This window comes from Aegilops tauschii, chromosome 5 (assembly GCF_002575655.3).
Source record: "Aegilops tauschii subsp. strangulata cultivar AL8/78 chromosome 5, Aet v6.0, whole genome shotgun sequence".
NCBI lineage: Eukaryota > Viridiplantae > Streptophyta > Magnoliopsida > Poales > Poaceae > Aegilops > Aegilops tauschii.
Genome location: NC_053039.3, coordinates 81,060,085 through 81,132,173, shown reverse-complemented (window position 1 = coordinate 81,132,173; position 72,089 = coordinate 81,060,085). Strand labels below are relative to the sequence as shown.

The 72,089-nt window shown below is 49.7% G+C and overlaps 1 protein-coding gene and 1 pseudogene across 1 annotated transcript; both read left to right on the top strand.

Moving 5' to 3' along the window:
• The first annotated feature begins 23,528 nt into the window (after positions 1-23,528).
• LOC109736721 (OVARIAN TUMOR DOMAIN-containing deubiquitinating enzyme 5) lies at positions 23,529-27,557 on the top strand. The gene is made up of 2 exons (XM_020295930.4): positions 23,529-23,867; positions 26,544-27,557. Exons 1-2 carry the CDS (start codon positions 23,761-23,763, stop codon positions 27,406-27,408), a joined length of 972 nt encoding a protein of 323 aa, XP_020151519.1. The 5' UTR covers positions 23,529-23,760; the 3' UTR covers positions 27,409-27,557.
• A 1,427-nt stretch (positions 27,558-28,984) lies between these two features.
• LOC109736718 (uncharacterized) lies at positions 28,985-66,315 on the top strand (annotated as a pseudogene).
• The last annotated feature ends 5,774 nt before the right edge of the window (positions 66,316-72,089 follow it).

Below are 72,089 nucleotides of genomic sequence, written 5' to 3'. Positions count from 1 at the left end.
CGGTCGGATCGTGAAGACGTACGACTACATCAACCGCGTTGTGCTAACGCTTCCGCTTTCGGTCTACAAGGGTACGTGGACAACACTCTCCCCTCTCGTTGCTATGCATCACCATGATCCTGTGTGCGCGTAGATTTTTTTTTGAAATTACTACGTTCCTCAACAGTGGCATCAGAGCCTGGTTTTATGCGTAGATGTTATATGCACGAGTAGAACACAAGTGAGTTGTGGGCGATATAAGTCATACTGCTTACCAGCATGTCATACTTTGGTTCGGCGGTATTGTTGGATGAAGCGGCCCGGACCGACATTACGTGTACGCTTACGCGAGACTGGTTCTACCAACGTGCTTTGCACACAGGTGGCTGGCAGGTGTCAGTTTCTCCAACTTTAGTTGAACCGAGTGTGGCTACGCCCGGTCCTTGAGAAGGTTAAAACAGCACTAACTTGACAAACTATCGTTGTGGTTTTGATGCGTAGGTAAGAACGGTTCTTGCTCAGCCCGTAGCAGCCACGTAAAACTTGCAACAACAAAGTAGAGGATGTCTAACTTATTTTTGCAGGGCATGTTGTGATGTGATATGGTCAAGGCATGATGCTATATTTTATTGTATGAGATGATCATGTTTTGTAACCGAGTTATCGGCAACTGGCAGGAGCCATATGGTTGTTGCTTTATTGTATGCAATGCAATCGCCCTGTAATGCTTTACTTTATCACTAAGCGGTAGCGATAGTCGTAGAAGCATAAGTTGGCGAGACGACAATGATGCTACTATGGAGATCAAGGTGTCGCGTCGGTGACGATGGTGATCATGACGGTGCTTCGGAGATGGAGATCACAAGCACAAGATGATGATGGCCATATCATATCACCTATATTGATTGCATGTGAAGTTTATCTTTTATGCATCTTATCTTGCTTTGATTGATGGTAGCATTATAAGATGATCTCTCACTAAATTATCAAGGTATAAGTGTTCTCCCTGAGTATGCACCGTTGTGAAAGTTCTTCGTGCTGAGACACCACGTGATGATCGGGTGTGATAGGCTCTACGTTCAAATACAACGGGTTCAAAACAGTTGCACACGCGGAATACTCAGGTTAAACTTGACGAGCCTAGCATATGCAGATATGGCCTCGGAACACTGAGACCGAAAGGTTGAGCGTGAATCATATAGTAGATATGATCAACATAGTGATGTTCACCATTGAAACTACTCCATATCATGTGATGATCGGACATGGTTTAGTTGATTTGGATCACGTGATCACTTAGAGGATTATAAGGATGTCTATCTAAGTGGGAGTTCTTAAGTAATATGATTAATTGAACTTAAATTTATCATGAACTTAGTACATGATAGTATTTTGCTTGTCTATGTTGATTGTAGATAGATGGCCCGTGCTGTTGTTCCGTTGAATTTTAATGCGTTCCTTGAGAAAGCAAAGTTGAAAGATGATGGTAGCAACTACACGGATTGGGTCCGTAACTTGAGGATTATCCTCATTGCTGCACAGAAGAATTACGTCCTGGAAGCACCGCTAGGTGCCAGACCTGCTGCAGGAGAAACACCAGATGTTATGAACGTTTGGCAGAGCAAAGCTGATGACTACTCGATAGTTCAGTGTGCCATGCTTTACGGCTTAGAACCGGGACTTCAACGACGTTTTGAACGTCATGGAGCATATGAGATGTTCCAGGAGTTGAAGTTAATATTTCAAGCAAATGCCCGGATTGAGAGATATGAAGTCTCCAATAAGTTCTATAGCTGTAAGATGGAGGAGAATAGTTCTGTCAGTGAGCATATACTCGGAATGTCTGGGTATAACAATCACTTGATTCAACTGGGAGTTAATCTTCCGGATGATAGCGTCATTGACAGAATTCTTCAATCACTGCCACCAAGCTACAAGAGCTTCGTGATGAACTATAACATGCAAGGGATGGATAAGACGATTCCCGAGCTCTTCGCAATGCTAAAGGCTGCGGAGGTAGAAATCAAGAAGGAGCATCAAGTGTTGATGGTCAACAAGACCACCAGTTTCAAGAAAAAGGGAAAAGGGAAGAAGAAGGGGAACTTCAAGAAGAACAACAAACAAGTTGCTGCTCAGGAGAACAAACCCAAGTCTGGACCTAAGCCTGAGACTGAGTGCTTCTACTGCAAACAGACTGGTCACTGGAAGTGGAACTGCCCCAAGTATTTGGCGGATAAGAAGGATGGCAAGGTGAACAAAGGTATATGTGATATACATGTTATTGATGTGTACCTTACTAATGCTCGCAGTAGCACCTGGGTATTTGATACTGGTTCTGTTGCTAATATTTGCAACTCGAAACAGGGACTACAGATTAAGCGAAGATTGGCTAAGGACGAGGTGACGATGCGCGTGGGAAATGGTTCCAAAGTCGATGTGATCGCGGTCGGCACGCTACCTCTACATCTACCTTCGGGATTAATTTTAGACCTAAATAATTGTTATTTGGTGCCAGCGTTGAGCATGAACATTATATCTGGATCTTGTTTGATGCGAGACGGTTATTCATTTAAATCAGAGAATAATGGTTGTTCTATTTATATGAGTAATATCTTTTATGGTCATGCACCCTTGAAGAGTGGTCTATTTTTGTTGAATCTCGATAGTAGTGATACACATATTCATAATATTGAAGCCAAAAGATGCAGAGTTGATAATGATAGTGCAACTTATTTGTGGCACTGCCGTTTAGGTCATATTGGTGTAAAGCGCATGAAAAAACTCCATACTGATGGACTTTTGGAACCACTTGATTATGAATCATTTGGTACTTGCGAACCGTGCCTCATGGGAAAGATGACTAAAACACCGTTCTCCGGAACTATGGAGCGAGCAACAGATTTGTTGGAAATCATACATACAGATGTATGTGGTCCGATGAATGTTGAGGCTCGCGGCGGGTATCGTTATTTTCTCACCTTCACAGATGATTTAAGCAGATATGGGTATATCTACTTAATGAAACATAAGTCTGAAACATTTTAAAAGTTCAAATAATTTCAGAGTGAAGTTGAAAATCATCGTAACAAGAAAATAAAGTTTCTACGATCTGATTGTGGAGGAGAATATTTGAGTTACGAGTTTGGTCTTCATTTGAAATAATGCGGAATAGTTTCGCAACTCACGCCACCCGGAACACCACAGCGTAATGGTGTGTCCGAACGTCGTAATCGTACTTTACTAGATATGGTGCGATCTATGATGTCTCTTACTGATTTACCGCTATCATTTTGGGGTTATGCTTTAGAGACGGCTGCATTCACGTTAAATAGGGCACCATCAAAATCCATTGAGACGACGCCTTATGAACTGTGGTTTGGCAAGAAACCAAAGTTGTTGTTTCTTAAAGTTTGGGGCTGCGATGCTTATGTGAAAAAGCTTCAACCTGATAAGCTCGAACCCAAATCGGAGAAATGTGTCTCATAGGATACCCAAAGGAAACTGTTGGGTACACCTTCTATCACAGATCTGAAGGCAAGACTTTTGTTGCTAAATTTTGATCCTTTCTAGAGAAGGAGTTTCTCTCGAAAGAAGTGAGTGGGAGGAAAGTAGAACTTGATGAGGTAACTGTACCTGCTCCCTTATTGGAAAGTAGTTCATCACAGAAACCGGTTCCTGTGACACCTACACCAATTAGTGAGGAAGTTAATGATGATCATCATGAAACTTCAGATCAAGTTGTTACTGAACCCCGTAGGTCAACCAGAGTAAGATTCGCACCAGAGTGGTACGGTAATCCTGTTCTGGAGGTTATGTTACTAGACCATGACGAACCTACGAACTATGAAGAAGCGATGGTGAGCCCAAATTCCGCAAAATGGCTTGAGGCCATGAAATATGAGATGGGATCCATGTATGAGAACAAAGTGTGGACTTGGTTGACTTGCCCGATGATCGACAAGCCATTGAGAATAAGTGGATCTTCAAGAAGAAGATTGACACTGACGGTAATGTTACTGTCTATAAAGCTCGACTTGTTGCAAAAGGTTTTCGACAAGTTCAAGGGATTGACTACGATGAGACTTTCTCACCCATAGCGATGCTTAAGTCTGTCCGAATCATGTTAGCAATTGCCGCATTTTATGATTATGAAATTTGGCAAATGGATGTCAAAACTGCATTCCTGAATGGATTTCTGGAAGAAGAGTTGTATATGATGCAGCCGGAAGGTTTTGTCGATCCAAAGGGAGCTAACAAAGTGTGCAAGCTCCAGCGATCCATTTATGGACTGGTGCAAGCCTCTCGGAGTTGGAATAAACGCTTTGATAGTGTGATCAAAGCATATGGTTTTATACAGACTTTTGGAGAAGCCTGTATTTACAAGAAAGTGAGTGCGAGCTCTGTAGCATTTCTGATATTATATGTGGATGACATATTGCTGGTTGGAAATGATATAGAATTTCTGGATAGCATAAAGGGATACTTGAATAAGAGTTTTTCAATGAAGGATGTGACGCCCCCGATTTGACCGTACACTAATCATGCACGCAAATGTGTACGATCAAGATCAGGGACTCACGGGAAGATATCACAACACAACTCTAAAACATAAATAAGTCATACAAGCATCATAATACAAGCCAGGGGCCTCGAGGGCTCGAATACAAGTGCTCGATCACAGACGAGTCAGCGGAAGCAACAATATCTGAGTACAAACATAAGTTAAACAAGTTTGCCTTAAGAAGGCTAGCACAAACTGGGATACAGATCGAACGAGGCGCAGGCCTCCTGCCTGGGATCCTCCTAACTACTCCTGGTCGTCGTCAGCGGCCTGCACATAGTAGTAGGCACCTCCAGTGTCGTAGGAGTCGTCGTCGACGGTGGCGTCTGGCTCCTGGGCTCCAGCATCTGGTTGCGACAACCAGGTAGAAAGGAAAGGGGGGAAAAGAGGGGGAAAGGCAACCGTGAGTACTCATCCAAAGTACTCGCAAGCAAGGAGCTACACTACATATGCATGGGTATATGTGTAAAGGGGCATATCAGTGGACTGAACTGCAGAATGCCAGAATAAGAGGGGGATAGCTAATCCTGTCGAAGACTACGCTTCTGGCCATCTCCATCTTGCAGCATGTAGAAGAGAGTAGACTGAAGTCCTCCAAGTAGCATCGCATAGCATAATCCTACCCGGCGATCCCCTCCTCGTCGCCCTGTTAGAGAGCGATCACCGGGTTGTATCTGGCACTTGGAAGGGTGTATTTTATTCAGTATCCGGTTCTAGTTGTCATAAGGTCAAGGTACAACTCCGGGTCGTCCTTTTACTGAGGGACACGGCTATTCGAATAGATAAACTTCCCTGCAGGGGTGCACCACATAACCCAACACGCTCGATCCCATTTGGCCGGACACACTTTTCTGGGTCATGCCCGGCCTCGGAAGATCAACACGTCGCAGCCCCACCTAAGCACAACAGAGAGGTCAGCACGCCGGTCTAAATCCTATGCGCGCAGGGGTCTGGGCCCATCGCCCATTGCACACCTGCATGTTGCGAACGCGGCCGGAAGCAGACCTAGCCTAGTGGCGTTCCAGTCCAATCCGGCGCGCACCACTCAGTCGCTGACGTCACGAAGGCTTCGGCTGATACCACGACGCCGGGATACCCATAACTACTCCCGCGTAGATGGTTAGTGCATATAGACCAAATGGCCAGACTCAGATCAAATACCAAGAACTCGTTATGCGTGTTATGTCGAAGTAACCGCGGACGCCGTCCAGGGCCAGGCCCACCTCTCGCCTAGGTGGTCTCAACCTGCCCTGTCGCTCCGCCACAAAGATCCACTTGCGGGTACTCCTACGAGCCGACCCGACTTTAGTCATCACATGTGTCATGTATATAGTATAAAGTATATACCCGTGATCACCGCCCAAGTGATCACGGCCCGATAGTATAGCACAGCAGACGGACAAGAATGTAGGGCCACTGATGGAAAACTAGCATCCTATACTAAGCATGTAGGATTGCAGGTAAAGGTAACAACAGTAGAAGCAAGGATAGGCTATGCATCAGGATAGGATTACGAAAAGCAGTAACATGCTACACTACTCTAATACAAGCAGTATAGAGAAGAATAGGCGATATCTGGTGATCAGGGGGGGCTTGCCTGGTTGCTCTGGCAAGTAGGAGGGGTCATCAACTCCGTAGTCGAACTGGGCAGCAGCAGCGTCGGTCTCGTAGTCTACCGGAGAGAAGAGGGGGGAAGAAACAGTAAATACAATGCAAACATAAGCATGACGATGCGTGACATGACAATGAGCGGTGCTAGGTGTGTACTAACGCGACAGTAGGTGGTATCGGCGAAGGGGGGGAACATCCGGGAAAGTATTCCCGCTGTTTCGCGTTTTCGGACAGACGGACCGGAGGGGGAAAGTTGCGAGTCCGATAGGTTAGGGATGTGTGGTGGACGAACGGGCTGCGTATCCGGATTCGTCTCGTCGTTCTGAGCAACTTTCATGTACAAAGTATTTCCATCCGAGTTACGGATTAAAAGATATGATTTTCAAAAGAATTTATTAATTTCTGAAATTTAATTAATTATTTAATTTAATTCGAAATTTGGATTTATGACATCAGCATGATGTCATGCTGACGTCAGCAGTCAACGTTGACCGTTGACCTGGTCAACCTGACAGGTGGGTCCCACCTGTTAGGGGCTGTTAGCTAATTAACTACTGTTTAATTAAATTAACTAACTAATTAGATTAATTTAAACCAGATTAATTAACTTAATTAATTTAGTTAATTAATTAATTAAATTTATTTTTATTATTTTTTTATTTTTATTTTCTTTATTTATTTATTCATTTATATATTATTATTTTTCTTTTATTTTTAAAATCATTTTCATTCATTTTTTTAACGTTCTCTGGGCGCGGGGGCCCACCTGTCTGTGGCCCAAGGGGGTTCGGGCCCAGGGGCAGTGGCTCAGGGGGGCGAGGCCCCACCTGGTAGTGGCCCGGGGGCCTTAGCGGAGCGGGCGAAACTGGTGCGGGCGTGGGCGCCCGTGTGCGCCCGAGGCCACCAGGGGGCGGCGACGCCGGCCACGGCAGAGGCCGGCCGCGGTGCGGCTAGTGCGCAGGCCGGGCGGCAGCGACGCGCCGACGTGCGCGGGGGCGAGCGGCGGAGGCGAGGGGAGGCGTGCGCGGCCCAGGGGTGCAGGGCGAGGCCAAGGCAGGGGGGTGAGCACGGCGGGAGGTGCGGGCGCGGCGACCGCGACGTGTGCGCGCTGGACAGGGGGGCGGTGGCCACGGCGAGTCCATGGCCGGAGCGGGGCGCGCTGGCCGTGGTCGGTGGAGAGGCGCCCGCGGGGAGGAGCGCTGGGCAAGGGGCCGCAGCGGCGGACAGGGCGTGTGGTCTGGCGGACCCGGCAACGAGCGCCGCGGGCGGGGTCAAGCCCGAGCGGCGACGGCGCACGCGTGGCAGGAGCAGAGGGGCGCGGTCACGCGCGGGCGCGGCCATGGCAGAGAGAGGAGGGGGGAGCTCACAGAGGAGGAGTAGGGCACGGGCAACGGGCTCGGGGAAGCTCGGGGTGGCCGGCGATGGAGAGGCGAGGAGGCGACGCCGACGAGGTGGCGAAGGCGCTGGGGTCCGGCGATCTCCTCTCGATCCCGATCCAAATCGGGGGAGAGGGGGGAGATATTTCGGGGGAGTGGGGGGTGTCGGTGGGGGAGTGGATAAGGGAGTGGGGGCGGGGTGGGCCGGCCGGCTGGGCCTGGGGGTTGGCCCAGTTGGGCCAGGGTCCAGTGGGGGGCTCCTTTTCCCTTTTTTTCTGTTTGTTTTCTCTTTTCTATTTTCTTTCTTTTATTTATTTTCTTTTCTGTTTTATTTCAATTTAAATTATTTAGGCATTTTATAAAAATGTGTTTACTACACCATATTTACTTATGCAAAATATGGCATCTCCCGAACATTTTGTTTTAAATTTTGAAAAACTTTTATTGTTGACACTAATTGAATTTAAATTATGAAACGGTTTTGGATCATCGCACGGTTAACAACAGTAACCGAGGTGACGTGGCATGATTAGCGGGGAATTACTGTAGCTTGATTACCCGGGCGTTACAAAACTCCTCCACTACAAGAAATCTCGTCCCGAGATTTAGGAGGTAGAAGGAAACAGTGCGGGGTATTCATCACGCAGGCGATCCTCGCGTTCCCAAGTGGCCTCATCTTCAGAATGGTGCGACCACTGGACTTTGAGAAACTTGATCGCCTTCTGACGTGTGTGGCGTTCAGCTTGGTCGAGAATGCGGACCGGATGCTCCTTATAAGAGAGGTCCTGCTGCAATTCGAGCACTTCATGATCCACTGCTCGGATTGGGTCCTTGAAGCAACGGCGGAGCTGTGACACATGGAACACATCGTGAACCTGAGAAAGGTTCGGCGGAAGCTCCAGTTGGTATGCCACTTTTCCACGCCTTTCGAGAATAGTGAATGGGCCAATATAGCGAGGAGCTAGTTTGCCCTTGATTCCAAAGCGGTGAGCACCCTTCATTGGTGTGACCCGAAGATAAGCCTTTTCGCCAGGTTGATAGACCATGTCTTTATGATGACGGTCATACTGACTCTTCTAACGTGATTGAGCAGTCTTGAGATTCTCACGAATAATGCGGACTTGTTCTTCGGTATGTTGGATAATATCCGGACCGAAGAGTGGACGTTCCCCAGTTTCTGACCAGTTCAGAGGGGTTCGGCACTTTCGTCCATATAACACTTCGAAGGGGGCCATCTTCAGACTAGCTTGATAGCTATTATTATAAGAGAACTCAGCATACGGGAGAGATTCCTCCCATTTCTTGCCGAAGGAAATAACACAAGCTCGAAGCATATCTTCGAGAACTTGGTTGACGCGTTCAACTTGCCCCTGCGACTGAGGATGAAACGCAGTACTGAATGACAGGTGAGTTCCCATAGCTTCTTGGAAACTTGCCCAGAATCTTGAAGTGAATAAGCTGCCACGGTCTGAACTGATAACCAATGGAATACCGTGGAGTAAAACAATCCTGGACATATAGAGCGTTGCCAGTTGACTAGCAGTGATCGTTTCCTTGACCGCCAGAAAATGTGCAACTTTGGAAAGCCGGTCAATGACGACAAGAATAACATCATTACCTTTCTGTGATTTGGGAAATCCAGTGATGAAGTCCATCTCAACATGGTCCCATTTCCATTCAGGAATAGAGATAGGTTGCAGAGTTCCAGCAGGCCTTGGATGTTCTGCTTTGATACGACGGCAAACGTCACACTCAGCAACATAACGAGCAATGTCTTGCTTCATATTAGACCACCAGAATCTCTGACGGATGTCTTGGTACATCTTTGTACTACCAGGGTGGATACATAGAGGCGTATCATGAGCTTCTTTCATAACTTCCTATGTCATATCCAGGTTTTTCTCTGCACATGGCACCACTAGGCGGCCCTTGAAGTATAAGGTGCCATCTTCAGCAATAGTGAAGAATGAGGGCTTTCCTTCTGTGAGGTAGCGCTTAATCTTGTGGGCTTCAGAGTCATACTTCTGTAGCCTTTTGATGCTGTCCACGAGATCTGGTTTAGCAACTAGGGTATTGAGGGAACCCTGGGTAACAACGTGGAGGTTCACCTTGCCAAACTCCTTAGGAGGGGGAGCGAGTGCACCCGGAGGAACAATATGGAGGTTCAGCTTCCTGAATTCTTCAACAAGCGAGGGCTGAACTTTGTGATCCTGGAGGTGGTTGCAGTAAGACTTGCGGCTCAAGGCATCAGCCATTACATTAGCCTTGCCTGGCGTATAGGAAATACCCAAGTCAAAGTCTGCAACAAGCTCCATCCATCTTTGTTGACGGAGGTTCAGGTCTGGCTGAGTAAACAGATACTTCAGACTTTGGTGGTCAGTGAAGATCTCGCAACGATTACCGAGAAGGTAATGTCGCCACTGCTTCAGCGCATGAATGACAGCAGCAAGTTCGAGGTCGTGAACTGGGTAGTTCTCTTCATGAGGGCGCAATTGCCGAGAGGCATAAGCAATCACTTTGCGGTCTTGCATTAGGACACAGCCTAATCCTTGACGGGAAGCGTCACAGTAAATGACGAAGTCCTTCTTAGTATCAGGTGGAGCTAGAACTGGGGCAGAAGTCATCTTGTCTTTGAGTGCCTGGAAACTTTCCTGACATTTGTCTGTCCATTGGAACTTGACGCCCTTATGCAACAGGTTAGTCAGAGGCCTGGCGATCTTGGAGAAGTTCTCGACGAATCGACGGCAATAGCTGGCGAGACCGAGAAAACTTCTGACTTGCTTAACGTTCTTGGGAGGAGTCCAATCAAGGATAGCCTGGACTCATTCAGGGTTGACGGCAATACCATCCTTAGAGATGACATGCCCAAGATAGGTTACTTCCGGTAGCCAGAATTCACATTTGGAGAACTTGGCATATAGTTGATGCTCTCGTAGCTTTTCCAGCACAAGTCGAAGATGTTCAGCATGTTCTTCTTCGTTCTTGGAAAATACCAGGATATCATCCAGATAAACCACGACGAACTTGTCGAGGTAATCCATGAATATATAGTTCATCAGACGAGAGAAGGTGGTTGGAGCATTGGTTAAACCGAAAGACATGACGGTGTACTCGTATGAACCATATCGAGTCACGAAGGCGGTCTTTGGGATATCCTCTTCGCGAACACGGATCTGGTGGTAACCCAACCTCAAGTAGAGCTTAGAGAACACTGACGAACCCGCCAGTTGGTCATACAGATCATTGATCCAAGGAAGAGGGTATTTATTCTGAATGGTAGCTTGGTTTATAGGACGGTAGTCTTGAACTAATCGGTTTGTCCCATCCTTCTTCTTGACAAAGAGAGAAGGTGCTCCCCAAGGAGAGCAACTTGGGCGAATGAATCCTTTGCGAAGAGAATTGTCGATTTCCTCCTTAAGCTCAAGGAGTTCATGCGGCGGCATCTTGTAGGGTCGTTTGGCTATAGGAGTGGTGCCTGGTTTCAAGTCGATGATGAATTCGACAGCTCTAGCAGGGGGAATCCCTGGAAGTTCTTCAGGAAAGACGTCGAGGAATTCATGCACGACGGGAATGTTTTCAATGCCCTCGAGTGGTGCAGCGTTCAATGCATTCAATGCATAGAGCCTCGCCTCGGCATTTTGCACCAGAAGAGCTTGGTAAGTAACTATTTCATCTGAAGGGTGTAGCAGATGGACGGTCTTAGTGGCGCAAACGATTGAAGCAGTATGCGCTTTTAACCAATTCATTCCCAGAATGAGATCAATGCTACAGGACTTCAGTACGATGGGAGAGACAAGAAATTCCAGTCCTTCAATTTCAACAGGAACGTCGTGACTAACCATAGAGGTTTGACATTGGCCCGTAGGGGTGTGTACCACTAGCGGAGTGTTCATCTCTTCGTATTTAATGCCATGCAGGAATGCAAATTCTGCTGATATGAATGAATGGGATGCTCCTGTATCAAATAAAACGGATGCTGGTACTGAATTTACGAGGAGTGTACCCATCACAGTAGCAGGCTGGTCTTGAGCTTCATTGAGATCAACGTGGTTGGCATGAACACGACCATAAGACTTGGCCTTGTTGCTGCGGGGCTGGTTGCTTCCATGGCCAGTTGCTGGAAGGGCCAGTTGATTCTGGTTCTGGTTGCATTCTCTAGCACGGTGTGCTGGTTGACCACACCTGAAGCACAAGCCATTATTGGGAGTGGGAACAGGAGCTTGGGATGGTGGAGCTGGAAGTCTTGACTGCCTAGATGGTGGTGGAGGCAGATGAGGTGCAGCATAGGTCTGCCTTGGGGCAGATGCATTTGGACGGTACATGCTGTTCGGGATCCATATCTTACGCTTCTGTGAGGGCGGGCCCGAAGATGAGCCCGTGTCACGGTTGCGCCTTTGAGAGCTCTGGTATTCCTGCAGACCAGTTTCGACATTGATGGCCTTGTTCACCAAGGTGGCGAAATCAGCAAAGTCATGCACTAGAAGTGCGAGCTTGATGTCAGCTTGAAGGCCATCACGGAACTTCTCCTGTCTGCGTGCATCAGTTGCAATGTCCTCCTCAGCATAGCGAGACAAGTCCAGAAACTCCCGCTGATAAGCTTCAACAGTTTTGTTGCCTTGGGTGAGGTTGCGGAACTCACGTTTCTTCCGGTCCATGACTCCCTGAGGAATGAAGCGGGCACAGAAAGCTGCTTGGAAGTCTGGCCAGGTGATGATTGTTCCAGCTGGCAGAGTACGCCTGTGGCTGTCCCACCATTGAGCTGCGGGTCCCTTCAGAAAGAAGGAAGCAAAGTTGACATAGCTGGCAGGGGCTACATCGGCAGACTCCATCTCATAGGTGATGTCATGGAGCCAGTCATCAGCATCCAGAGGCTGAGTTGAGCTGCGGTACACAGTTGGATTGAGGCGCATGAAATCCTGCAGAGTTACTGGGGTTGGTTGCTGGTCCATATTGGGGCGAGGAAACTGAGCCATCATATTTTCCATGAATTGGCGGTTCAGTTCGAACTGTTGGATCATACCAGCCATGTACTCAGGTGGTGGTGGGGCATTGCCACCACTACCACGACCACCTGGTCTAACCATCCTGCTAATATATAACAGGGGTAGTTCAGCATTGAGAAATTTGCAAAGACAAGAATCATTCATGATGAAACATGCATAATGAAAGGAGCACGATAGCTACTACATAGTAGTCGGCATAACTTACAAAAGGGGTCATGCATAGAGTTCAGTACACAGAGTTCAGTACGCAGACTAAGACAACATAGGCGGCACACAGGATCGCGGCGAATGCATCTAACACTACAAGCAAGCCTACATCAGTCCCAAGAGGTACTGTGGAGGTAATCGTAGCCCGACAGCTGGTAGTGAGGCAACGGATAGCCCTCCACGTCAGCAGACTGGGGGCCGCGGATACTCAGGTGTAGAGCCCGACGCTCAGGTGGCAGAAGAGGACCAAGTGCGGGAGAGTAGCCTTCCACCTCTGGCCAACCGACACTGTGGGGCATCACGGTCCTGGCTGGGTAGATCGCAGTACGCGGTAGCTGTCCAGATCGGACAAAGGGGTGCAGCAGCGTCAGAGCACGGTAAAGGTGCTGACGGGTGGTGTACATCTCGTGGCGAAGAGCTCGGTTAGCTCGATCCAGCCCATCAGCATGCAGAACCAGGTTCTGATGGTAGAAGGGCTCTCGGGTGACAGTGGAGTAGGCAGCAGTATAGTATCCCTCCGCACCAACATCAGATGCGATAGCAATGTGCCTGAAAGGGGAGGTGTCCAACTCCCGATACTCTCCACGAAGACGTGTCAGAGCAGCATAGGCAGCATCGTGGACAGCCATATCGATGGTCACACCAACACCATGAGCGGTGTGCAGCACAGTAGTGGAGTCATACTCCCGCGAGTAGAGGTGGACGATGGCACGGTACTGCTCCTGGTTAAAGTCCTGGTACTCCTCGTAGACGGTGTACTCAGGGTGCCAGCGATAACCCAGATAGGTCATCATCTCAGCTAGCACAGCCGGTGATCCTGAGGCACCAATGGCCGTCGTGTGGCGCACGACCTGCCTCGTGGGTTCCATCTGAAAGCAAAGACGTTTCAAAGGAGTCAAATGACAGTGTGTGAATTGTTCAAAATACTATTCTAAGAAACAACTATGGCTTATCCAACTTTGGGGTGAATGCGGTCACGGGATCCTAGTGTTAGAGTTAGTAAATTCGTTTAACCCGAGTAGAAGAAAGTTTAGAGTCCCAGAGTAAAGGTCGAGGAGTAAAAGATCCTAGTACCACCCAATGGCGACGTGGGCCCGTAAGACACACAGCCATGTTAGTAAAAGTTTTGTAATGTCTAGACTCGACTTCGGCCAAGGAGTGTGGAAAGGGGGATTCCTACAGGCAGTCGGCTCTGATACCAACTTGTGGCGCCCCCGATTTGACCGTACACTAATCATGCACGCAAATGTGTACGATCAAGATCAGGGACTCACGGGAAGATATCACAACACAACTCTAAAACATAAATAAGTCATACAAGCATCATAATACAAGCCAGGGGCCTCAAGGGCTCGAATACAAGTGCTCGATCACAGACGAGTCAGCGGAAGCAACAATATCTGAGTACAGACATAAGTTAAACAAGTTTGCCTTAAGAAGGCTAGCACAAACTGGGATACAGATCGAACGAGGCGCATGCCTCCTGCCTGGGATCCTCCTAACTACTCCTGGTCGTCGTCAGCGGCCTGCACGTAGTAGTAGGCACCTCCAGTGTCGTAGGAGTCGTCGTTGACGGTGGCGTCTGGCTCCTGGGCTCCAGCATCTGGTTGCGACAACCAGGTAGAAAGGAAAGGGGGAAAAAGAGGGGGAAAGGCAACCGTGAGTACTCATCCAAAGTACTCGCAAGCAAGGAGCTACACTACATATGCATGGGTATATGTGTAAAGGGGCATATCAGTGGACTGAACTGCGGAATGCCAGAATAAGAGGGGGATAGCTAATCCTGTCGAAGACTACGCTTCTGGCCATCTCCATCTTGCAGCATGTAGAAGAGAGTAGACTGAAGTCCTCCAAGTAGCATCGCATAGCATAATCCTACCCGGCAATCCCCTCCTCGTCGCCCTGTTAGAGAGCGATCACCGGGTTGTATCTGGCACTTGGAAGGGTGTATTTTATTCAGTATCCGGTTCTAGTTGTCATAAGGTCAAGGTACAACTCCGGGTCGTCCTTTTACTGAGGGACACGGCTATTCGAATAGATAAACTTCCCTGCAGGGGTGCACCACATAACCCAACACGCTCGATCCCATTTGGCCGGACACACTTTTCTGGGTCATGCCCGGCCTCGGAAGATCAACACGTCGCAGCCCCACCTAAGCACAACAGAGAGGTCAGCACGCCGGTCTAAATCCTATGCGCGCAGGGGTCTGGGCCCATCGCCCATTGCACACCTGCATGTTGCGAACGCGGCCGGAAGCAGACCTAGCCTAGTGGCGTTCCAGTCCAATCCGGCGCGCACCACTCAGTCGCTGACGTCACGAAGGCTTCGGCTGATACCACGACGCCGGGATACCCATAACTACTCCCGCGTAGATGGTTAGTGCATATAGACCAAATGGCCAGACTCAGATCAAATACCAAGAACTCGTTATGCGTGTTATGTCGAAGTAACCGCGGACGCCGTCCAGGGCCAGGCCCACCTCTCGCCTAGGTGGTCTCAACCTGCCCTGTCGCTCCGCCACAAAGATCCACTTGCGGGTACTCCTACGAGCCGACCCGACTTTAGTCATCACATGTGTCATGTATATAGTATAAAGTATATACCCGTGATCACCGCCCAAGTGATCACGGCCCGATAGTATAGCACAGCAGACGGACAAGAATGTAGGGCCACTGATGGAAAACTAGCATCCTATACTAAGCATGTAGGATTGCAGGTAAAGGTAACAACAGTAGAAGCAAGGATAGGCTATGCATCAGGATAGGATTACGAAAAGCAGTAACATGCTACACTACTCTAATACAAGCAGTATAGAGAAGAATAGGCGATATCTGGTGATCAGGGGGGGGCTTTCCTGGTTGCTCTGGCAAGTAGGAGGGGTCATCAACTCCGTAGTCGAACTGGGCAGCAGCAGCGTCGGTCTCGTAGTCTACCGGAGAGAAGAGGGGGGAAGAAACAGTAAATACAATGCAAACATAAGCATGACGATGCGTGACATGACAATGAGCGGTGCTAGGTGTGTACTAACGCGACAGTAGGTGGTATCGGCGAAGGGGGGGAATATCCGGGAAAGTATTCCCGCTGTTTCGCGTTTTCGGACAGACGGACCGGAGGGGGAAAGTTGCGAGTCCGATAGGTTAGGGATGTGTGGTGGACGAACGGGCTGCGTATCCGGATTCGTCTCGTCGTTCTGAGCAACTTTCATGTACAAAGTATTTCCATCCGAGTTACGGATTAAAAGATATGATTTTCAAAAGAATTTATTAATTTCTGGAATTTAATTAATTATTTAATTTAATTCGAAATTTGGATTTATGACATCAGCATGATGTCATGCTGACGCCAGGAGTCAACGTTGACCGTTGACCTGGTCAACCTGACAGGTGGGTCCCACCTGTTAGGGGCTGTTAGCTAATTAACTACTGTTTAATTAAATTAACTAACTAATTAGATTAATTTAAACATGATTAATTAACTTAATTAATTTAGTTAATTAATTAAGTTAATTAAATTTATTTTTACTAATTTTATATTTTTATTATTTTTATTTTTATTTTTATTTTCTTTATTTCTTTATTTATTTATTTATATATTATTATTATTATTTTATTTTTAAATCATTTTCATTCATTTTTTAACGTTCTCTGGGCGCGGGGGCCCACCTGTCTGTGGCCCAAGGGGGTTCGGGCCCAGGGGTAGTGGCTCAAGGGGGCGAGGCCCCACCTGGCAGTGGCCCGGGGGCCTTAGCGGAGCGGGAGAAACTGGTGCGGGCGTGGGCGCCCGTGTGCGCCCGAGGCCACCAGGGGGCGGCGACGCCGGCCACGGCAGAGGCCGGCCGCGGTGCGGCTAGTGCGCGGGCCGGGCGGCAGCGACGCGCCGACGTGCGCGGGGGCGAGCGGCGGAGGCGAGGGGAGGTGTGCGCGGCCCAGGGGTGCAGGGCGAGGCCAAGGCAGGGGGGTGAGCACGGCGGGAGGTGCGGGCGCGGCGGTGAGCGCGGCCGAGCGTGCGCGCGGGGCGCGGCGACCGTGGCGTGTGCACGCTGGACAGGGGGGCGGTGGCCACGGCGAGTCCATGGCCGGAGCGGGGCGCGCTGGCCGTGGTCGGTGGAGAGGCGCCCGCGGGGAGGAGCGCTGGGCAAGGGGCCGCAGCGGGCGGACGGGGCGTGTGGTCTGGCGGACCCGGCGACGAGCGCCGCGGGCGGGGTCAAGCCCGAGCGGCGACGGCGCGCGGGTGGCAGGAGAAGGGGCGCGGTCACGCGCGGGCGCGGCCATGGCAGAGAGAGGAGGGGGGAAGCTCATAGAGGAGGAGTAGGGCACGGGCAGCGGGCTCGGGGAAGCTCGGGGTGGCCGGCGATGGAGAGGCGAGGAGGCGACGCCGACGAGTTGGCGAAGGCGTTGGGGTCCGGCGATCTCCTCTCGATCCCGATCCAAATCAGGGGAGAGGGGGGAGATATTTCGGGGGAGTGGGGGGGTGTCGGTGGGGGAGTGGATAAGGGAGTGGGGGCGGGGTGGGCCGGCCGGCTGGGCCTGGGGGTTGGCCCAGTTGGGCCAGGGTCCAGTGGGGGGGGGGCTCCTTTTCCCTTTTTTTCTGTTTGTTTTCTCTTTTGTATTTTCTTTCTTTTATTTATTTTCTTTTCTGTTTTATTTCAATTTAAATTATTTAGGCATTTTAGAAAAATGTGTTTACTACACCATATTTACTTATGCAAAATATGGCATCTCCCGAACATTTTGTTTTATATTTTGAAAAACTTTTATTGTTGACTCTAATTGAATTTAAATTATGAAACGGTTTTGGATCATCGCACGGTTAACAACAGTAACCGAGGTGACGTGGCATGATTAGCGGTGAATTACTGTAGCTTGATTACCCGGGCGTTACAAAGGACCTCGGTGAAGCTGCTTATATATTGGGCATCAAGATCTATAGAGATAGATCAAGACGCTTAATTGGACTTTCACAAAGCACATACCTTGACAAAGTTTTGAAGAAGTTCAAAATGGATCGAGCAAAGAAAGGGTTCTTGCCTTTGTTACAAGGTGTGAAGTTGAGCAAGACTCAATGCCCGACCACTGCAGAAGATAGAGAGAAGATGAAAGATGTTCCCTATGCTTTAGCCATAGGCTCTATCATGTATGCAATGCTGTGTACCAGACCTGATGTGTGCCTTGCTATAAGTTTAGCAGGGAGGTACCAAAGTAATCCAGGAGTGGATCACTGGACAGCGGTCAAGAACATCCTGAAATACCTGAAAAGGACTAAGGATATGTTTCTCGTTTATGGAGGTGACAAAGAGCTAGTCGTAAATGGTTACGTCTATGCAAGCTTTGATACTGATCCGGACGATTCTAAATCGCAAACCAGATACGTGTTTACATTGAACGGTGGAGCTGTCAGTTGGTGCAGTTCTAAACAAAGCGTTGTGGCGGTATCTACGTGTGAAGCGGAGTACACAGCTGCTTCGGAAGCAGCAAATGAAGGAGTCTGGATGAAGGAGTTAATATCCGATCTAGGTGTCATACCTAGTGCATCGGGTCCAATGAAAATCTTTTGTGACAATACTGGTGCAATTGCCTTGGCAAAGGAATCCAGATTTCACAAGAGAACCAAGCACATCAAGAGACGCTTCAACTCCATCCGGGATCAGGTCCAGGTGGGAGACATAGAAATTTGCAAAATACATACGGATCTGAATGTTGCAGACCCATTGACTAAGCCTCTTCCACGAGCAAAACATGATCAGCACCAAGGCTCCATGGGTGTTAGAATCATTACTGTGTAATCTAGATTACTGACTCTAGTGCAAGTGGGAGGCTGAAGGATATATGCCCTAGAGGCAATAATAAAGTTATTATTTATTTCCTTATATCATGATAAATGTTTATTATTTATGCTAGAATTGTATTAACCGGAAACATAATACTTGTGTGAATACATAGACAAACAGAGTGTCACTAGTATGCCTCTACTTGACTAGCTCGTTGATCAAAGATGGTTATGTTTCCTAGCCATGGACATGAGTTGTCATTTGATTAACAGGATCACATCATTAGGAGAATGATGTGATTGACTTGACCCATTCCGTTAGCTTAGCACTCGATCGTTTAGTATTCTGCTATTGCTTTCTTCATGACTTATACATGTTCCTATGACTATGAGATTATGCAACTCCCGTTTACCGGAGGAACACTTTGTGTGCTACCAAACGTCACAACGTAACTGGGTGATTATAAAGGTGCTCTACAGGTGTCTCCGAAGGTACTTGTTGGGTTGGCGTATTTCGAGATTAGGATTTGTCACTCCGATTGTCGGAGAGGTATCTCTGGCCCACTCGATAATGCACATCACTATAAGCCTTGCAAGCATTGCAACTAATGAGTTAGTTGCGGGATGATGTATTACAGAACGAGTAAAGAGACTTGCCGGTAACGAGATTGAACTAGGTATTGAGATACCGACGACCGAATCTCGGGCAAGTAACATACCGATGACAAAGGGAATAACGTATGTTGTTATGCGGTTTGCCTGATAAAGATCTTCGTAGAATATGTGGGAGCAAATATGAGCATCCAGGTTCCGCTATTAGTTATTAACCGGAGACATGTCTCGGTCATGTCTACATAGTTCTCGAACCCGTATGGTCCGCACGCTTAAAGTTCGATGACGGTTATATTATGAGTTTATGTGTTTTGATGTACCGAAGGTAGTTCGGAGTCCCGGATGTGATCACAGACATGACGTGGAGTCTCGAAATGGTCGAGACATAAAGATTGATATATTGGAAGCCTATATTTGGATATCGGAAGTGTTCCGGGTGAAATCGGGATTTTACCGGAGTACCGGGGGTTACCGGAACCCCCCGGGGGTTTAATGGGCCAAGATGGGCCTTAGTGGAGAAGAGGAGGGGGGCCAGGGCAGGCCGCGCGCCCCCTCCCCCTCTAGTCCGAATTGGACAAGGAGGGGGGGCGCCCCCCTTTCCTTCATCTCTCCCTCCTCCTTCCCCCTTCTCCTACTCCAACTAGGAAAGGAGGGAGTCCTACTCCCGGTGGGAGTAGGACTCCTCCCTGGCGCGCCTCCTCCTGGCCGTCCGCCTCTCCCCCCTTGCTCCTTTATATACGGGGGCAAGGGGGCACCTCTAGATACAACAATTGATCCCTTGGATCTCTTAGCCGTGTGCGGTGCCCCCCTCCACCATAGCCACCTCGATAATATCATAGCGGTGCTTAGGCGAAGCCCTGCGTCGGTAGAACATCATCATCGTCACCACGCCGTCGTGCTGACGGAACTCTCCCTCAAAGCTCGGCTGGATCGGAGTTCGAGGGACGTCATCGAGCTGAACGTGTGCTGAACTCGGAGGTGCCGTACGTTCGGTACTTGATCGGTCGGATCATGAAGAGGTACGACTACATCAACTGCATTGTGCTAACGCTTCCGCTTTCGGTCTACAAGGGTACGTGGACAACACTCTCCCCTCTCGTTGCTATGCATCACCATGATCCTGTGTGTGCGTAGGATTTTTTTTTGAAATTACTACGTTCCCCAATAGCAGGGTGCCAGAACAGGGCCCCGATTGGTTTTTGTTGGCTACAGAGGCTTGCGGTGGCGGAACTCCCGATCTATTGTGTTCCTCGATGTTTTTAGGGTATATGGACATATATAGGCGAAAGAAGTCGGTCAGGGGAGCCACGAGGGGCCCACGAGGGTGGGGGACGCGCCCAGGAGGGTAGGGCGCGCCTCCCTGCCTCGTGGCTTCCTCGAAGCTTCCCTGACGTCTACTCCAAGTCTCCTGGATTGCTTCCGTTCTAAAAATAACTCTCTCGAAGGTTTCATTTCGTTTGGACTCCGTTTGATATTCCTTTTCTTCGAAACACTGAAATAGGCAAGAAAACAACAATTTGGGCTGGGCCTCCGGTTAATAGGTTAGTCCCAAAAATAATATAAAAGTGTTTAGTAAAGCCCATAAACATCCAAAATAGATAATTTAATAGCATGAATACTTCATAAATTATAGATACGTTGGAGACGTATCAGTAGGTCAGCCCATCATACAGATTTAATTTTTCCTTCTCTTTATTTTCTTATTATTTTGCCCTTTCCATTTCTCTCTATATTTCATTTTATCTTACTTTTTCAGTGTTAAATACATTTTAAAATTATTTATCTATTTATTTATTCACTGCTCTAATACTTCTTTTTCATTATCCTTTTAATAGTTTTCCTTTTTTAATTTTTATCCGGGAAAAGGATGAGACAACTGTGAATTTGACTCAGGGTAACACAGGGCGACAGTGAAATTCCTTCAAGTTTCAGACAAGCGGTCAAGAAAGGAGCGGTGATGTTGAGTACAAGGAACTCTTATTTGTGATACCTAATAAGTGAGTTGTTCACTTTCATGCAGATCACTGATCGGTGTGTGATGGCGTTGAACGGATTTGGGAGCACAAAGTAGAGTAAAGAGTAACTTAATTTTGCTCGACTGTTTGACTGTGATGGATAAAGGAAGGGACTACAGTTGCAGGTGGAGTCACGTGGAGTTTGGGAGTAGCATCGGTGTTCATGGTATAATCTCAAGCCCAATGTACATAGAGGTTCAACGTATGGATGAATCCAAGGTGGTGGAAAATATTCACCAAGGTGGAGTTCGTTAGAATTACGTCGAATATTATGTACAAGGTATGTTACAATTGGACTCTAAGTCGTACGGTGTATAGATAGGATATGGTGTCGTGTTTTAATAGCACACTTGTATCCTAGGGCTCTTATATATGCGGGGATAGACACAAGATGTAACATATGCCAACATAATAGCACAGGCACGAAGGGGAGCCGGTGGTGTGTGCCGGCGCCCGGTCGATCGTGGTGCGGTATTGTAGCGTTGTCATGGGGAGGAGCACCAATAGTTAGGCCCCAGAGATGTAGCCATATCGGTGAAGCTCGTTAACAAATTTCGGTGTCATGCCTAGTGTGATTGCTTGGTCCTCGGTAGATCGACTACGCGCTTTGGATTATTCTAACAGATAGCTCCACTATTTAGCCCGTATTTCTCATTCGCCCTCTTATCACTTGGCTTTAGGGGATCTTTCTAATTAAGGTGGCATTCCAATGCGAGCTCTCAAAAGCACATGTGTTTATATCATCCCTCCACCATCGCCTTTACCTCGGCCTTTCGGATAATAACCTCATCAAAATCCTCTTTCGAAAGGTGCACCACCTCTTCCTCTGCCATTTTCATGACTAAATCCACGACAATCGCCATGTCCACGACCCTCATTGACAAGAATAAAGTCACCCCACTAAGGTTTGCTATATCATGTTCTCCGGTACCAGACTCTTCATGTCAATGCCCTATAAGACCACGAGTTCCACAAAAGATCTTACTTCTCTTATTTCACTTGGTACCATTCCCCCTTGTAATACACACAAATCTGCCTAGCCTTCTTCTGACATCAAATTTGACTCGAACCCAAACAAAAGCACCTACATATTCTACTGGTAATTGAATTTGAACTTCCTTAATTTCACCCATATCTCGTGCTCATACCTCTAATCACTTTATCATCCAAATAATTATGGAATAGCTTCAAAACACGTGCCCAGACCATGATTCTGTTAAGAATCACCGCTCGTGGATTTTCGAAACCACTGTATTCCTTAATGATCACTGCTTGATTGCAAAAAAGCCATGCCCCAATGCTCAAAGCCTTGTTCCAACCCCCTAAGCAGCCAAACTGAAGTGTAAATAGATTTGGTTTGAACCCTAACCATTGCCAGCCATCTTGCTTTAACCTCTTAAATACCTCAACCTCATCCTCTAGAAGAAATCATCACCTTCATCTTTTTTTTTTGCGGGACATCACCTTCATCTTCATGCAGATCAAGGTGCTGCAAACAGTTCCTGAACCTCTTCTTTTTAAGACCGCACCTTACTTGGTTCCCCCTCATCCTCCATGACTAGATGAGAGTCCTCAAAATCCCGTACAAACCCCACAAGAGACCCATCGCAAGAACAACAGATGGGATCCGGGGGACCCACGTAGGAATTCAGGTGGCAATACACGTGAAAACGGATCCAACAAAACTCCTGATGGCTATCGCCGCCGGAGGAACTGAGAAACCCTAGGTTTTCGCTAGAGGGGAATTTTCGCTTATGAAGAGTTTGAGCGTCAGTTAGGTTTCCAGCCAAACCTGGCCAAACGGGCCCGTCTTGTCGGGCCAGCACGATAGCCCGTGTGCCTGGCCCGTCACGGGCCGGCACGGCACGTGGTTTAGTGGGCCGTGCCTGGCACGTGGCCCGGCTAGGGCCGTGCCTGGGCTGCCTTGCCAGGCACGCGTGCCAGCCCGGCACGGCACGACTAGCGAGCGGGGAGGAGTGCCTCGTACAATCGACAGGCAAGACTAGCGGAAGGAGGGTTGTTTTGTCTAAAAAAAGACTAGCGAGCGGTGGGAGCGGCGCTTCGTACGATCGATCGATTAAAAAATTCATGCGCTAGTGCGCTCCTTTTTTTTCTTTGAGGCAACGCTAGTGCGCTCCTGGCAACGAGCAGTCGAGGGCGTCCCGTGCTTGCGTGCCTGCCGGGCCAGCGTGCCAACACGTTTAAGTCAGGGGCCGTGCCTGGGCCTCAGATGTCAGCACGCGTGCCGGCCCGGCACGGCCCGTGTACTAAGCGTGCCTGGCCGGGCCGTGCCGTGCCTGGCCCGTGTAGCTCAGGCCGGGCCGGGCCGTGCCGTGCCGGGCCGGCCCATTTGGCCATGTATATTTCCAGCACACACGACCGCGCCTTAGTCTATTGTCGTATCCAAATATCCCGTAGCTTCCGGACCTGGGCCCAAAGTTAACCCCACCTTTGGCTCCCCAGCTCTTCGTCCTTGCCGGAGTCTCGCGCCGCCGAAAACCCTCCTCCTCCCGCCGGAGCCTGCCTGCCATCTCGGGCCGAGGGAACTCTTCCTCCTCCCACCCATCCACCCGGACGCGGTTCCTCTCGCTGGTAAGGCAGCCCTAGCCGGCTAGCCCCGCGCCAAGCCGATGGACGAAACCCTAGCCGCCGAAGCCGGTGCCGCCGCCGCGACGGAGGTGAAGGCGGTCCCGGAGCGGGAGCCGGAGACGCTTGAGGAGGTCATCTCGAGGCATAGGTTAGCCCCCTGACCTTGTTCTGCTCCTCCGCGTTTTAGGCATTTACCTGAGCTGTGGATTTCGTTAATCGCCAGTAAGCTTGTTCGATGGCCGTGAGAGAGATTACGCGTTTGCTCTTGTTGATTTAGGAGGTTCGATGGTCTGAGCCATGCGTTTAGTGATAATTCTGTTCGTGCCTTAGAGGAACAAACATTGGATTTTCTCATGATTATTGATGTTTTAGTTCATTAGATTTGTTGTTTTACTTTGTCCCTGTAACAAGAGAAGCTGAGAAAGATGTCATTTTCATCTTTACTAATAATCTTGGGTTTTGCTTCTGAGCGAGCAAGTTCACAGTTTGCAGAGCTAGCATCTTATTATGTTACTAAGGCAGTGTGATTATATGTGTTTCTACATTCCCTTTTTTTCTCTCTAGTTTAATATCAGTGTTGAATTATCTAGGGCAGTTGAGATAAAATGTTTCCCTGAACCTAGATGGCTATAATTCATCTGAGGCTACTTGAACTAAAACTCTCATTAACACATGAAAATAGGTCACCAGTACAACAGTGCATATAGGTTGCACATAAGGCGTACAAGTGATGGAAGGCTGACTTTTATATCTTTCATGTAATAAATGAAACGCTAAATTTGGTGTGTTTAGCGCTTTTCACAAGAAACATACACTGGCTACATGTTGAAGGTATCAAGGAGTTCCTTCATTAATGATGATTAATGAATGATGCCTAATGCCCAATATTAGCATCCTCGTTTTACATAGTGAAGTTTTAGTTACATATAGCTGTACAATGGAAGTTTATTCTTCTTTAGATCTATTTGTGTATATGCTAATGTCATAGACCAGTGTGCCTTGCTGCTAGGGTGACTGCAACTAGCAGTACTAACACTCGGATAATTTACTCTACACTTAGCAGTAGTGTCTCGAGGAGGTCATCTTGAGGCATCAGTTAGCCTCCCTGACTTTGTTCTGGTTCTAAGCGTTTTAGGCATTTAGCTGACCTGTGGATTTGGTTAATCTTTAATTAAGCTTGCTCGTTGGCTTTGTGCGAGATGCACGGTTCTTTGTTGATTTAGGAGGTTGCAATGGTCCTAGCCATCAGCCATGTGTTTAGTGAGTATTATTGGTCCTACCTGTGAGAAAACGAAGATAGAATTTTGTCATGATTATCAGGGTTTTAGTTCACAACTTTGGTTAGTTCATTAAATTTGTCATTTTTGTTTGTCCCTGGAATAAGAGAAGCTGAGAAAGATGACATTTTCATACTCCCTCCATTCCATAATGTAGTGCATATAGATTTTTTGAGAAGTCAAACTATTTATATCTACAATACTAAATATATAAATTATGAAACTACATCTTATGATGAATCTAGTGATATATGTTTGGCATTCTAGATGTAAATGTTTTTTTCCACAAACTTAATCAAAGTTTGTGAGGTTTGACTTTTTTGAAAAATCTATATGCACTATATTATGGAACGGAGGGAGTAGTATCTCAACTTGGTACTAACTTCAGTACAAAGTTATACAAACGTTGAGACACTTATTTTGGGACGGAGGGAGTAGTATCTTGGGTTTTGCTTCTGAGCGAGCAAGTTCACAGCTCCATAGCTAACATCTCATTATGTTACCAACGCATTGTGATTATATGGGTTTCTACACTACCTTTCCGGAAACCAATACGCTCGCGCACGTTGCTACGTCGCTGTGACATCAGCATAGCAAGCATCCGGTTTTGCATGACCGATCAACGGTTGAGAGCCCGTCACGTGCTATGGACAGGTGCAGCATGTTGGCACGTTATCTTAACCGTTCTAGTTTCCCTATCAGAGTTGCATTGAACTATCGAGAGAAATTGAGATAACATGTTTCCCTGTACCTAGATGGCAATAATTCCTCTTACGCTACTTGAAATAAAACTCTCATTAACACATGAAAATAGGTCACCAGTATAACAGTGCATGTAAGTTGCACATAAGGCATGCGATGGAAGCCTGACTACTATGTCTTTCACGTAATAAATGCAACACTATATTTGATCTGTTAAGCGCTTTTCACAGGAAACATACACCAGATACATCTTTAAGGTATCTAGGAGTTCCTTCATTGATGATGATTAATGAATGAGGCATTGTGCTACTACTATAAGCGTTTTCGTTTATTATGGTGAAGTTTTAGTTAAATACAGCCATACAGTGCAAGTTTCTCCCTCTTTAGGTGTATCCGGTATATGCTGCAGTATGTCATAGACCAGTGTGCCTTGCTGCTAGGGTGACTGCAACCTGGCAGTAGTAACATTCGTTTCTGTACAGGACTACTGAAATTGCTTAGACACTGGAATATTTCATGTGTTGAAATACAATAGTTAATTCTGTTCAAATTCTAAATTTGAGATGATGTCATTTTAAGTTATTTGCCATCAACTCTCTTATTTTAAACCAACTAATTTGAAGGATAATGGATGATTTTGTTATTAGGGTGAGCACCCGTAAGAGTTCTTGGTTTTGCTTTAGTTACCCTGTTGAAAATTGTAACAATTTGTCAAAAATGAATAAATAAATGTAATTTATTTGTACTTTCTTTTCATTGTTAAATTGTGCTTGTGTAGTTCACCTCGCATCCTTAATTATTTTCCTGGTATGTCTAAGAACGATTACTTTTTATATATGTAACAGGAAGGAGAAATCCAAACTCCAGGATAAGGAAACAAGTCTGAAGAAAGCAGCTGCCAAAGGCAGCAAAGCTGAGCAGAAGGCCAAGAAAAAGCAGGTCGAGGAAGAGATATCGCGCCTCTCAGCTGCATTAGAGGCGAAACATGCTGCAGAGCTTGCTTCTTTTGGGTACAAACCTGCAGAAAGCTCTGAAAAGGGGAACCTCGACACCTTAGTGAAGGCCATAGCTGGCGTTTCTGTTTCTAGCAATGCAGATTCTGCGAAGCCGGGGAAGGCTGCAAAACGGCGAGAGAAGAAGGCAAAGGAAGAAGCTGCTCGAGAGCAGCGAATTCAAGAAGAACAAACCAATATTGTCAGTGATCGCATGTTAGAAGACGAGAAACTTGGAAGGAGGCTTGAGCCCTTGGGGCTGACCATTCATGAGATAAAGCCAGACGGCCATTGCTTGTACCGTGCTATCGAGAACCAGCTGTCACTCCATTCCAAGGGCACTACACAGTACAATCACCAGGAGCTGCGGCAAATGACAGCCAAGTATATGAGAGAGCATGCCGCAGATTTCCTCCCATTTTTCCTATCGGAGGGCAAAGCCGAGTCTGGGCCAGACCCCTCGGAGAGTTTCGAAAAGTACTGCGAGGAGATGGAGTCCACCGCTGCTTGGGGCGGGCAACTCGAGCTTGGTGCTCTGACGCACTGCCTAAAGAAGCACATTGTCATATACTCTGGCTCCTTTCCAGATGTAGAAATGGGCAAAGAATACAACAAGTCAGGACCAGGAGGTGACCCTAGCATCAGGCTTTCCTACCACAGGCATGCCTATGGCCTCGGCGAGCACTACAACTCAGTGATCCCCACTGAGTTATCTTGAGTCAGGAAACCTAGATGTACTTGGCCTGTATTTACCCATGAGAAGTCTTTCTGGTCATTCTCTGGTTGAGTGTACCAAATCATAGAATATGTTTAAATGGGATTTTACTTCCCAAACAATTTTGCCTGTAAAACAGTTTTGTTTACTTATTTTGCTGTGGCTGCGTACTGTGTTGATTCTTCTCATCAGCTATACTTTGTTTCCTTCCTACAAATTACTGATATGCATTTGCCTTTCTGTACTTCTTGTTTGCTTTATAGAAAGGCAAAGGCAATCAGCATTGTCATTGTTATTTTGGGTTGGCTTGTAGCTAATTACCAACTTCTATTTGATTCAGTTTGCTGCAATCAGAAATCATAGATTGGCGGGGACAGTATGCATGATCCTGGACAAACAGTAAAATTGTTATTAGTTGTTTAAAAATTACGAAATATTTGAATCTTTTTACAACATGCATGTCCCTATCTTCTATGAAATGGCATATATTGTGATCTGAAAAAAGACATCAATAGTATTTGACAAGCCAGTATTCTTTTGACAGGTACTCCCAACGTATGAGCGATGAAACAAATGTTGGAGATATAGGTGGAGAACAAACACCAATGCAGGTAAATGGTCACATCTCAAATACCTCGAGGCCATTGTGGCACAGGCAACCATGACATGTCACGCAAGTTTCAAGTAACCTCATCTAGAAACAGAAGTTTCAAGTAACCATGTTGCCTGCAGAAGTGCAGACTATGCCATTATGCATGCATGTGTATAGCTGAAGCTGGCAACAGCAATGCAGGTGCTACACTGATGGACCAGGTTTCTGAGGAACATTGATGTGATTTTTTAGGGCATGCGAAAGCTGATGATAACATGCAGATCATGGTGAAATCAAAAATACAAATGACCTAGAGAACAACGGCATCTTAATTAGATGCATTTCAGTCACTGGTCCGAGATCTCAAGGAACCAAAAACACTTTGCCGTGTGAGACATGCAAGACAGGCATACTCACATGTGGCTCCAACACGATCTGTGCTAACCTCACTTGACCGCTGGACCTGACCGTAACTTTCACTCTCATCAAACATGGAAGGTTCTGAAGACTCCATGACAAGTAGGTCTTCATTCTTTTTTTCTCGTTAAGATGTACTAGTACGCAATGGACACAGCTACCCCACTGACAGATACATTCAGGGCCAGAGGTGTGACTATTTAAAGTGCTGTTACAACTTACAAGCGCAGCACAGAACCAGAGCCAATTCCTAGCATAGCCATGGAGCCACCCTTGTCTTCCAAAATGTTTGCCTCTCTCACCATAATACTGATGATGGCTACCTCCGTCGCCCTTGTCTCGGCCGCCTCGCTTGGAAAACAAGCAGGAGCACTCCTTGCTTGGAAAGCCACCCTCAGCAACCATAGCCAAGTCTCCCTGCAATCATGGGGAAACATGTCGTCAGCGCCTTGTAGTTGGCGTGGAATCCGATGCGCTGCACCGTACAACGCGACGACACCGGCATCGGCGCCGGCCGGTTATCACCGGTGTCTCTCTACGGGGTTGAAGCTAAGAGGGTCGCTGGAGTCCATGGACTTCTCGTCCTTGAGTACCTTGGCGACCCTCGACCTCTCGCACAACGAGCTCGCTGGGAGCATTCCTTCAAGTATAGAGCATCTTAGAGAGCTCCATGCTCTACTTCTGCACGGCAATCAGATAAGAGGCTCAATTCCACCTGCTTTAGCAAACCTCACAAAACTCACAACCCTGCGTCTTTCCGATAATAAGCTTGTAGGATCAGTTCCTCTAGAAATTGGGAGTTTAGGGATGCTGAAAGAGCTCAGTATTAGTGTAAACCAACTAGAAAATTATATTCCAACTAGTATAGGAAACTTGACACAGTTGACAACTCTTCATCTTAATACTAACAAGTTCATCGGACCCATCCCTCGGGTAATAAGGAATTTGGTAAACCTGGAGGATTTGCAACTCGGATTGAACAAACTTACAGGATCCATACCAGCATACTTGGGAAATTTGACTAAGCTCACGGCCTTGTATCTCTGGGATAACAACTTGTCTGGCCACATCCCTGAAGAACTAGGTCGTTTGATCAACTTGGAGGAATTGGGGCTTTCTCACAACACACTAACAGGCCACATCCCTCCAGAACTAGGTCGTTTGATCAGCTTAGAGAAATTGGGGCTTTCTGAAAACACACTAACAGGTTATATTCCAACTAGTATAGGAAACTTGACACAGTTGACAACTCTTCTTCTTCATGCTAACAAGTTCATCGGAACCATCCCTCGGGATATAAGGAATTTGGTAAACCTGGAGGGATTGCATCTCGGATTGAACAAACTTACAGGATCCATACCAGCATACTTAGGAAATTTGACTAAACTCACGGCCTTGTATCTCTGGGATAACAACTTGTCTGGCCACATCCCCGAAGAACTAGGTCGTTTGATCAACTTGGAGGAATTGGGGCTTTCTACCAACACACTAACAGGCCACATCCCTCCAGAACTAGGTCGTTTGATCAACTTAGAGAAATTGGGGCTTTATGAAAACACACTAACAGGCCACATCCCTCCAGAACTAGGTCGTTCGATCAACTTGGAGATATTGTGGCTTGATGACAACACATTAACAGGTCCCATCCCAAATAGCATAGGGAATTTGACTAAGGTCACTTCCATAGATTTATTTTTGAACCAACTTTCTGGACACATTCCTCCAGAAATTGGCAGGTTAACGAGATTGGCTTGGTTCCAAGCTTCTCATAACAACCTCTCTGGTGACTTGCCATCGGGTATTTGTGGGAGAGGCCAGCTGAAGTATTTCACCGTCGATGGCAACAACTTGGTTGGTCCCTTGCCTACAAGCTTGCTAAGCTGTAGAAGCCTAATAAGAGTTCGCCTTGAGGGAAATCAGCTCGAAGGAGATATCTCCAAGATGGGAGTTCATCCGAATCTTGTCTATATTGATATCAGTGCAAATAGACTATTTGGTCAACTTTCTGAAAGTTGGGGTGAGTGCCGCAACCTTACCATGTTGCGTGCCTCAAACAACAAGATCACTGGATTCATACCACGAAGCATAGGGCAATTATCATTGTTGCGGATACTTGATGTTTCCTCAAATAAACTTGAAGGACAAATTCCACCAGAAATTGGTGGTCTATCGGGATTGTTCAATCTGAGCCTTGGTAATAACTTGCTTCAGGGAAGTTTTCCACAAGTAATTGGAACATTAAAAGAATTGGCGTCATCATCCCGCGCTCCGTGGAGACGGAGGAGGCCGAGATGATGCTGCGCCGTGCGATGGTCGTCTCCATCACCGGAGACAGACCAGCGGTCGCCGCCCGCGACGTCGAGAGCGTCATGTACGCATCCTTCGACCTCCTCCCCGGCGACTTCACCATCCACGCGCACTGCCCCGAGGACTTCCTCCTCATCTTCGCCACCAGAGAGCTCATGGACCGCCTCTCCGGCGACCACTTCATCAACGGCCCCGGGTTCACTCTCGCGCTCCGCCCGTGGAACAAGCTCGCCCACGCACAACTCGGCTCCCTGGACTGCAGCGTCGAGCTCGAGCTCCGCGGCATTCCAGCGCAGGCATGGCATCTGTCCACCGCCGAGCATCTCCTCGGCACCAGCTGCTGGATTGAGCGACTCCACCCGAACACGCGCTCCCGCGCTGACCTCGCCACCTTCTGCCTCACCGCGCGCACGTGCGACCCCGCGAGCATCCGCCAGGCGGCCATCCTGGAGATCGTCGAGCCCGTCCCCTCCCGCAACCGCGCCCGCGACCGCACCCTCTCGCCGGCCATGCGCACCCTCATCTACCCGGTCCCCATCATGCTCGCCTCGGCCACACCTCGCCGGCCGGCGCAGCCTCCCGCCCGCAACGGCCCCGGCCCGAGCGATGACGACGCACTGGACGGCAATGAAGGAGGCATCGGTCGCGAGCATGCCGCGGGACGCAGCCGCGGCCGCCGCCGTGGGCGCAAGCGCCGGCGCTCCTCCGCCGCCACCGACGGCCACGCGGATGGCATGGCTGTCGACTCCGCGATCTGTCGCATGTCCAGTCACCGTGGCCGCGCCGATGGCATCGCCGTCGACGCTGGATGGTGCCAACCTCGCCGTCGTACGGCCGGCGCGGCAATGCCCTCGAGGCGAACACGCATGATGGACCCCTGGCCTGCTACTGGGGGCCCTTGGGCCCTCGTCGCTTTCCGAAAAGGGGAAAGCGTCGGGGAAAGAAAAGGCTGGCGGCCTGCGAAAGATGGACCCCCTACGCCACCACTGTCCTCCCGCCCCGAGACCCGCACCCCGCCACCCATCAGCTCGACAACTGGCCGATGGCCATTGGCTCTGCCCTCCTCCAACCCTGCCCCAACCAGCCCGCCCATGTCGCCTCCCCCACTTGGGGCGGGCCACACGATGACGGCACCGGATGAGGCAAGCCACGACATGCATGGAGATCAGGATAACCCTGTGGTTGGCCAATCGCTGGCTAGCATGGTGCCAGACCCCCAGCCTTCGACGCCTGCAGTTGCTCCGCTGTCGGGGCAAAGCAGCACTCTGTCGCTATCCCCCCTGGCGCTGCTGTGCTCGCTGCTGACCGGCCCACGGACCGAATCTCTGCCCTGGCGACCCCCGCACCGACAGCTGGACCAATACTGGAGCAACGGGAGGATCCCGCGGGGCCCCTACCATGCATGGACGTGCCAGCCACGCCCCGGTCAGCTGCCGAGACGCCACACCCACCCGAGGCCCAACATGAGGCCCATCATGGCGCAGGGCAGATGGAGGCCCATCTTGGGGACGTGCAGGCGACGACCCAACATGGAGGCACGCACATGACGCATTCTGTCGAGCCCAATGCCACGTCGCCGCTCCCGCCCGCACGCTTCGCCTCCCCCCAATCACCCTTCGCCGCTCCCGCCCACGCGCGCCGGCGCCCACCTCCTGGACTCTGGGAGACTTCCTCGCCGCCGCCACCAAACAGATCGATGCCGCCCTCCCACCCCCCGGCAGACGCCCGCGACGCGTACCTCCCAACTTCACCCCGCGGCGTGGATGCTCGGCTGCATCCCCGACCTGCAAATCCGCAGCCCCGCCAACGGCTGAGCGACGCTCGCAGATCCACATCCTGCGCACCCTGGGCATCGTCGGGGTCGATCAGAGGATCACATCGGCCAAGATGAAGGCGTACGAAGGCCTCTTCGCCACGCCCATCCCTCTGCCCATCCTCTCGGCCATCGCAGCGCTGGTCGATCGCGAGCTCCCCGCGGATCCCACGATTGCGCCGATCACCACGGTGGTCGCCGGCAGCCCGATTGAGGCATGACCGCGCCCCCGCGCCCCTCTGTCGACCTCTTCTCCATGGATCACGAGCCAAAGATCCTCATCTGGAATGTGCGCGGCCTCAACGCGCGTGCCCGCCGCACCACCATTCGCTCACTTGTTGTAACTGCTAATGCGTCCATCGTTTGCCTCCAAGAAACAAAGATGGCTTTGGTTTGCTCGTCGACAGTCCTCGAAGCACTCGGCTCGGAATTCAACGACTATGTTTACCTCCCCGCGGACGGCACCCGTGGCGGCATCTTGCTAGCCTGGAAAAGCAGGGAGGTGGCCATCTCGGACCCTGAGTTCACGTCAAACACATTGACGACCAAGGTGTCTACCCCCTCCGGCGCGGGCACGCCGTGGTGGATCACCGTGGTCTATGGGCCGCAGCTCGACGCCGACAAGATCGCCTTCCTACAGGAGCTACGCGACGTCCGGGCGGCTTGCGATGGTCCTTGGATGCTTTGCGGCGATTTCAACCTCATCTACCGTGACGAAGACAAGAGCAATGACAACCTCAATCGCCGCATGATGGGTCGGTTCCGGTGTACTATCAACGACCTCGCGCTCAAAGAGGTCTACCTCAACGGCCGGCGTTTCACGTGGTCCAACGAGCAGTCACCCCCAACCCTGGTGCACCTCGACCGCGTCCTCTGTACCCCCGACTGGGAGGAACTGCATGGGGAGTGCCACCTCCGATGCCTCGCCTCCGTTGTTTCCGATCACAGCCCCTTGCTGCTTGATTGCAAACCGGTGCCGCCAGGTCATCGATGATTCCACTTCGAGGAATTCTGGACGCGATTGGATGGATTCCACGACATCGTGGCGGGTGCCTGGCACTATGTCCACAACGACGACCCCTTCCGGCGGCTCATGTGGCGCATGCAAATCACCGCGCGCAAGCTCACTAGCTGGAGCACGCGAATCGTTGGCAACGTTCGCCTCAAGCTTGCAATCTCTAGGGAGCTCCTTCTCAGGCTTGACACGGCGTAGGAGAGCCGACCCCTGTCCCCGCACGAAGACTGGCTCCGGCGGTAGATCAAGGCCTCCTACCTCGGCCTTGCCTCTCTCGAGCGCACCATCGCCCGACAGCGCGCCCGCATCGCGACTCTCAAAGACGGCGACGCCAGTACCTCATTCTTCCACCGGCAATGCTGTCGGATGTGGGGTTCCGGCAAAACCCTTAAGGTTCGAACTCTGGGGTGCGCGCGAAGTTCTTTCCCTCCTACCGATCTACGCCCTGGCTCACTAAGATCTCGCGGACGAACTCGACGAACTCACAGCACAAGGGACACAAGATTTATACTGGTTCGGGCCACCGTTGTGGTGTAATACCCTACTCCAGTGTGTGGTGGTGGATTGCCTCTTGGGCTGATGATGAATAGTACAAGTGGAAGAACAGCCTCCTGAGGTTGAGGTGCTCTTGTGCCCTTCGAACTTGTGGGGGTCAGAACTCGATGCCTACTACTGTGGTGGCTAGACCTATTTATAGAGGCCCTGGTCCTCTTCCCAAATATTGAGCGGGAAGGGAGCCAACAACGGCGGGCGATTTGAAAGGGGACAACTAGTACAAGCTATCCTGACAAAAGTGGTCTTCGCCTGCAAAAGGCTCTGGTGGTGACGCCGTCTTGGGCTCCATGGTGACCTCCGTCTTGCCGTCCTGCTGGTCTTGGTCTTGTTGCACCGATATGGAAACCTTTGCCTGATGCCTCGGTACTCCGCGCCTGTGCCAGCTGCCTCCTTAGCACCAAAGAAGAAACAAGGGCGCTCCGCGCGCTGGCGCCCGCCTGGTGTAGATCGTCACGGCTCACGTCACGCGAGCCTCGCGAGGTTTGCCCCGCCTTGATATCTCCGCTCCTCGCAAGCCTGCCTGGGGAGGCTGCTCCGGAGGAGGCCTTGCGTCGTCCGCCTCGCGAGGCTTGGCCCCTCGCGAGGGTCTTGAATGCCTTATCGATGAAGATGGGCCGTACGGCCTTCTAGCATAGCCACGCCGTGGGCCGCAGGCAGGCAAGTCTGGGGACCCCCGTTCCCACAACGCCGACAGTAGCCCCCGGGCCCAAGGTGCGCTCGGGCTTGGCTTCGAGGCGAAGCCAAAGGTCAAGTACGGAGCGCCGCATGCCCCAAAAGCCTGCGGCCCCGGTTGACACGTGGCGGTTGATTGGACGTGGGCGTCTCCGCTTCCCCACGCTGCCTCGGCAACTGTTCGACTTGACAAGTCCCCGCGACATGCAAGGAAAACCATCACTACCTGTGATCGTGGGAGGCGCCGGTTGGCCTTCTTTCGCTATAAATGGGGAGGGGGGCGGAGCCCCCGTCGCCCATCTCTTCCTTGCTCGTTTGCTCCTTCCTCCTCGCTCCATTGCTAGCAGCGCCACCTATGGTGCCACGAAGGAAGTTCTCCGCCGCCGAGAAGGGGAAAACCCCTCGTGAGGGACCCGGCTCCCCGGCGCCCAAGCGCGGACGCGGCCGTCCGCGCAAGCACGTCACGACCCCCGACGCGGCCCACCGTCGTGGCGGCGCCACGGCACACGGAGGGGGTCGCCCCAGCCATGGCGGTCCAGTTGACGATGGGAGGCGTGCCATGGTGGCGCGGCCTCCCCGTCCGCGCTTCCATTCGGCGGAAGTGTCGCCGGAGTTCGTCGTCTGGTCGGAGAACCAGGCCGGCAATTGGCTCCAGCTTCCGCGCTTCTTCGTCGACGAACTGCCGGCCCTTGGTCCAGGCGGGCTCTGGTTGCAGGCGGATGGTTGCTGCAACAAGTCCTCTTGGGTCACGGTCGAGGCTTCCGCCGCGGGCAACATAGCCCTGGCCCGCGGCTGGCAGACGTTCGCACGTGCGCGCGGCCTGGGCAGGCGGTGCACCCTCCACTTCAAGTTCGATGGCGACGCGACCCTCTACGTGAGGGTGTTCGGGGAAGACGGGCGCCGCGCCGGGTGCTGCCCCGAGGCGAACGACGGCGAGGAGGTGCTCGGCCTTGGCGACGGTCGCGACGAGGATGAGGGCGAGCCCGCCCTCGATGGCGACCGTGTCTCGTCCAGCTACGGCGGCTCTTCCCCCGGTGACAACTCCAGCTGTGGTGGCTACGACCAGCCGCCGTGCCCGCTTTGAAGGCGGCAACGGGTCGTCTCGTCGCCGCGCCTCCGTGAAGCGCGAGGAGGGGTCTGGCTAGGCTCGGGATGTCGCTAGGGGCCTGCCTCCGTGGATCGTTGCAACGCTGCTTTTGTTTTGCTCTTTTCCTGCATAAAAAATGAAACCAGTATGGGCCCAGAGGGGCGTGTACCGAACTATGGTTCCTTGGTTATTGCACTATGCGCGTTGTTCCCGTGCCGTGTTGTTATTCTGCGCAAAGATAACTTAACCTGGTGTATTCGGGACGCCCTCTTCCTTACGAGGTGTTTGTGTCCTCGTGTCCATCTTGACTTGGTGGCCTGTGTTCGCTCAGGAACTGCAAAAATTCGTTAGGAGGTGCGCTAAAAGATTTGCCGTTCACCCAAGCCTTGACCTGGCGCTTTGTATCGCGGTACCCGAGGGGCACGGACTAGGAGAGGTGCGCCAGTTTTTGGGCTCGAACGAGGGTGGCTCGCGAGAAGGCAGAGAGGAGAAAAACGCTCGCGAGGGCACCAGCCTAGCCCCTCGCGAGGTATGCGAGAGAGAGAACACGAGCGAATCAGAGCCAGCAAATGCAGTAAGAGACGAGGGAATCGAATCAGCGAGGAACACCAAAGGCAAACTTCTATTAAGGAAAAGCGAGCCAACTACGGAAAGCAAATGAAAAGCCGCGTCCGGCACCTAATCTAGTCTTCGAGTCTTCTCACCAGCGCGGAGCTAAGTGCTGCCACTAGGCGTGGGAGGGAGCCCCAGGGCCTGAGGCCCGCACCCCTGAGACTCCGGGGTGTGTACAGCCCCACTCATTATTACGTGAGAGTGTCACGGGCGGCGATTCTTCACAGGCACCGGGCCTTCTTCACAGGCTCTGGGCCTTTCTTCACAGGCTCTGGGCCTTGCTTCATGGGTAGAACTTCTGGAGGTGCTAGATGTTCCAGGCGTTCTGGATAGGTATCCCGTCCTGTGTCTCCAGGCGCACGGCGCCAGGTCTGGAGATGTGGACGACCTTGAACGGGCCCTCCCACTGTTGGGGATCGTTGCAGAAATTAAAAATTTTCTACGCATCACCAAGATCAATCTATGGAGCTTACTAGCAACGAGAGGTGAGTGCATCTTCATACCTTTGAAGATCACGATGCGGAAGCGTTGCAAGAACACGGTCGGTGGAGTCGTACACGAAGCGATTCAGATTGTGGCCGAATCCGATCTAAGCACTGAACAACGGTGCCTCCGCGTTCAACACACGTGCAGCCCGGTGACGTCTCCCGCGCCTTGATCCAGCAAGGAGAGAGGGAGAGGTTGGGGAAGACTCCGTCCAGCAGCAGCACGATGGCGTGGTGGTGGTGGAGGAGCGTGGCACTCCAGCAGGGCTTCGCCAAGCATTGCGAGAGACGAGGAGGGAGAGGGGTAGGGCTGCGCCAAGAGAGAGGGAGACTCGTGTCTCTGGCAGCCCCAAAACCCCCACTATATATAGGGGGAGGGGAGGGGCTGCGCCCCCATCTAGGGTTCCCCCCTAGGGGTGGCGGCCAGCTCTAGATGCATCTAGGGGGCGGCCAGAGGGGCAGAGAGGGGGGGGGGGGCGCACCCTAGGTGGGCTTTAGGCCCATCTGAGCCTAGGGTTTCCCCTTCTCCCCTTCCCTGCGCCTTGGGCCTCTTGTGGGAGGCGCACCAGCCCAGCTAGGGGCTGATCCCTTCCCACACTTGGCCCACGCAGGCCTCCGGGGCTGGTGACCCCTCCCGGTAGACCCCCGAACCCTTCCGGTGGTCCCGGTACGTTACCGATAACGCCCAGAACACTTCCGGTGTCCAAAACGGGACTTCCCATATATAAATCTTTACCTCCAGACCATTCCGGAACTCCTCGTGACGTCCGGGATCTCATCCAGGACTCCGAACAACATTCGGTAACCACGTACATCTATTCCCTATAACCCTAGCATCATCAAACCTTAAGTGTGTAGACCCTACGGGTTCGGGAACTATGCAGGCATGACTGAGACATCTCTCCGGCCAATAACCAACAGCGGGATCTGGATACCCATGTTGGCTCCCACATGTTCCACGATGATCTCATCGGATGAACCACGATGTCAAGGATTCAATCAATCCTATATACGATTCCCTTTGTCTACCGGTATAGCACTTGCCCGAGATTCGATCGTCGGTATACCAATACCTTGGTCAATCTCATTACGGCAAGTCTCTTTACTCATTCCGTAACACATCATCCCGTGACCAACCCCTTATTCACATTGAGCTCATTACGATGATGTCTTACCGAGTGGGCCCAGAGATACCTCTCCGTCATACGGAGTGACAAATCCCAGTCTCGATTCGTGCCAACCCAACCGATACTTTCAGGGATACCCGTAGTGTACCTTTATAGCCACCCAGTTACGTTGTGACATTTGGCACACCCAAAGTACTCCTACGGTATCCGAGAGTTGCACAATCTCATGGTCTAAGGAAAAGATACTTGACAATAGAAAAGCTTTAGCAGACGAACTACACGATCTTGTGCTATGCTTAGGATTGGGTCTTGTCCATCACATCATTCTCCTAATGATGTGATCCCGTTATCAATGACATCCAATGTCCATGGTTAGGAAACCGTAACCATCTATTGATCAACGAACTAGTCAACTAGAGGCTCACTAGGGACATGTTGTGGTCTATGTATTCACACATGTATTACGATTTCCGGATAACACAATTATAACATGAACAATAGACAATTATCATGAACAAGGAAATATGATAATAACCATTTTATTATTGTCTCTAGGGCATATTTCCAACAGTCTCCCACTTGCACTAGAGTCAATAACCTAGTTACATTGTGATGAATCGCACACCCATACAGTTCTGGTGTTGACCACGTTTTGCGCGTGAAGAGGTTTAGTCAACGGATCTGCAACATTCAGGTCCGTATGCACTTTATAAATCTCTATGTCTCCATCTTGAACATTTTCACGAATGGAGTTGAAGCGACGCTTGATATGCCTGGTCTTCTTGTGAAACCTGGGCTCCTTGGCAAGGGCAATAGCTCCAGTGTTGTCACAGAAGAGAGTCATCGGGCCCGAAGCATTGGGAATAACTCCTAGGTCAGTAATGAACTCCTTCATCCAGATTGCTTCATGTGCTACCTCCGAGGCTGGCATGTACTCCGCTTCACATGTAGATCCCGCCACAACGCTTTGCTTGCAACTGCACCAGCTTACTGCCCCACCATTCAAAATATACATGTATCCGGTTTGTGACTTGGAGTCATCCAGATCTGTGTCGAAGCTAGCATCGACGTAGCCCTTTACGACAAGCTCTTCGTCACCTCCATAAACGAGAAACATATCCTTAGTCCTTTTCAGGTACTTCAGGATATTCTTGACCGCTGTCAAGTGTTCCATGCCGGGATTACTTTGGTACCTTCCTACCAAACTTACGGCAAGGTTTACATCAGGTCGGGTACACAACATGGCATACATAATAGACCCTATGGCCGAGGCATAGGGGATGACACTCATCTTTTCTCTATCTTCTGCCGTGGTCGGGCATTGAGCCGCGCTCAATCTCACACCTTGCAATACAGGCAAGAAACCCTTCTTGGACTGATCCATATTGAACTTCTTCAATATCTTGTCAAGGTATGTGCTTTGTGAAAGACCAATGAGGCTTCTCGATCTATCTCTATAGATCTTGATGCCTAATATATAAGCAGCTTCTCCAAGGTCCTTCATTGAAAAACACTTATTCAAGTAGGCCTTTATGCTTTCCAAGAGTTCTATATCATTTCCCATCAATAGTATGTCATCCACATACAATATGAGAAATGCTATAGAGCTCCCACTCACTTTCTTGTAAACACATGCTTCTCCATAAATCTGCGTAAACCCAAACGTTTTGATCATCTCATCAAAACGAATGTTCCAACTCCGAGATGCTTGCACCAGCCCATAGATCGAGCGTTGGAGCTTGCATAACTTGTCAGCATTCTTAGGATCGACAAAACCTTCCGGCTGCATCATATACAATTCTTCCTTAAGGAAACCATTAAGGAATGCCGTTTTGACGTCCATCTGCCATATCTCATAATCATAGAATGCGGCAATTGCTAACATGATTCGGACAGACTTCAGCTTCGCTACGGGTGAGAAGGTCTCATCGTAGTCAACCCCTTGAACTTGTCGATAACCCTTAGCGACAAGCCGAGCTTTATAGATGGTCACATTGCCATCTGCGTTGTCTTCTTCTTAAAGATCCATTTATTTTCTATGGCTCGCCGATTATCGGGCAAGTCCGTCAAAGTCCATACTTTGTTTTCATACATGGATCCTATCTCGGATTTCATGGCTTCAAGCCATTTATTGGAATCTGGGCTCGCCATCGCTTCTTCATAGTTCGAAGGTTCACCGTTGTCTAACAACATTATTTCTAGGACAGGGTTGCCATACCATTCTGGCGTGGAACGTGTCCTTATGGACCTACGAAGTTCAGTAGTAACTTGATCCGAAGTTCCTTGATCATCATTATTAACTTCCTCTCTAGTCAGTGCATGCACCACATAAACATTTTCTTGAGCTGCGCTACTTTCCGGTTCAAGAGGCAGTACTTCATCAAGTTCTACTTTCCTCCCACTTACTTCTTTCGAGAGAAACTCTTTCTCTAGAAAGGATCCATTCTTGGCAACAAAGATCTTGCCTTCGGATCTGAGGTAGAAGGTATACCCAATAGTTTCCTTAGGGTATCCCATGAAGACGCATTTTTCTGACTTGGGTTCGAGCTTTTCAGGTTGAAGTTTCTTGACATAAGCATCGCATCCCCAAACTTTCAGAAACGGCAGCTTAGGTTTCTTCCCGAACCATAATTCATACGGTGTCGTCTCAACGGATTTCGACGGAGCCCTATTTAAAGTGAATGCGGCAGTCTCTAAAGCATAACCCCAAAATGATAGCGGTAGGTCGGTAAGAGACATCATGGATCACACCATATCCAATAGAGTGTGATTACGACGTTCGGACACACCATTACGCTGAGGTGTTCCAGGCGGCGTGGGTTGTGAAACGATTCCACATTTCCTTAAGTGCGTGCCAAATTCGTGACTCAAATATTCTCCCCCATGATCTGATCATAAGAACTTTATTTTACTATCACGTTGATTCTCAACCTCACTCTGAAATCCCTTGAACTTTTCAAAGGTCTCAGACTTGTGTTTCATCAAGTAGACATACCCATATCTACTTAAGTCATCAATGAGGGTGAGAACATAGCGATAACCACCGCGAGCCTTAACGCTCATTGGACCGCACACATCAATATGTATGATTTCCAATAAGTTGGTTGCTCGCTCCATTGTTCCGGAGAACGGAGTCTTGGTCATTTTGCCCATGAGGCATGATTCGCACGTGTCAAATGATTCATTATCAAGAGACTCCAAAAGTCCATCTGCATGGAGTTTCTTCATGCGTTTGACACCAATGTGACCAAGGCGGCAGTGCCAGAAGTATGTGGGACTATCATTATCAACCTTACATCTTTTGGCATTCACACTATGAATATGTGTAACATCACGTTCGAGATTAAATAATAATAAACCATTGACCAGCGGGGCATGACCATAAAACATGTCTCTCATATAAATAGAACAACCATTATTCTCAGATTTAAATGGGTAGCCATCTCGCATTAAACGAGATCCAGATACAATGTTCATGCTCAAAGCTGGTACTAAATAACAATTATTGAGGTTTAAAGCTGATCCCATAGGTAAATGTAGAGGTAGCGTGCCGACGGCGAGCACATCGACCTTGGAACCATTCCCGACGTGCATCGTCACCTCGTCCTTCGCCAGTCTCCGCTTATTCCGCAGCTCCTGTTTTGAGTTACAAATATGAGCAACCGCACCGGTATCAAATACCCAGGAGCTACTACAAGTGATGGTTAGGTACACATCAATAACATGTATATCACATATACCTTTGGTATTGCCGGCCTTCTTATCTGCTAAGTACTTGGGGCAGTTCCGCTTCCAGTGACCGTTTCCCTTGCAATAAAAGCACTCAGTCTCAGGCTTGGGTCCATTCTTTGGCTTCTTCCCGGCAGCTTGCTTGCCGGGCACGACAACTCCCTTGCCGTCCTTCTTGAAGTTCTTTTTACCCTTGCCTTTCTTGAACTTAGTGGTTTTATTCACCATCAACACTTGATGTTCCTTTTTGATCCCCACCTCCGCTGATTTCAGCATTGAATATACCTCAGGAATGGTCTTTTCCATCCCCTGCATATTGAAGTTCATCACAAAGCTCTTGTAGCTAGGTGGAAGCGACTGAAGGATTCTGTCAACGACCGCGTCATCCGGGAGATTGACTCCCAGCTGAGACAAGCGGTTGTGCAACCCAGACATTTTGAGTATGTGCTCGCTGACAGAACTGTTCTCCTCCATCTTACAACTGTAGAACTTGTCGGAGACTTCATATCTCTCGACTGGGGCATGATCTTGGAAAACCATTTTCAGCTCTTGGAACATCTCATATGCTCCGTGTTGCTCAAAACGCTTTTGGAGCCCCTGTTCTAAGCTGTAAAGCATGCCACACTGAACCAGGGAGTAATCATCACTACGCGACTGCCATGCGTTCATAACGTCTTGAGTTGCTGGGAAAACAGGTGCCTCACCTAGCGGTGCTTCAAGGACATATGCTTTCTTGGCAGCTATGAGGATAATCCTCAGGTTACGGACCCAGTCCGTGTAGTTGCTGCCATCGTCTTTCAGCTTGGTTTTCTCTAGGAACGCGTTGAAGTTGAGGGAAACATTAGCGTGGGCCATTTGATCTACAAGACATATTGCAAAGTTTGAGACTATGTTCATGATAATTAAGTTCATCTAATCAAATTATTTAATGAACTCCCACTCAGATTGACATCCCTCTAGTCATCTAAGTGATACATGACCCGAGTCAACTAGGCCGTGCCCGATCATCACGTGAGACGGACTAGTCATCATCGGTGAACATCTTCATGTTGATCGTATCTTCTATACGACTCATGTTCGACCTTTCGGTCTTCCGTGTTCCGAGGCCATGTCTGTACATGCTAGGCTCGTCAAGTCAACCTAAGTGTATTGCGTGTGTAAATCGGGATTACACCCGTTGTATGCGAACGTTAGAACCTAACACACCCGATCATCACGTGGTGCTTCGGAACAACGGACTTTAGCAACGGTGCACAGTTACGGGGAACACAATTCTTGAAATTTTAGTGAGAGATCATCTTATTTAAGCTACCGTCGTTCTAAGAAAATAAGATGTAAAACATGATAAACATCACATGCAATCAAATAGTGACATGATATGGCCAATATCATTTTGCTCCTTTTGATCTCCATCTTCGGGGCGCCATGATCATCATCGTCACCGGCATGACACCATGATCTCCATCATCATGATCTCCATCATCGTGTCTTCATGAAGTTGTCTCGCCAACTATTACTTCTACTACTATGGCTAACGGTTAGCAATAAAGTAAAGTAATTACATGGCGTTTTCATAGACACACAGGTCATAAATATTTAAGACAACTCCTATGGCTCCTGCCGGTTGTCATACTCATCGACATGCAAGTCATGATTCCTATTACAGGAACATGATCAATCTCATACATCACATATATCATTCATCACATTCTTTTGACCATATCACATCACATAGCATACCCTGCAAAAACAAGTTAGACGTCATCTAATTGTTGTTGCATGTTTTTACGTGTCTGCTATGGGTTTCTAGCAAGAACGCTTCTTACCTATGCAAAAACCACAACGTGATATGCCAATTTCTATTTACCCTTCATAAGGACCCTTTTCATCGAATCTGATCCGACTAAAGTGGGAGAGACAGACACCCGCTAGCCACCTTATGCAACTAGTGCATGTCAGTCGGTGGAACCTGTCTCACGTAAGCGTACGTGTAAGGTCAGCCCGGGCCGCTTCATCCCACGATGCCGCCGAATCAAGATAAGACTAGTAACGACAAGTAAATTGATAAAATCAACGCCCACAACAACTTGTGTTCTACTCGTGCATAGAAACTACGCATAGACCTAGCTCTGATAGCATTGTTGGGGATCGTTGCAGAAATTAAAATTTTTCTACGCATCACCAAGATCAATCTATGGAGCTTATTAGCAACGAGAGGTGAGTGCATCTTCATACCTTTGAAGATCGCGATGCGGAAGCATTGCAAGAACGCGGTCGGTGGAGTCGTACACGAAGCGATTCAGATCGTGGATGAATCCGATCTAAGCGCCGAACAACGGTGCCTCCGCGTTCAACACAGGTGCAACCCAGTGACGTCTCCCGCGCCTTGATCTAGCAAGGAGAGAGGGAGAGGTTGGGGAAGACTCCGTCCAGCAGCAGCACGACGGCGTGGTGGTGGTGGAGGAGTATGGCACTCCAGCAGGGCTTCGCCAAGCACTGCAAGAGACGAGGAGGGAGAGGGGTAGGGCTGCGCCAAGAGAGAGGGAGACTCGTGTCTCTGGCAGCCCCAAAACCCCCACTATATATAGGGGGAGGGGAGGGGCTGCGCCCCCATCTAGGGTTCCCCCCCTAGGGGTGGAGGCCAGCCCTAGATGCATCTAGGGGGTCGGCCAGAGGGGGAGAGGGGGGGGGACCCTAGGTGGGCTTTAGGCCCATCTGAGCCTAGGGTTTCCCCTTCTCCCCTTCCCCACGCCTTGGGCCTCATGTGGGAGGCGCACCAGCCCACCTAGGGGCTGATCCCTTCCCACACTTGGCCACGCAGGCCTCCGGGGCTGGTGGCCCCTCCCGGTGGACCCCCCGAACCCTTCCGGCGGTCCCGGTACGTTACCGATAACGCCCAGAACACTTCCGGTGTCCAAAACGGGACTTCCCATATATAAATCTTTACCTCCGGACCATTCTGGAACTCCTCGTGACGTCCGGGATCTCATTCGGGACTCCGAACAACATTCGGTAACCACATACATCTATTCCCTATAACCCTAGCGTCATCGAACCTTAAGTGTGTAGACCCTACGGGTTCGGGAACTATGTAGACATGACCGAGACATCTCTCCGGCCAATAACCAACAGCGGGATCTGGATACCCATGTTGGCTCCCACATGTTCCACGATGATCTCATCGGATGAACCACAATGTCAAGGATTCAATCAATCCTGTATATGATTCCCTTTGTCTACCAGTATAGCACTTGCCCGAGATTCGATCGTCGGTATACCGATACCTTGTTCAATCTCGTTACGGCAAGTCTCTTTACTCGTTCCGTAACACATCATCCCATGATCAACCCCTTAGTCACATTGAGCTCATTACGATGATGTCTTACCGAGTGGGCCTAGAGATACCTCTCCGTCATACGGAGTGACAAATCCTAGTCTCGATTCGTGCCAACCCAACAGATACTTTCGGGGATACCCGTAGTGTACCTTTATAGCCACCCAGTTACGTTGTGACGTTTGGCACACCCAAAGTACTCCTACGGTATCCGGGAGTTGCACAATCTCATGGTCTAAGGAAAAGATACTTGACAATAGAAAAGCTTTAGCAGACGAACTACACGATCTTGTGCTATGCTTAGGATTGGGTCTTGTCCATCACATCCTTCTCCTAATGATGTGATCCCGTTATCAATGACATCCAATGTCCATGGTTAGGAAACCGTAACCATCTATTGATCAACGAGCTAGTCAACTAGAGGCTCACTAGGGACATGTTGTGGTCTATGTATTCACACATGTATTACGATTTCTGGATAACACAATTATAGCATGAACAATAGACAATTATCATGAATAAGGGAATATGATAATAACCATTTTATTATTGCCTCTAGGGAATATTTCCAACACCCACATGGGTGAAAGCTTATGCAGGCCTTCCCTCGAGAGGACCCGCCTCAGGACGAGGTCACCCGTCTCGAGCGTCCTGGAGCGGATGTTGCGGCAGTGGTATCGCCGCAGCGCTTGCTGGTATCTTGCCGCCCTCAGTGCCGCTTCATGATGATGTTCCTCCCCCAGCACGAGATCCATCCCCCGCATGACGTCCTCCTGCGTTTCGTCGAACGCCAGGACCCGTGCGGAGCGATGCTTGACCTCATGAGGAAGGACTGCTTCAGCTCTGTAGACGAGAAAGAATGGGGTCTCGCCCGTTGGCTTGGTGGCGGTGGTGCGGATGGACCACAACTCGGACTGAAGCTCGTCGTGGCAACCCCTGCCACAGGCCTCGAGCTTCTTCTTGAAGGTCCTGGTCTTGAGGCCCCTCAGGACCTCCGCGTTGGCGCGTTCGGCCTGACCATTGCTCCTGGGGTGCGCCACCGAAGCGTAGCAGATCTGCGTTCCAAGGTTAGCACAGTAGGTTTTGAAGAGGTTACTAGTAAACTGCGAGCCGTTATCTGTGATGATGCGGTTGGGGACCCCGAAGCGGCTCACGAGGCCCTTGATGAACTTGACAGCAGAGCCGGCTGGGATGGTACGGACGGCTTCCACTTCCGCCCACTTGGTGAACTTGTCGATGGCGACGTAGAGGTAGTGGTATCCCCCTGGCGCTCGAGGGAACGGGCCCAAGATGTCCAGCCCCCAGACCGCGAACGGCCATGTGAACGGGATGGTCTGGAGGCCCTGAGCCGGCTGATGAATTTGCTTGGCGTGGAACTGGCAAGCTTCGCAGGACTTCACCAACTCGGCCGCGTCGTTGAGTGCCGTGGGCCAGTAGAATCCACTGCGGAACACCTTGCCGACAAGAGTCCATAACGACGAGTGCTGCCCGCAGTCCCCACCGTGTATGTCAACCAACAACTCCTTTCCTTGGTCACTGGAAATGCAGCGCAGCGTAACATTGTTCGGTCGCTTCCTGTACAACTCACCGTCCTAGATACAGTATGCCGTGGCTTGCCGGGCCACGCGCTCTGCGTCCTCTTCCTTCTCCGGCAGCGTTCCTTGCATCAGGTACTCCTTGAATTCCTTGGTCCAGCATTCCTCCTGGGGCTCGAGCTCCAAGAGCAAGCGAGCTCCTGAGGTCGGGCCACATGCTGGGGCTCCTGTGGCAGGTGGTTGTGGGAGCTCCTCCCGAGGCTGAACCATGCTTGAAAGTGCTGGCGTCGCCGACGGCTTGAAGAGCCGCTCTTCGAAGATGCCAGGCTCCTGGGGCTGCCGCTTGGATGCCCTCCTGGCGATGTCGTCGACTTCCTTCTTGGTGCCCCGGGGCACGTGCTGCAGCTCCAGGCCCAAGAACTGCTTCTCCATCTTGCGCACCTCCGCGAGGTATGCCTCCATATGCTCATCCTTTGGCTCGTATACTTTGTTGGAGAAGTTGACAAGAAGCTGCGAGTCGCCTCTAACGGTAAGGCGCTTAACTCCCAGAGCTGCCGCAACCTTCAGGCCGGCTATGAGGCCCTCGTATTCTGCGATGTTGTTGGAGACCTTCTCGCCCTGCTGAAAGCAGAGCTGCACGGCGTAGTAGAGCTTGTCCTGAGTGGGCGAGATGAGTACTGCCCCAGAGAGTGGGCAGCGCCGCCACCAACCCCTGAGAAAGGCTTGCTGAGCCTGAGCCGCTCGAGTGGCACATGAAGGAGGCTGAAGGCCTCTACAGAGAGCAAGTTGAGGCCTGCACCGCCGTCGATGAGGGTCTTGGTAACAACCACGTTGCAGATGGTGGGCGTGCAGAGCATTGGGAGCCTGCCCGAGCCGGTGGTAGAGTCGGGATGGTCTTCTGAGCTGAAGGTGAGGTCGGCCTCTGGCGCAGCCCAACCCGGCGGAGCCCCCGGGCGCTTGGAAGCCGCCCAGCAGAGCTGCGACTGCGTGGTTTGCCGGCACCGCGTAGCGTGCGGTGAAGAGGTCGCGCAGCTCCTCTCAAGACGCCACCATGGATCCGGGGAGGTTGAGCAGCCAGGCGCGCGGCTCACCGGCGAGGGCCATGGGGAGCCAGTTGGCCATGACCTTGTCGTCACCCCCGGCCTCGAGGACGGCCTCCTCGTATGCTAGCAGGAAACCCGTTGGGTCCGCCGCACCGTCGTAGCGCGGCGGCATCTCCGGCTTGAACTTGGTTGGCCACCGTACCCGCCGCAGGGCGGGGGCCAGGGCTCGGAGCCCCCTGGCCCCGTCGTCGATGCTGGCCGCCGGAGGTGATGACGGTGCGCAGGCCATGCGGGCAGCGTAGATCGACGGAAGAGAAGCCTCGGCGCACCCCTACCTGGCGCGCCAAATGTTGGATGTGGGGTTCCGGCAAAACCTTTAAGGTTCAAACTCTGGGGTGCGCGCGAAGTTCTTTCCCTCCTACCGATCTACGCCCTGGCTCACTAAGATCTCGCGGACGAACTCGACGAACTCACAGCACAAGGGACACAAGATTTATACTGATTCGGGCCACCGTTGTGGTGTAATACCCTACTCTAGTGTGTGGTGGTGGATTGCCTGTTGGGCTGATGATGAATAGTACAAGTGGAAGAACAGCCTCCTGAGGTTGAGGTGTTCTTGTGCCCTTCGAACTTGTGGGGGTCAGAACTTGATGCCTACTACTATGGTGGCTAGATCTATTTATAGAGGCCCTGGTCCTCTTCCCAAATATTGAGCGGGAAGGGAGCCAACAACGACGGGCGATTTGAAAGGGGACAGCTAGTACAAGCTATCCTGACAAAAGTGGTCTTCGCCTGCAAAAGGCTCTGGTGGTGACGCCGTCTTGGGCTTCATGGTGACCTCCGTCTTGCCGTCCTGCTGGTCTTGGTCTTGTTGCACCGATATGGAAACCTTTGCCTGATGCCTCGGTACTTCGCGCCTGCGCCTGCCTCCTTAGCACCAAAGAAGAAACAAGGACGCTGCGCGCGCTGGCGCCCGCCTGGTGTAGATCGTCACGGCTCACGTCACGCGAGCCTCGCGAGGTTTGCCCCGCCTTGATATCTCCGCTCCTCGCGAGCCTGCCTGGGGAGGCCGCTCCGGAGGAGGTCTTGCGTCGTCCGCCTCGCGAGGCTTGGCCCCTCGCGAGGGTCTTGAATGCCTTGTCGATGAAGATGGGTCGTACGGCCTGCTAGCATAGCCACGCCGTGGGCCGCAGGCAGGCAAGTATGGGGACCCCCGTTCCCAGAACGCCGACAAATGCACATATCATCGACAGAAGAATCGGATACACAGCCTCACAGTGGACGGCGCCCCGATCTCCGCCCCCTGTGACATGGCGGTCGCGGCCTACGCGCACTTCGACGCCCTGCTTGGCCACGAGACACCCCGCAATTGCAACATCGACCTCTCTGAGCTGATCACGCCCACAAACCTCGACGACTTCGACGCCCCATTTGACGCCGAGGAAATTTGGAACGCGGTGAAGCGCCTCCCTGCTCGGAAGGCTCCCGGCCCGGACGGCTACAATGCCGAGTTCTTGCGCGCGTGCTGGCCCATCGTCCGGCAAGACTTCGTCGACGTTTTCCAGCGGCTGTATGAGATGCGCGGCCGAGGCTTTTGCTCCCTCAATCAGGCTCTGCTCACCCTGCTCCCGAAGCGCGTGGATGCACACGGCCTTGGCGACTTTAGGCCCATAAGCCTAATTCACCTCGTCGCCAAAATCTTCGCCAAGGTTCTTTCGCTCCGCCTCGCGCCGAAGCTTTGCAGCCTCATCAGCACTTGCCAGAACGCATTCATCCCCAGGCGCAGCTTGCATGACAACTTCATCCTTGTGCGCCAGTCCACGCGCCTCCTGCACCAACTCGGGGCTCCTCGCACCCTCCTAAAGCTGGACCTGGCTCGTGCCTTCGACACCATCAGCTGGCCATTCTTGTTCGAGGTCCTTCGGCAGTACATCTTTGGCTTCCACTTCCTGGAGTGGATCGCCATCTTGCTCTCCTCGGCCAGCACAAAGGTGCTCATCAACTGAGACCCCGGCCCCCCCATCTGGCACCGATGTGGCCTCCGCCAAGGCGATCCCGTGTCCCTGCAGCTGTTCGTCCTCGCCGTCGACACGCCTGGTCGCCTCCTCCGCCGTGCCACGGAGCTGGGCATCCTGTAGCGGTTGCACCCCCGGCGCCCGGTCCCCTCGGTCTCCCTCTACGCCGACGACGTGATCCTATTCTGCCACCCCACCGTCGGCGACATCACAACCGTCAAGAGCATCCTGCTCCTCTTCGGCCGAGCTTCAGGCCTCCTCGTCAACTACGCCAAAACTCCTCCGCCTTGATCCGATGCGCCGCAGACGACGTCGCGCCCGCTGTCAACCTGCTGGGCTGCCCCCTCGCCGAGTTCCTGATCACATATCTGGGCATCCCCCTAACTCTGCATCGCCCGACGGCCGCACAGCTACAGCCCGTCGTCGACAAAACGGACGGCATGCTACCCACCTGGAAGGCGCATCTCATGAACAAAGCCGGCCGCCTCGCGTTCGTCAAGGCCATCCTCAGCGCAATTCCGATTCACCAGCTACTTGCTCTCGCGCCCCCCAAGAAGACCATCCGAGCACTCGAGAAAATTCAGCGAGGCTTCTTGTGGGCTGGACGCACGGAGGCAAACGGAGGCCACTGCCATGTCAACTGGCAACGCGTCGCTAGGCCGCTCCCGCTTGGTGGCCTCGGCGTGCGCGACCTTGGCCGCACCAGCCTCGCGCTCCGCACCCGCTGGTTGTCGTTCAGCCACACAGACAGCACCAGAGCATGGGCCAGCCTCGACCTGCAGTTCATCGCCGAGGAGCGTGCCTTCTTCTTCGCATCTACCACCATGCAAATTGGGAACGACACGGAGGCTCTCTTCTGGGAAGATCGATGGATTGGCGGGCGTTCTGTTTGCGAGATTGCGCCGCTCCTCTACGCTTGCATTCCCCAGCGCCACTGCAAAGCTCAGGACCGTTGCTGATGGACTCCAGGCCAACCAGTGGGCACGAGACATACACGACACGATCGGCATACACGAGATCGGGCAATACTTACAGCTCTGGCAGGCCATCAACGCCACAACCCTCTCTGACGAGCCAGACCGCCTCACCTGGAAGTGGAGCACAAGCGGCGTCTACTCCGCCAAATCAGCCTACCTCGCCACTTTCAACGGTTCCAGGGGCTGCGACGCATGGAAGCTCACCTAGAAGAACTGGGCACCCCCGCGTGTCCGTTTCTTCCACTGGCTCGCCCGCCTGGACCGGTGCTGGACAGCTGACCGCCTCGCCCGCCGCGGCCTGCAGCACCCCGCACGATGCCTCCTCTGCGACCAGGCCCCCGAGTCCATGCACCACCTCATCCTCGCCTGCCCCTTCGCCAGGCAGATCTGGCACGAGGTACTGCACTGGCTCAGACTCCCCTGCGCCCCGCCCGACAAAGAGATCTCCCTCAACGACTGGTGGCGCACGGCGCGACATGACACCCCAATGCCCATGCGCAAGGGCCTCGCCTCTGCGACCCTCCTCGTCCCATGGATGATATGGAAGCACCGCAACGATTGCGTCTTCAACAGAGGCCAACCCTCGACGTCCGACCTGCTCACGAAGATCAAAGACGAGGCCGCCCTTTGGGCTAGAGCCGGCGCCCTAGGGCTTCGTGCCATCTTGCCGCAAAACTGGGACGTGCACTGATATGCCCCGAGGCACTGTAATTCCCTCCTAGGAGGATTGTAATGGAGACTTCCTTCCTTTCCAAAGAAATGAAATGCAAGCTCTTCTTGCGTTTTCCCGAAAAAACTTGAGTGAGTCTGTCATGGTTTTGTCACGTCAGATGTCCTCGTGAAAGGACTTAGTCGTGGAGCCATCGCTACGGGTTAGCTTAAAGGGGTTAAACCGGATAAGGGACACGAGAGTTTTATACTAGTTCGGCCCCTTACGATGAAGGTAAAAGCCTACGTCTAGTTGTGATGGGATTGCTGGGGTTTCGATGACCAGGGAGTGAATACGCTTTGCCTGAGTCTCGAGTTGTTGTCTGTTGTTCCTGAACCGCCGCCGGGTCGTCCCCTTATATACATGGGTTGACGCCCGTCGGTTTACAGAATCCCGAGGCCGGCTCATAAACGTGTCCGGCTCGGTCTCCGCTCTTTCTATCTTACAACACAAGTTTACCTATCAATACCGGTTTATGTCTACGGGCCTTAAACCGGTTTTGGGCCCTGGGCCTTCATAAAGCGTCACCGTCTGTCTTCATGGGCTTCAGATATAATGAACTACTGATGGGGTTAACCCGGCCTATCCTGGCCGGTTTACGCCCAGTGGTAATATCCCCAACATTAGGCCCCAGATTGATTTGAACTGGTTCATGTTAATCCTTAATACTTAAGAAAATTTCGTCTTCAACATCTTCACATAATCTTGTAAACCGCCGTGACGTCATCTTCCAGGACCATGGTAAACCGCCATGACGTCATCTGTTATTTAAAACTGTGTATAACCCATGTTCATTAATGGGCCTCCGAGGATCGAGGCAACAAAGCTGTCACACACCCCATTTTTTGGGCTCCTCGATTCTCGCGCCTGCCTTTTATCCATTCATCTTATAAATAGGGCCGAGGGGTCACTTTCACTTTTCCGCCTCGTGCCTCTTCGCGTCGTCATCTTCCTCGCGCCAACCGACCCTCGAGCTCTGCCGCCGCCGTCGTCCTTCGCCTCTGCCTCAACAAAGGCCGCTGCATCAACCTGATCGTTATCAGAGAAAAGCGGTGATCCTCTGCTTCTTCCTCCTGCACCAGTAAGTTCCTCTTCTCCTCGCCCTAGATCCGCCATTAGGGTTCGGTGTTCTTCATAGCTTGAAGCTGTTCTTCCTTCGGTAATACCAATGGCCGGTTAGATCTAACTGTTTTCAGCGCCTTTTGTAGTTTAAACTCCTTTCTTCTTGTTAAGGCATCTGCTTGATATCCAACTCATCTGAACTTACTGAACTTTTTGAGCGCTTGATATTAGACTTGAATATATTTTGATTATACAACGCACGGCAGATCTGAAATTCCCATGCCAAACTGTGAAACTTGTTTTTTGTCTTCACTTATACATCTTTATACTTATACCTTTAATACCAGATTAGGCGGTTTAACTTCACAGAAAAAATGATAACCCAGTAGATACCATTAGTCCCCTGTTGAACCGCCACTGCATTCACCATTGTACTGTTTCCATTGTCAGACTCCGGTTTATGAATAACCAACTCCGGTTTAACAATATGCTTATACCCTTATACCGCTGTATGGCTGTCCACTGTAAATGTTAAACCGGAAATAATCATGTTTCGGATTTCCATTGCCATGGCCAAGAAAGTCTATGAATGCAATTGGGCTCCTTCTCGAGTAACCGAAGAGCAGTTAAACAACTGTGTTAAAACGGGCGCTTTAGCCAAGAAAGATGTCATCCACTGGAGGGTCCCTGGCCCGGAAAATACTCCTACACCCAAGGACGGAGAGGTAGTCGTGTTTGCTGATCATCTGGGTCGAGGCTTTAGCCCTCCCGGTTCGAATTTTTTTCGAGATGTACTAGCCCATTTTCAGCTGCGCCCTCAAGACATCGGTCCCAATTCTGTGACCAACATCTGCCACTTCCAAGTCTTCTGTGAGGCTTATCTGCAAGAGGAACCTACAGTCGAGCTGTTTAGGGATTTCTTTCACTTAAACCGTCGCACAGAGTTCACGGATGGATCCAATACGGAATTGGGTGGAATGGCGGTTCAGAAAAGGAAGGAAGTTACTTTCCCTCATCCCAAGCTCCACAGTCACCCCAAAGAGTGGAACCAGACTTGGTTTTACTGCAAAGATACATCTCCAACCGATGAGAACCCCTTGCCGGGTTACCACCCTCACCGCCTTAGTAATACACATCCTTTCCCTCCGAGGCTGACCGCAAAAGAAAGGGCCAATTATGCCCCTCAACTATCAAAGCTTAGAGCCTTCATGGCGAATGGTTTGACAGGAGTTGACTTTGCCCGTTGTTGGATAAGCTGGAGTATTCTGCCCTTAAGCCGGCGCTCCGGTTTGATGTGTGAGTACACAGGGAGTTTAAAGGACCCTCAACGACACATTGATATTCAGCTTACAGATGCAGAAGTTAGTGAGGTTGTCAAGAAAATGCTGAACAAACCGGAGGCTGTCTATGCCCAAACCGGACTGCTCCCTTTCTGCACCTTCCACAAACCACCAGCTGTAAGAATCATATAATCTTTTGAAGTTGCTTCTGTCCAAATATTTTCTGAAATTGTGATTATCTTCTGACAGGGTAATGATCCGTTCTGGAACAAGAAACCACAAGAAAAACCGGCAAAACCGCAAGACAAACCGGCCAAGCCACTTCGCCCAAAGACCAAGGTTGTTAAGAAACCTGGCAAGAAAAGGACCACTACATCCTCCGAGCTACCAGCTGATGACGATGTGGGTAACCCGAAATCAGAGGTAGAACTTGACTCTCTTGGTTCATTTTTCGTACACCTCATTGACAATGATTATTATCAGGACGACGCTGAAGGCAGTCACGCTGATGATGTAGAGGTAACCATTCTTTCCTCCGATTCAAATCCTCTGCCAACATCAAAAATCCGTCGAGCAAACCGGAAAGTAAAATTTTCTCACCCCCTTGCTTACTTGGACCCAAACTTTCTTTTGAAGACACATCAGCACGAGGCTCGCCGCACAACCCGGCACAGCGGCTAGGTAGTTACCTCCGCCGGTTTACCAAACAGCCCGGTTCGGAAACGCCGATCAGAGGTCTCTTATCCCCTTGACACTTCATGCCCCAAAGCAGGTTGTTTCCGCCAGCCTCTTAACCCGTCTGATTCAAATTATCAGGGCACTTCTCACTCATCTTCTGGCGATTCGTCGGCCACAAAACTTCCACCCCTCAAAACAGTTCTTGGGTGAGCTATATACTTGTTTTTATCCTTGATCTGTTATTTTTATATACTGTACTGATCCTCATGTTTATTTTTATCAGCGCCAAGCCCAGACCCAGCAAGAAGGCTCGGTTGAATAAACCGGCTGATGATGACGTGGCTGTTGAACCGGAAAAAACTCCAGATCCTGAAGAAACCAACGTTGATGCCATACTGAATGACCCACCGCCTCAAGATCATGACTTTGTTGCTGAGCAGATAGAAGTTGACACCGCAAGCCATGATAACCAGCCAACCAGCCCTGTCCGAACTGATGATAAACCGGCCAGTCCAGTTAAAAATACGGACAAACCGCCAACCCCAGTGACAGCTGCTGATGACAAAGATGATGATATTATGATTACTGGCACTGGCCATACCACTCCTGGCAATCTGCCAAAGACGAGCTCTCTGCAATTGGCAAAGGCAAATGGAACGCCGATTTGTCAAATTATGCCCATCTGAATGCTCAAGACCTTCACTCCGGCTTCCTGAACCGTCTGTACACCAGCCGTGACTATGAAGCCGGTTTGGTAAATTTGATGAAGGAGCGATATGAGGTAACTTCATAAGTGTTTCTCTCTTATATTTAATTGCAGCTTATAAACTCCAGTAGCCCCCAAGTGACGGTTTAAGATACCAATCTAAATCGGGACTTAGTAACAATTTCATGTTTGCGACAATGCATCTTAACTTCACTGATGTAGCCCCCAAGGGCCGGTTTAACTTTATAAAGATGAATCGGGACATTGTAGAAGAATTCCCATATCAGCAATTTATGAGCAAATACACATTAGCCCCCAAGTGCCAAGCTTAATACTTGTATTGTGCTTGGGACTTGTAAAAATTTCTGATAAAGAGCAAATATGCATTAGCCCCCAAGTACCAAGGGCATAACTTGTTATGTGCTTGGTACTTCAAATATGTACTGTCAACTCATTATATATCTGTCTCTTTATAGGCTGAACTGAGCAAGAAGGAAAGCCAAACCGCTGATCTGCAAGAGAACCTCAAATCCCAGCAAGCCGAAACCTCCAAAGCCAAGGAAGAGTTGACTAGCGCTCTAGGCGCTATGGAGAAACTGAAAGAGGGCTTCAACAAGGAGCGGGCGGATTGGGAGACTGAAAAATCCGCTTTGATAAAAAGGGCTGAAAACGCAGAAGCCGCTCTTAAACCGGTGGTTGATGAACTGACCGGCGTAAAGTGGCAGATTCATGCCATGACTGCTGCTGTGTTCGATAAACATCTTTTCCTTAATACTTCCAATGTATCTTCCCATGTGTTGTCAGTTTACTGATGTGTATAATGGCGCAGGAACTCGTATTAGCCATCTGGGCTCTAACGTACAGAAGAAATTGAAAGCGGCCTATACTCTGATAGAGCAGCTGTATACTGGTGCGCAGCGTATCATCTATACTGCTTCACACAATAATCCTCCTCCCACTTTGATCAAGGATACCTTAGAAAGGTTATCTATGCTTCCTGCCCGGGTAGACGAGCTAAAAAAGTCTGCCGCAAGAACGGGCGCTTTGGCCGCACTAACCCGGGCAAAAGCATGGGTACCTGACTTTGATCCAGTGGAAGTGGCCCAAGGCTATCCCAGTTTGAAGGAAGACGGAACAGAATTTGGCAATGATGATCTCCGAATCATAAACCGGGAAGTACGCCCATTGGCTTGTCAACTGGTTGAAGAAGCGGATCTCTCGTACTATCAGGCGAATTATGATGATAAGAACAGACAGGTTGCTGCACCAATTCCAGAAGCGCAAAATCTTATCCCACCAATCCGTAAGCACACTTATGCCCCTGACATTGAACCGTCCACGCTTATAAGCAATGAAGCTGTATTCCAAGCCCTAACTGGGATCGACTGGGCAACTGTTGACTTGCAGCCACTGGGTAGAGAGGAGGGAGTTGAACCGGTGCGAGATGATCCACAGCCATCAGGCCAAGCTGGTGACCAATCATGAACCGGAGGCCGGTTTAGTCTTCTACATGCTGCAACATGTATTTGAGAAAACAATTATCCTTTTGGGCACTGAAACGCCTTGTAATAGGCTAGTTAAAATACTTGGTCTGGTATGCCTTCGTGCATATTTATCTGCGACTGATGCTTGCTTAATCCGACATGCTTAATATATGATGTTCATAATCCATGGCCATTTATTCAAGTTGTTCCTGCCGATAAGAAGCTTAAAGCGCCCTGGCGGTTTACCACCGGGCGGGTCATGATACCCAAATATATATATATATATATATGACCAAGGTTTATAACCAAGGTTGTAAAAGATAACCAAATATGGAAATATATAATACCTGTGACCTTTAGGCATAATGTTGGCTGACCAACTTTGTAGCGAGGGTCATAACCCTACTCTGGAGGATAAGTAACTCCTGTTATATGATGCCAGTTTATAATAAAACCGTTCCGGGTTGTGATAAACACCGGTTTATTCCATACTGGTGTCTTTGAGTCAAAACCAGACCGGGCTGATAGTCTCCGGATTATAATTTGATCGTGTACTGACAACTTGTAGTTGACAGCCTAACCGGGTTGATAAACACCGGTTTAAAAAACATCACAAATCTTATGAAAACAAAGAGAACTTAGCAAAAGGCAAATAAAAACCGTTGTAGTCGAGGCTTTTCACGGGCTGCCAGGCCCCAAATTCGAGGCTTTTCATGGGCTGCCAGGCCACTGAGTTAAACCATTTTTGCAAAGCCTTTTAAGATGGTCCTCAATCCTTAACCAATCGTCGTTTTAACTTGACAAGTTCAGGGTCTTCATTTTAGAGTAATTGTCAAAGTTCGAAGGGTCATACCATGTTTACCTGGGCGGAGAGACTTACTTAAATAGGCAGGTTAACCCGGGGTTTTAGGTGTATACACCAGGCTTCCAAGCCGTGGCTTGATAGCCTATTACAAGTGTAGATTCTTAGTTCATTTCAACAGCAAAGAATCCCCAAGTAACATTTGTGAGCTGTGCTCAGTGGGTGCCTATGTTTGAGCTGTTGTTTTACAACACTCTCTTTGGCCCTAGATTGATTTGGCTTTGAGCCGATCAAGAGGTGTGACTGTGGTTCGGATATGACCAAGCCCCCAAGTGATGTTGTGGCATTGCGCCGATCAAGAGGTGTAGCTATGGTTCAGATACGACCAAGCCCCCAAGTGATGTAATATAAAGCTTTGAGAAGCTAAATCAAGGGGTAAACCGGACGCCGCTTTATAAACAGAAGCTCCATGTAACCACACATGATGTAAGAAAAAACAGATACCCTGCTTTAGCTGAGGTTCCGGTTTATTATATTGATCATAATATATACATTGTCATAATATGTACATAAGCAGAGCCTATGGCTCAAGTATAGTAAGGCCGAAGATGAGCAATATTCCACGGCTGGTTGGTCTCCTCCTCCGATTTACGTGAGTCTTTGCGCTCTCGAACATCGATTAGGTAGTACGACCCGTTGTGTAGATTCTTGCTGACCACAAAGGGTCCTTCCCAAGGGGGGGGATAGCTTGTGCATATCCGTCTGATCCTGGATGAGTCGAAGCACCAAATCACCTTCTTGAAATGTTCTGGTTCTAACCCGGCGGCTATGATAACGACGTAGATCTTGCTGATAAATCGCCGAACGGGCTGCCGCCATGTCACGCTCCTCATCTAACAGGTCAAGAGCTTCCTGCCGTGCCTTCTCGTTGTCAGCTCAACATATGCCGCTACACGAGGTGAGTCATGACGGATGTCACTAGGAAGAACCACTTCCGCTCCATAAACCATGAAGAACGGAGTGTATCCTATCGATCTATTGGGTGTGGTATTGATGCTCCATAACACAGAAGGTAACTCCTCAACCCAACAACCCGGCGTCCGTTGCAAAGGAACCATAAGCCGGGGTTTGATGCCTCTCAAGATCTCTTGATTGGCCCTCTCCGCTTGACCATTGGACTGGGGGTGAGCTACTGATGACACGTCAAGCCGGATGTGCTCACGTTGACAGAACTCCTTCATGGCACCCTTTGACAGATTGGTACCATTGTCTGTTATAATGCTGTGTGGAAAGCCAAACCAGAAGATCACCCTTTTGATGAATTGAACCGCCGTGGCTGCATCACACTTACTAACTGGCTCTGCCTCCACCCACTTCGTGAACTTATCAACCGCCATCAAAAGGTGGGTCTTCTTGTCCTTGGACCTCTTGAAAGGCCCAACCATATCCAGCCCCCAAGTTGCAAACGGCCAGGTGATTGGAATCATTCTCAACTCTTGAGCCGGTACATGAGCGCGCCTTGAGAATTTCTGGCAGCCATCACATCTTTTGACCAAGTCCTCGGCATCAGCATGAGCTGTCAACCAATAGAAACCATGACGAAATGCCTTGGCCACCAAAGATTTTGAACCGGCGTGGTGACCAAAATCTCCTTCGTGGATCTCACGCAAAATTTCACGGCCTTCCTCAGGAGACACACAGCGTTGAAATGCCCCTGTCACATTGCAATGATGTAACTTTCCATTGATAATAGTCATGGACTTGGACTGCCGGATTATCTGCCTGGCCAAAGTTTCATCCTCTGGTAACTCGCCCCGGTCCATATACGCCAGATATGGAACCGTCCAATCTGGGATAACATGAAGAGCCGCCACCAACTGAGCTTCTGGATCAGGAACAGCCAAATCCTCTTCACCAGGGAGCTTGACGGACGGATTACGCAGAACATCCAGGAAGACATTAGGTGGAACCGGTTTACGTTGGGAACCCAGGCGGCTTAAAGCGTCCACCGCTTCATTCTTCCGCCGGTCCACATGATCCACCTGATAACCTTTAAAGTGACCTGCAACAATATCCACCTCACGACGATATGCTGCCATGAGTGGGTCCTTGGAATCCCAAGTGCCGGATACTTGTTGAGCCACCAGATCCGAGTCGCCGAAGCACTTAACTCGGCTTAGGTTCATCTCCTTAGCCATCCGAAGACCATGGAGTAAAGCCTCATATTCAGCTGCATTGTTAGTGCAAGGGAACATTAAACGGAGAACATAACAAAACTTATCACCTCGTGGGGAAGTTAATACGACTCCAGCCCCCGAGCCCTCTAATTGCTTGGACCCATCAAAATGAATAGTCCAATAAGTATGATCCGGCTTCTCTTCCGGCGCTTGTAGTTCTGTCCAATCATTGATGAAATCCAAGTGCCTGAGATTTAATCGCCGTTCGGGGTATGTATTTCAACCCGTGAGGCCCGAGCTCGATAGCCCACTTAGCAATCCGGCCAGTTGCCTCCCTGTTCTGGATTATATCCCCAAAGGAGCAGAGCTGACCACCGTGATGGGATGACCTTGGAAATACTGCTTAAGCTTCCGGCTTGCCATAAAAACCCCCATACACCTATTTTTGCCACTGTGGGTACCTCTACTTGGATTCGATAAGTTCCTCACTGATATAGTAAACCAGCCGCTGAACTGGATATTCCTTTCCTGCCTCTTTGCGCTCCACCACAATAGCCACACTAACAGCCCGAGCGTTAGCTGCTACATATAGCAACAATGGCTCTTTGTCAACCGGAGCAGTAAGAACCGGCGGATTAGCCAGCTGCCGCTTTAAATCCTCAAACGCTTCATTAGCGGCGTCACTCCAGACGAAGTTATCCGTTTTCTTCAGCATCTGATATAAAGGGATGGCCTTCTCGCCAAGGCGACTGATAAACCGGCTCAACGAGGCAATCCGGCCCACCAGCCGCTGAACATCATTGATACACTTCGGTTTGGCCAAGGAGGTGATGGCTTTGATCTTTTCCGGATTAGCTTCAATGCCCCTGTTAGACACCAAAAAGCCCAAGAGCTTGCTTGCAGGTACACCAAAGACGCACTTGGCCGGATTAAGCATCATTTTGTAAACCCGCAGGTTATCGAAGGTTTCCTTCAAGTCCTCAATAAATGTCTCCTTCTACCTTGATTTCACCACAATATCATCCACATAGGCGTGAACATTGCGGCCGATCTGTTTATGAAGACAATTTTGCACACACCGTTGATAAGTCGCCTGGGCACTCTTGAGCCCAAAGGGCATGGACACATAGCAGAAGGCTCCAAAGGGAGTTATGAAGGCTGTCTTCTCCTGGTCCTTAACTGCCATTTTGATCTGATGATAACCAGAATATGCATCCAGAAAGCTTAAACGCTCGCAACCCGCCGTAGCATCAATAATTTGATCAATACGGGGGAGGGCAAAAGGATCTGCTGGACAAGCTTTGTTGAGATCTGTGTAGTCCACACACATACGCCAAGTGCCGTTCTTCTTAAGGACCAGCACCGGATTAGCCAACCACTCAGGATGGAATACTTCAATGATAAATCCAGCCGCCAAGAGCCTGGCTACTTCTTCTCCAATAGCCTTACGTCTTTCTTCATTGAACCGGCGGAGAAACTGCTTGACCAGTTTATACTTGGGATCAACATTGAGAGTGTGCTCAGCGAGTTCTCTCGGTACACCTGTCATGTCAGAAGGCTTCCACGCAAAGATGTCCCGATTCTCACGGATGAACTCGCTGCGCGCGCTTTCCTATTTCGGATCCAAGTTAGCGCTGATGCTAAACCGCTTGGACGAATCGCGAGGCACGAAGTCAACAAGCTTAGTCTCATTAGCCGATTTAAACTTCAGGGCCGGATCATGCTCTGTAGTTGGTTTCTTCAATGAAGTCATATCTGCCGGATCAACATTGTCTTTGTAAAACTTCAACTCTTCTGTCGCACAAACCGACTCAGCATAAGCCGCATCACCTTCTTCACACTCCAGAGCGATCTTGCGGCTCCCATGCACGGTTATAGTTCCCTTGTGACCCGGCATCTTGAGCTGCAGATAGACATAACAAGGTCGTGCCATAAACTTAGCATAAGCTGGCCGTCCAAACAGGGCATGATACGGGCTTTTGATTTTCACCACTTCAAAGGTCAAAGTTTCTGATCTTGAGTCATGCTCATCTCCAAAAGCCACGTCCAGAGCTATCTTACCAACAGGATATGCCGATTTACCAGGCACCACACCATGGAACACCGTATTGGACGGTTTAAGATTTTTATCTGTTAACCGCATACGACGGAAAGTTTCATAATAAAGGATATTGATACTACTCCCTCCATCCATGAGTACCTTAGTGAACTTATAACCTCCCACCTGAGGTGCCACCACCAGTGCCAGATGACCCGGATTGTCAACCCGGGGCGGATGATCTTCTCTACTCCATGACCCGCCGGGTTGTGGTGCTGCCCCTTGGCGTTGCCGCTCCTTTTTCCCTTCCCTGTCTTATCATCGCCAGACTCGGGATCCTTGGTACTATCAGAGTCGGCATACTTCACCAGAGCAGCCATGAGGGTTCCCATGTCATTACAATGACGTTTGAGCCGTCCCAACTTCAACTTCAGGGGTTCAAACCGGCAATTTCTTTCCAATGTTAAAACTGCGGTATCAGCGTTGATGCGGTCCGATGAATGCAAAATTTCTGAAACCCGACGCACCCAACGGGTTGTTGACTCTCCTTCCTCCTGGACACAGGCAGCTAAGTCCACAATTGACATGGGCTGCTTGCATGTATCCTTGAAATTCTGGATAAACCAGGCTCTCAACTCGGCCCATGATCTGATAGAATTAGCCGGCAAGCTCTTTAACCAAGTGCGGGCCATCCCTTCTAGCATCATGGTGAAGTATTTTGCACATGCCGCATCATCCACATCCAGCATCTCCATGGCCATCTCATAGCTTTCAACCCATGTCTCAGGGGATAAATCAGCGGTGTAATTCGGCACCTTACACGGGCCTTTGAAATCCTTGGGCAGGCACACATTGCGCAATGCTGGGACGAGACACGGTACTCCCAAAGAACTAGAAGTAACTCCTGGTTCCACCGACGTGGTTGGACGAATCGGAGTAAGCTGACGGGCTTCATGCTACGCTGCTAACTCGGCCTCTCTGCGTGCCCGAGCCCGGTGCACCACCTCCTGAGCATCACCAGCACCACCCACCGGGTTATTGCCACGGGGCGGATCACGGTTCCGCGCGTTGCTTGACACTGCCAGTTCATCCATACGCCTGCTGTAACTCCGGCTTGGATGGGGAGTGGAATGAATCCGATCACGACTATATGAATAAGCCTCCTGTTGAACCAAGGCTGCCTGAAGAAGCTCCTCAACCCGACGCGTCTCGACCGCCGCCGGAGAATCGCCTTCGATTGGGATGGCCGCCAGCCGTGAAGCGGCAGCGACAATGTTGTCCATCGGGTTAGAGTAATGACCCGGTGGCGTTGGGACATGCGCTGTTACGATGTTGTTCTGACGAGGCGGATCCACCAAACGTGGCTGAACCGGCGCCCCTGCTCCAGGCGCCTCCGCCCGGTTTACCACCGGCGGGTTACTGGTCCCTGCTCCTGGGGTGTTAAAGAGGTTTCTAGCGTCATAAACCGGTGGCAGGCGAGATCGGTACCTCCTCTTCAGGACTTCGTTCGACGCACTCTGATCCAGCATAATCCGGTAAGCCTGTGCATCCAAAGCGGCCCGTTTCGCGGCCATCCTGGTATCCTCAGCTGCTAAGTCGGCTTTGGCCTGGGTGATTTGATCTTTCACCTTCGCGATTTCCGCATTGTGTGCATCCTGATCCGCCGGGTTAACCTCCGCCATCAGCGTTGCCAACGCGTCAAACAAATCAGATAGAACTTGAGCCGGCGGTCGCACAGGGCCTCCTGCCCCGGCCGCTGTTGCCGCTGCTGATCCGGAAATCGTCGCCGCTGCGGTCGAAGAGTGGAGCGCCGGTTGCGTACCGGCCATGAAGATCGCAACCCGGTTTGGCAGATCAAAGGGGTCCGGAATACTGTCGCCATCGGAACAGCCCCCAATCCGGCCATCTTGTAACTGATATAACGCCTCGGTCTCTCCGGTCGATGACTCGTCGCCGGAATAAACAACGGTTTCACCACCAGATTCCGATCTATCCTCAGATTCCCCTCCATGGATGACTCCCACGAAGGCACGCTTCATGACAGGCTTGACCCGGGCAGATCTCGCACGCTGAGCCGTTTCGACGAGGTCGGTGCAGATGTCCGGCTCAGGGCCCGGTTCGCCGATCTTGCCAATGAAAACGTGTATGCCACCAAAGGGGACCCGGTACCTGTACTCGGGGCCCCAGCCTGCATCGTCGATGTAGAGCTTGCCGTGACGACTCTTGGTCATCCGGCCCACAGCGTAACCCTTGAGTCCTTCGAAGCTGCCCTCCAAGAACTTGAAACCATCGTGCGATAGCCCCACGGTGGGCGCCAACTGTCGTGGTTTTGTCACGGCAGATGTCCTCGTGAAAGGACTTAGTCGTGGAGCCATCGCTACGGGTTAGCTTAAAGGGGTTAAACCGGACAAGGGACACGAGAGTTTTATACTAGTTCGGCCCCTTACGATGAAGGTAAAAGCCTACATCTAGTTGTGATGGGATTGCTGGGGTTTCGATGACTAGGGAGCGAATACGCTTTGCCTGAGTCTCGAGTTGTTGTCTGTTGTTCCTGAACCGCCGCCGGGTCGTCCCCTTATATACATGGGTTGACGCCCGTCGGTTTACAGAATCCCGAGGCCGGCTCATAAACGTGTCCGGCTCGGTCTCCGCTCTTTCTATCTTACAACACAAGTTTACATATCAATACCGGTTTATGTCTACGGGTCTTAAACCGGTTTTGGGCCCTGGGCCTTCATAAAGCGTCACCGTCTGTCTTCATGGGCTTCAGATATAATGAACTACTGATGGGGTTAACCCGGCCTCTCATGGCCGGTTTACGCCCAGTGGTAATATCCCCAACAGGGTCAATACACAGGTCAATTGAGCAGTGCTCCAAGCTTCGCTCCCTGAAGTTGAGCCATAATCACCTCAATGGTAACATTCCTATCGAACTAGGGATGTTGGTAAACCTACAAGATTTGTATCTAAGTGACAATTCATTCGAAGGCAAGATACCGAGTCAGCTAGGTAATCTGAACATGCTTGAGAACTTGAATCTTTCACACAATGCATTGAACGGCAGCATTCCCTCATCATTTCAGAGCCTGTCAGCCTCTTATCCATGGATGTGTCATACAACAAACTGGAAGGGCCGGTTCCACGAAGTGTGTTCTTTGAAGATGCTCAAACTGAATGGTTCTTGCACAATAATCAACTCTGTGGTGTAGTTAAAGGTTTGCCCTCTTGTGAAATTACTAGTCGTGAACAACATAAGAATTACCAAGTTGTTTTACTAGCTATAATTCCTGCCACTATTGCTCTTGTGCTTATCACCACAGTAGTAACAATATTGAGATATAAAAGGAAGAAATATAGCACAGGAAGTGGTAATGACTTGCAGCAGACAAAGTTGTTCGCCATCTGGAACTTTGATGGACAAGATCTGTACAAGAAAATTGTTGACGCCACGGAGAATTTTGGTGATAGTCACTGCATTGGAACTGGAGGTAGTGGGTCAGTGTATAGAGCTGAGTTACCTAGTGGTGAAATATTTGCGGTGAAGAAGATCCATCTGATGGAAGATGATGAGTCATTTTATCATGAAATAGATGCATTGATCCATATTCGGCATCGAAACATTGTGAAGTTATTTGGCTACTGTTCTGCAACCCAGGGAAGATTTCTGGTGTACGAATACATGGACAGAGGAAGCTTAGCAGAATCTTTAAAGAACAGGGAAACTATAGCTGAATTGGATTGGATAAGAAGGTTAAATATTATCAATGATGTTTCCCATGCTTTATCTTACATGCATCATGATTGCTTTGCACCGATAGTCCATAGAGATATATCAAGCAACAACATTTTGCTTGATCTGGAATTCAGAGCATGCATCTCTGATTTTGGTATAGCCAAAATACTATCTGCGGATGATTCAAACTGCACAAGGCTTGCCGGGACAAAAGGGTATCTTGCCCCAGGTAAATTATATCTATTTCTGTTAGATCTGTGTGTTGTTATGTTTTCTTTCTCGTCCGATCAAATATGAAAATTTTACGTTTATTTTGCTAAGGATGCCAAGCAGTAGAGGATAACATACTAATTTGTACAAATATCCTATTTTTTGTTTAATCAGTTATTCTATCATGGTTTTGTTTATCAACTACGCTTTGTTTGTCTCTACTCTCTTGTCTGTACAATCTACATTGCCAACAGTTATTGAGCCGATATGTTTAGCAGTTGGGTAATAATAGACCTTTGTTGTGTGGTCCTCTAAATTCAGTTTCTTGAAGTGTCGGAGAAATCTAACTCTTCAATATTGGCATGGCAGAGCTTGCATACTCAACAAGGGTGACAGAGAAATGCGACGTCTATAGTTTTGGAGTGCTCACGCTCGAGTTGTTCATGGGACACCATCCAGGTGATTTTCTTTCATCCATGGCCGAGAAGAGTACGTCACTCAAGGATTTGTTGGACATCCGGATCCCACTCCCAGCGGCTGAGGTCGCAAGCAAAGTATTCAAAGTGATCACATTTGCTGCTCGGTGCATAGAACCAAATCCATCACGCCGTCCAACAATGCAACAAGCAATCAAGGTGTTCACTGCAGCTGGAGGACCTGATAATCATGTTGATCATCTGCATACTGGCATTGTTATCCCTGCCTGCTGGTCGTGAATGTTCTTAGCAAATTGATGTTTTTTGCGTCGATTAGACACTGTTTGTAATGAATCTTCGGTACGACAGTTTGTTGCATCATTAGCTTCGCGCCACGTACTATTTATGTTGGTTGTAAGCGATGGAGAATAACCAGCAAGTAGCTACCTTTAAATTTTTGCATAGCAGGGCCCCTACTATGTCTTCAAGGCAATACTAATATTTCATTTTCATCCTTTCTTGGAGGATGTAGGAGCCCATTCAACTGGTAATTTCATATGCCTGAGTTATATTGGCGTGCTGATTTCTTTTAGATCCTTTAGTATGTTGCCGTTTAAAAATGTTATAAATATTTAGCCTTCAACTGGTACAGGGCAGGGGATAGAAATGGTATAAAGCAGTAGCCATCAGAATGCTTCTGCAAGGCATATAGTAGTTCTCAACAAAGGAAAGCTACTTGTTACAAGAAAAGAGGCAAATTAAGCAGCCCCCAAGCCCCCTTCAACTACTTCTATTTTTGAAAAACTACTTTTAACAGGACAAAATGTGGATCATTGTTTTTTTCTTAAAGAGGCAAAGCAGCCCCCAAGCCTCCTTCAACTACTTGAAAAAAACACAGTAGAGACGCACACTCACTCCTATGAACGCACTCATCCTTAATTGATTGGCCTGCAGGTTCTGAACAATTGCTAGAAAAGCACTCTGCTGCCAATGACTAGTTAGGCATACTATATTGCATCATCCATCAGAAGTGATGTCAGATTGATAAATTGTGCTTGTGTAGCTCACCTCTCATCATTAATTTATTTTCCTGGTAACTTGATACTGCCTCCGTTCATATTTCAATATGGACTACATCCTGATTGAAATGAGTGAATAAATACACTAAAACTTGTCCATATACATCCGATTTAGAAAAATGTTATGTAGTAAAACATCTTATATTTGTGAACGGAGGGAGTACTAATTAATTTTATTAGTATATCCAAAGAGCCTGCAGATTTATTTATGGCTTGGTTGATATGTGATTCAGATGCAGTACTACCAAATTGTGACATACATTTTCAATTGTAAAAGACCATTCGATTCACTTACCTCGGCTCATATGGCCAACTACATGCATGTTTGTTATACTCATGACCTGTATAATTAGTCATATTTGGAGAACAAAAAATATACAGACATTTTGGAGAATGAAAAAGGCAAAACTGGTCAGTCTATTTGATTGAGCTGCCACGTACAGTACATGAGATGAGAGAGACCATCCACTCTACGGGGAAACCCATATGTCGCACCACAAAAGTATCACACAATCCATATTCTTCTTCCTACACTTGCTCACTGAGAAGAATGTGTATGCATACAATGCGACTGAAGAGTGTATGCACACACAGTAAAAATTCTGTATATGCAGGAACAACATAAACACAGTAAAACCACAACATTACTAGGTGTTGCAGGAACCAACAAGAAAACAAATTTACTAGGTTGGCACAAGTGCATATGCATACACGTACAGTAAAAATTCTGTTATTGGCCACAATCTAAACACAACATTCTATTAATCTGTCTCTGCATCTTATACTCCGGAAGGTGGCAACAATCTAAACACCGATGGACAAGTTCTCCGAGAAATATTGATGTGCTTTTTCAGGCATGCGAAAGCTGGTGATAACATGCAGACCATGGTAAAAAGTAAAAAGTACAAATGACCTAGGAAGCAGTGGCATCTTGGATGCATTTCAATCACTGGTCTGAGATCTCAAGGAATCAAAAAACATTATGCCTTCTATCTATAAAGAGCTTAACTGAGCACATCATACACAAGATGGCAGCAAGTATAAACAGCAGCTTTTAAACCTCGATCTATGAAATTCATGCATTCTTATCGAAACAAAGTATGTAGAATCCAAATAAGGAGCAGGCAGAAGTATGTAGGCATGGAACATATAGGCATCTTACACTTACAGTACCACCCAAAAGACGACTCCACGCACAAAAGGATAATATAAGTCAAATCTCTCCCCTTTCTAGATTTTTTTGGAAATGGAGGTATACCCCCGGCCTCTACATCATGATGATGCATGCGGCCCTTTTATTAAAAATTCAGAAAGTATCATCATAAATGTCTTACAGCTCGCAAACAGAGCAAAACAGAGCACAAAAACTGAAAAATACAAGTGGACAAAGACAATCGATACGGTGATAATAAGGACAAGCTCCCTAGACTCCTATCCTGTTATGCGAAAGCCATCCGAACCGGTTGAATATAACCCGAGCCACCATCTCCCATTGGTTGCACCCAGTAACCAAAGGCTCCCTAGAGTCCATAGAAGTGAGTAAGGACCACGTACGGATCCAAGCTGTAGCTATGAAGATAACCTGCAAAAAAGTTAAGTTGTGTTGTCTGTTAAAAATCATATCGTTTCTGCAGTTCCATATAGCCCATAGTAACGCACATATTCCAATCCGAATACGAGCTGCCGTGATCTGTTCAACCCCAGCTAACCACGTCCCAAACAAAGACACAATATCTACTGAAGGATTGATATTAAAAGCTACATGAATCGTTCTCCAAAGTAACTTGGCAAGTGGGCATTCAATGAATAAATGTTGTATTGTCTCATCCTGAGCACAAAAACAACACCGCAAGTTACCTACCCATCGCCTCTTAAGTAAGTTGTCCTTTGTGAGTATGACTTGCTTGTGGACAAACCACATAAAAAATTTAATCCGCAAAGGAACCTTAACCTTCCATATATGAAGTGACCGTGAGATGGGGCCAAAATTAATCAGATCCGTATAAAAGGATTTCACCATAAATATCCCATTTTTAGTTAACTTCCATTGTGTTGAGTCCGGCATGTCGGAGAGTCGAACTTCAATCAATCTCCGAACCAAGTGCATCCAGGCTGTCCATCTCTCACCCACTAACGTACGTCTGAACTGGATGTTCAAGGGAATAGTTTGAAGGACGATACCTACGTAATCTTCCTTATGTTGCACAATATTGTAAAGGGTAGGATATTGTAAGGCCAGAGGTGTCTCTCCTAACCACGTATCCTCCCAAAATCTTGTTGACATCCCGTTGCCAACCAAGAATTTGACCCTACGAAAGAACATATCCTTCGTTCTCATAAGTCCCTTCCAGAACGGCGAATCAGTCGGTCTGATGGTAGCCTGGGCTAGCGTTTTCGAGTGCAAATACTTATTGCGCAGTATTTGAGACCACATGCCCTCCGGCTCTGTCTCTAACCTGTACAACCATTTGCTCATAAGGCATTTATTCTTAATCTCCAAGTTCTCAATACCGAGACCCCCTTGGTCTTTAGGTCGACAAAGGATATCCCATCGCGCGAGACGGTATTTCCTCTTGGCCTCATCAGACTGCCAAAAGAAACGAGATCTAAAGAAATCAAGTCGCTTTCGGACCCCTTTCGAAATTTCGAAGAACGAAAGTAAAAACATTGGCATGCTGGTCAGTACTGAGTTAATCAAAACTAGTCTAAAACACAGACAGGGAAACCCACCAACGAAGTTAATTGACAATAGCCAGCTTATGTCTTGGTCCTGTCAATGGCTGCTGGGCTTAAGCCTGAAGGTGAGAGAACCTGAGTACACTCGGATCTAGCACAAGTAGGCAGCAGCTCATCATACCACAAAACTAGAAACTGAGAAGTAGAGTCTGTTGCGTCAAACCGGTGGGAGAGGAGGCCGCCTAGAGTCCACACGAAGCACTAAAACTCTCATCGAGAAGAGCCAGAATATCACTGTGGCAAGCATCGCGGCGAATACTCTGACCAATAGAAACCACAGCCAGGTTCCGGATATCCTGCATCTGTCTCTGCATCTGCTCAAGGATAGCCGTCTGGGGATCAATCTGTCTCTGTCTCTGCATCTGCTCAAGGATAGCCGTCTGGGGATCAATCTGTCTCTGTCTCTGCATCTGCTCAAGGATAGCCGTCTGGCGATCAATCTGTCTCTGCATTTGCTCAAGGATAGCTGTCTGGGGATCGATCTGTCTCTGTCTCTGCATCTGCTCAAGAATAGCCGTCTGGTGATCAATCTGTCTCTGCATCTGCTCAAGGATAGCCGTCTGACGATCAATCTGTCTCTGCAGCATGGGAGGAATGTCATAGGTATGACCAGCCAAGCCTGCAGCCTCTGCGATATGACCACCCGACCCTCCTGCCTCTGCGTCGTGAGCTCCCTGCTGGCCAAATCTGAACTCATCAGGAACTGGGGGTGGCGCCATATGTTGGCCATGATATGTGTCAGCTTCCCCATTAGTGGTGTCCCAAAGAGCTTGCTCCTGTATGCTCGGGATAAGTGCACGGTCCAACTCTACATGCCCATCATCATCAACTACAACTTCCATGTGGGCTGGAAGTGACCTGGTCACGAGCTTCCTCTTGTCATCGGGCTTTGGAGCCTTGTACGACTTGTCATGCTGAAGTTCCCTATTCTTGAGCCTCCTCTTGTCATCGGGCCCCGGAGCTTTGTATGGCTTGAGGTGCTGATCCAAGGTCTTTTTCATGCCATCCTCAAGCCACCCTTTCTTGTCAAACAAGTGAATGAGATACGGGGCATAGGGTAGCTGACGTTTGATTGTCAGAATAGTTTCCTGCATCTCTGCAATCATCAAATCTACTATGTCGACACGCTTTCCTGACCTCAACAAGTGCAGAAGCCAAACCTCAACTGTAGATAGGGACTCGCGGCCTCCAATTCTAGAACGGATCGTCATCCTCGCAACTGTGTTTACAACAGCTGCTTCATGGTTCAACTCACTTTGGTATTTCCATAACTCCATCACGGCATGAGGTTTGATGTAAAGGTGGCAAATGTCCTCTAGAGGTGGCAAGTGAACTTCATCACCGTTCCCATTAGGGTATGCCAAGGGGTGCACTCGGACACCACCGCAAGACACGCCAAGACACCCGGAGAAATCGTCCCTAGACAACTCACGCTGTTGGTTCCCAAACATGAACTTGATCCTTGATCGGTCTGGGTGAATCCGTAGTGTGGCGTAGAACTGACGAATGTACGAGTCAGCCCAGCTGAGGTCCCGCCTCTCTAACAGCTTGTCAAGCCCTGGAGTAGCTACGAAGTATCCACGGACATCAACATCTGCGCCAGCACTCCGGTTGACTGACGGCCAGTCGATCCACCTCATATCGCTGACCTGTGACTTGAGAGCAAGGTACAGGTCCTTCTGCACGACCGTCCAGAACCGGCTGCTTGTCAGGCGACGAATGTCTCTGAGGTGGGAACCACTCTGTCTCCGCGACAAGCCTGAGCTTCTTCATCTTCTTCAGATTGTATTTGGAGTAGTCCACGTCAGCCCGCAGACTCGGGAGAGTAGGGCGCCGACGAGAGGCGGTGGCTGAAAAGGCAGTTGCACTAGTAGGTGAAGATGCCTTTGATTTAGATTCAGCTCTGTCTAGTCGGCCTGTCTTCTGCCCTTCCATTTTATCCATGTCCACAAGCACAGGCACTCACAGTGAACCCTAAACCCTAGACCCCTGGCCTCGAGAAAACCAAGCAACCTGATTAAACAAAGGGAAACACCCTTTGTCTCCAACAAGCAGAAATGAATGCCACTTTGTTAAGCACAACCCACGGCCCAGACGCTGACCACAGCAAACCGAAACAAATACAGCTTGACACACAGCCGCGGCCACTGCTCCTTGGTCCCTCCTTCAATCAACCTGAACACAAGCCAAAGCGTACAGGGTAATCAAGTCAGCGACGTGTTAATTGTCCAAGCTAGCTAGGGTTTCGGTTGTTGCCAA

Coding starts and splice junctions, on each gene's coding strand:
- LOC109736721 (XM_020295930.4), top strand. CDS start 23,761: ATGGACGAAACCCTAGCCGCCGAAGCCGGTGCCGCCGCCGCGACGGAG. Junction 23,868..26,543: donor GAGGTCATCTCGAGGCATAG/GTTAGCCCCCTG, acceptor TATATGTAACAG/GAAGGAGAAATCCAAACTCC.